This window comes from Eutrigla gurnardus, assembly GCF_963514095.1.
Source record: "Eutrigla gurnardus genome assembly, chromosome: 7".
NCBI lineage: Eukaryota > Metazoa > Chordata > Actinopteri > Perciformes > Triglidae > Eutrigla > Eutrigla gurnardus.
The window spans coordinates 6,903,721-6,975,809 of record NC_139921.1 but is presented as its reverse complement, the minus strand read 5'-3'; the positions used below and the strand labels follow the sequence as shown (position 1 = coordinate 6,975,809).

General features: G+C 42.0%; 2 protein-coding genes across 3 annotated transcripts in view; one reads left to right on the top strand and one right to left on the bottom strand.

Annotated features, from left to right (window-relative positions):
* Window positions 1-4,829, top strand: part of LOC311016591 (uncharacterized protein) — an 8,879-nt gene extending 4,050 nt beyond the window's left edge. Inside the window, exon 4 of the mRNA XM_084014395.1 lies at window positions 4,182-4,829. Within this exon, the coding sequence (XP_083870521.1) occupies window positions 4,182-4,758 (577 nt within the window). The 3' untranslated portion in view covers window positions 4,759-4,829. The remainder of the gene's footprint in view (window positions 1-4,181) is intronic.
* A 17,677-nt stretch (window positions 4,830-22,506) lies between these two features.
* On the bottom strand, window positions 22,507-70,527 carry LOC311016340 (uncharacterized protein). Of its 2 annotated transcripts, XM_084013968.1 has the most exons (23): window positions 70,170-70,527; window positions 48,420-48,561; window positions 42,660-44,035; window positions 40,834-41,858; window positions 34,758-39,955; window positions 33,923-33,961; window positions 33,713-33,831; window positions 33,428-33,605; window positions 32,139-32,278; window positions 31,687-31,813; window positions 31,563-31,598; window positions 29,852-30,003; window positions 29,545-29,671; window positions 29,212-29,357; window positions 27,516-27,642; window positions 27,353-27,382; window positions 27,147-27,259; window positions 26,511-26,643; window positions 26,277-26,416; window positions 25,745-25,868; window positions 25,457-25,615; window positions 23,564-23,726; window positions 22,507-23,255 (listed from the first exon to the last, which is right to left on the bottom strand). In XM_084013968.1, exons 1-23 carry the CDS (start codon window positions 70,472-70,474, stop codon window positions 23,167-23,169), a joined length of 10,188 nt encoding a protein of 3,395 aa, XP_083870094.1. In that variant the 5' UTR covers window positions 70,475-70,527; the 3' UTR covers window positions 22,507-23,166. The 2 variants fall into 2 exon arrangements, with proteins under 2 accessions (XP_083870094.1, XP_083870095.1); XM_084013969.1 differs by lacking the exon at window positions 27,353-27,382 and having other exon boundaries at window positions 27,147-27,277; window positions 27,504-27,642.
* Between the last annotated feature and the right edge of the window lie 1,562 nt (window positions 70,528-72,089).

Sequence of the window (72,089 nt, the reverse complement as noted above, 5' to 3'; positions counted from 1 at the left end):
TGAATTTTTGTGTGTTCACTGTAGCTCTTGTGCATTGCATTGTTTGTTATTCAGTGAGAAAAACTGGTTTTCAAAGTCATTTTGTTATTTTAGCTATTGATCCATCCATCCATTGTCTGCACCGCTTGTCACGGCCCCTGGTGGCTCTGTTTCTGAAAAATGAAGCCAACACTGAAGTGCCTAAAACTGGCAGTTGGAAAAAGAAGTCTGATAACAAGGAACTGAAAATCAAGAAATTGACCCTACTGCTAAAGGCATGCTAAGATGCAGAACTCAAGGCTTCAAAACTTTAGTCCACAAATCAATGGGTTAAGTCATGATGATAATGTCCACTTCTTATACAGTCTATGCCTGCTGCTTATCATCATCAGCTAGTAAGTGAATAATTCACATCACCTTTCAGTGTCCCCTTGATATTGATAATTGATAATCTCCTGTTGCTTCTTCAATCTCAAGTTAACTGACAATATGTCAACCACGGCCCCCACAGGGACATTAGCAAGTCTTTTCACCTCCAGGGGTCAGCATCTCTTTCATCACCATTTGAATGACTTTTTCAAAGCAGGAACAACACTGATGTACTTTATAAACACCATTGCTGTCTTTTAAGTGTAATACCTCATTTCCTCATTAAAGCCTGTGAAAGATTGTCTGAGTGCATTTACTCACATTTCAATGAAAATAGGATTGGAAATATATATTTGTTTCCATTGTAAGTTTAACAAAAGTATAATTACAGGACAGTAAATGCAATGTTTCTGTATGCACTGTTACTGAAAGAAGTACAGTGAAATGGTAAACAATATTATATACAATATCTGTATATGTTGGAATCTGGACACTTCACCTGGTCCCTGGTCCATGTAGGTTTCGCATTTTGAATAGAAGCGTTTCCATGAGTGCAATAATTCTACAATGTGTGCCCAATGTAAAAAAAAGTATTTTTTTTAAAGTAGTCTGGTATAGAATACAATAAGTTTAAGGCATGACAACAAAAGTTATGGTTTTGATGCTTCGTCCAAGCATATGGTGCAAGTACTTCTTATTTAAAAAAAACAAACAAACAAACAAAAACAAAACAAAACATGCCTCTGCATCAGCCAATGCTGCCATATTCTTTTCCCCCACACATGGAATTGTCCCAAACTCATGTGGAACTATTGAATCATGCCTCAAGTAAAGCGAAGACCACTTAACGATGGTTTTCGAGAGGCCAAAGCAAAGAAATGCCATACTACACACAAACATTGATCTGCCTGAGTGAGACTGAAAATAGTTTCACCTTGAAAAGGCCAATTTATCTCTTGTGTAAAGTAGCCATCTTGAAAGTACAGTTGAACACGATCTTTATTGAACTCAGAAGGCTTAGTTCACACTGTAGGGAGCCATATTTAGTATGTAACCTGCAAGATAGGGAAAGAGCAGGATAAGTCACAAGACTAGATGGGAATTGTGCAGGTACAAATAGTCAACATACCTTGCCCAAGTTGTGACCACTGGCTTGGCTGCCAACTGGCTGCCCTATTCCTCCATGGGAGGAAGCCACCTTGTCCGTAAGGAGCCAAGGTGTCTTGGGACCCTTATTGCTCTGGAGGGCTGCAGGGCCGGGGTTGTAGGGAGGAGCGTCTCTCTCATAATGAGTGTCTTGCCAGTGGTCTGTGCCCTGCTCGTAGCTGCTGCTGGCATGACTGAAGGATGACTGCCTGGAGGATACTGGCCGGTCAGGAACATGGAGTCAAAAGGATAAGGAAGCCAGTGACCTCCGAAGATAAAGCCTGGCCGAGGTTGGCTGGTGAAGGCAGGTCCAGCAGAGGCCTCCATAAATGGAGGTGGCGGAGGAGCGAGTGAGCCTTGTTCCTCAGTCTCCCTCTCAGTGTTACCATGCACTAAGCTTTGCTCAAAACGGGACAACTCTCCTGCCTGGTACATTGGTCCAGGTGGTGGGAGGGGGAGACTTGCATAAGCCATTTGACTGGAGACACCATGAGTGCCAGACAATGAATCACTTAAAGCAAGCTTGCCACTTACCCTGAGACAAATCTTGCAGTCTTCATGGTGAAGGCCAACACTGGAGAACCTGGAAAATGTGGTGGGTGATAAGTGTTGGCAGAGATCAGCACTGACCAATCAGAACTTAACGAGTTAACGGTCCCATATTATGCTGTTTTTAATCAATTTCACACAGGTGTCAGAGGTCCAACAACACTGTATTTGATATGCATTGCCCTGAACCCATCTGTGGTCCTGAATTTCAGCTGTCTAAAAGTTGCTCAAATGAGCTCTGCTGAGAACAGGCTGTTTCTGTGCCTTCACCTTTAAATGTTAATGAGCTCCGTCTGTCATCGCCTACTTGGAGAGCCACGGAGAGGATGCCACTTATGCTAGCGGTAGCATGCGCCAATGTTTACGGTGGATTTATCGCTATGTATGGCTATGGCTCGCCAATTTGCGTGTCTAGCTCTGAGCGACAACATTATGAAACACGGCTATCTCACTACTGTCTCACTGCAGAAGCATAAAAGCATTACACGTCCTCTTTAAAAGTGAATCTCAAGGAGAATAAATATTTGAAGGCAATACAGAATGGCTGAGCCCATTATTGCATAATATTACAGTATGTTTTTAGATTCCATTTAAATTTGAATTGAGAGAAATGTAAACAGCAACAAAAAACGATCTCTGGTCAGATAACATGGCTGACATCATAACATTGAACATTCATTAGGGAAACATTTTCCATCAACTCTGACTGTGTGTGAGCACCAAGCATCATTAATGTTAACAGCGTCCACCTCCTCTCATCCCACCGGAGTCCTGTCTTCTGTCCTGACGTCCGTCTGTCAAGGTCAGCCCGATCTGCGATGAATCTATAGGAGCCAGGTCTCTGTCAAGATGTGGGACCAACAGTCACTGACCTTGTGACTTATAGGGCCCTAGTTCCGTAGACCAGGCGCAGTCAGCACTCAGCGCACCTGCGCCACGCCGACGGGGTGTGTCCGCCTAGACTTTGCAAATTTCGTGCACCGCGCAGGCTCGCGCAGGCACACCTCCCGTCACTCCCACCCGCGCAAGTGGGAAAGAGGGAGGAGAAGAAGGCGTGAGTGGGAGACGAGGAGGAGACGAGGCGTGGACTGGGATTAATGCAGCCGATTCAGATCTTCATCAATCAAATGAGCTCCTCTCCTCACCTTTAATGCGTTAGGGGAGGTTCAGTGCAAGTTCCGTCACTTGACAACCCGATGACAGAAGCAGCGCCGCCGCTCCCACCACGCGCATCACGCGCTGTGCGCGCGTATCATAATAATAACAATGCCCATATTATAAAAAACAGGAGAGAGAGAGGGCCATCCGCCTTTGATCTGACGTCAGATGTGACGGGACAATCTATATAGGTATAAATTCACGTGTTGATTCAATTAGTTGCATTAAATAGTGTTTGTTGTGGTTATTGATTGCTTTTAAATGTGCCTGGAACTGTGGAAACCTGCCTGTGAGGTCTCGGTGACGTGTGCGCACTGCGCGCCGTCAGCCAAACTTCCACTCTGCCAGCTGTGATTCGCCTTGAATGAATGGACTTTATTTGCGCCTTGCGCCGAGAGTAGACCAGGTTGGAGCTGGCGGGCTTTCGGCGAAGTCTCGGCGAGGCTTTTTGCCACGAAACTTCCGCTACGCCATGCTGCCTCCCACTGCTGCGCTGCCACACCCATCTTGGCGCAGGCGATCCACCAAACTGCCAAACTGACCGTGCGCACGGCTGCGCGGGTCGAAACTTGCATTACGCCGGCTCCGCCACCCTCCACCGCCCTGCGCTGCGCCACGAAACTAGGGCCCATAGTCTTATTTCATCCGTCGTATTTTTCTGCGATCCAACAGCCATTTTTAAAATTGCATTTCCATGCAAAAGCTTTGATTCACAAACAGCATTCATCTCATTTCCATTTCAAACTCATTATACAGTATTTTAAAAGTGTGTCCTTCTGTGTTTAAAATTCAGAACTATAAATAAGGCTTTGTCATTTCAATAATATAATGATGGCTTGTGTCAGAGCTCAGGTTTCTGCTGAAATATTTGTTTCAATTGGTGATTGGTGAGGATGACGGTACCAGTGATAACTTTGGTCAATGCAATTCAACATTGATGTTATTCAGTATTTTTCTCTGATTCTGTTGTGTTTTTCTAGAGATTCGGACTCGGAGAGTTCAGGATCTGGCCCTGTTGATTTGTCAGTACTTGGATGTGACTCTGTGGCAGGGGACAGTGACTGGGACTCAGACCTGTCCGACTCTGATCCTAGTCGCTCCTCCAGAAGCTCTGCTGCTGGTACCAAATCAGGCATAGCACGGTCTAAGCGGCCGCCTGCTGAACCCGGCTGGGACTTGTTCGGGGAAACCACTGAACCTGAAGTGCTGAATGAGCTCTTCACGGAGCAGGACAAAAACAACAATGGTAAAGCAAGGTGGGTTACCGGGGTCACCACAGGCCTGGAGGATACACCAGCTGTTCCCATGGCGACTCAGCATGTCACTACGCCAGTGAAACGGGCGACATCAGCAGAGTCAACTACAAAGAAGGTGACTTGGCAGTTTAAACCGGCCCAAAGGTCAGTCTGCACAGGAAGCAGAAAGGAGAAAGAGAAGGAAATGACCTCATCATCTTTGGCAAGGTTCACAGAACTGAGAGGGAGCGAGACCCATAGACCCTGTCCGTCATCATCATCCTCGTCATCATCATCACCGTCGTCTTCATCTTCTGATTGAATTTTGAAGGAAATGCTTTGTTGAAATGGAGAAGCATTCATTGCCTGAAGTTTGTTGCCAAAAGGTAGAAAAGAAGAAACTTTCTGCTGGAACAACTTCAGAATTTTTGCCTGTAAATTTGGGATTTTGCATCTAGCTGCTGCCGTTGCCTTCTTCTGATCTTCTAAAGGCCACATAAATGACTAGTTAATTGTTGATTTTTCTTAGACTAGCCTATCATATATAATCCGTTTCAAATAATAATCTCAACGATATATCTTTAAATAAATGTCTGTTTAGTCACTATCGCCAGTTGAGGAAACACAATGGTGATGGAGCCTAAGAGAGATAAAAGGCATTTGCATTTTCAGCATTGTGATCTGGGTGTCTGGGGCGACATTCCTGCAAAAAATCACAAGCGGTGACAGTGTTTGGATCTATGGGAATTGAGAGCCAAAAACACACCTGCAAGTACCGCTTATCACCACAGATGGCGCCAAAGACAATGTGACAGATCTTCGGGACTGTAACTTTAAGTTTGCGCCGCTGTGAGACTCAGGCTAAACGGAAACCTTCAGGTTGAAATGGAATACACTGAATCTATAGGTAAGATATGAATGTCGTTCTTATGGGTTTTATCAAGAGGTTTTATTAGTTACACATTCACATTATTCTCTATCTAATTAAGAAATATGAATAGTTCTATGGGTTTTTTTGGCTATTGAATGTACTGTATAGATTATTAACAACTACAAGGACAATTCACCGTAAAACACAATTCACATGTGAGGCATTCTCATGTGTGAATTGGTTTGCTTGGTCACCTGTATTTAATCATTATTGCAATGTTACAATGTTACAGTTACAATAACACATACAGATGCCATTTTGTTATCCCATTATAACGATTTAACAATGTAAATGTGTCTCAGGCCTTATATTAAATTAAACTTCCTTCCTATATATATATATATATATATATATATATATATGCATAAACGAGCAAAATATGAAGGATTGAATAACATTTAACTTAAATATTTTATTTATCATTTAGATTTGAAATTGTGAATGTAATATTTGAGCAATATGCTTACAGATTTATATATATATATATATATTCTATGTTTCATACGTGGGTAGTGTTGCCTGAGTGGTGTGTATAATAATGGTTGAGTTTAATTGTATTTGTACAGCCAAATACCAATTGTACATTGTTAGAGGTTTTATGTGTAACATTAATTTGTCATCAGGTAACATAGTAGTGTAATTGCCATTAACACTGAGATCATGGTTGAGATGATTGAGAGCCTTTGTCCCGAAGCAAGTGGTATTTTTAGTGCTCGTGACTTCATCTCCCATAATCCCCTTTGCATCCTCTCCTCGCCTCCGTGGCATCTTGGGTTTTACGGAGGAAGATAGACATTTTGTGGATGATTTATTTCCCATTTGCCTCTCACTCCCATCCAACATTTGTCACAGTGAGAGAATTTGACAGATTTAGCTCTGTTTGCGCTGAAAATGAAGCAATCCTGAAGATTTCCCTCCAACTCCATGTCAGTCACACACAAATTAAAATGCAGTGTGGAGGCTGGTAGGGCTGCTCATCATCCCAGCTGTAGTTTTGTTGTTGAGCAGTTATGCTAATGTACAACATTAATATGGTCATTATTTACTGATGTTTAAAATGACACATGTAGAGACCTTTAAAATAGAGTACAGTGCTATCACATTTATTTTCCTAAAACAAATGTGACGAAGGGATTGTGTTAGATTGATCAATTATTGTCTGTTACACAACAATAATTCTTGTTACAATATGATTTGGTTATGAAAGGCTGTGTGGGAAGTTATGACCTGTCAAGCAAATTGATTTCCAAGCAGGTTTAGCCATGTGCTGGAAAATCAAATGGGAAATGGGCCATTGGGAGTTGATCATTTGAATTACGACAAACCAAGTGTTAGTGTGTGTTTAGTGTTGAGAGTGATTGCGATTTATGAGGTAAAATGGACGAGGGTATTTTTTTGTTTTTCCACATCAATGAAAAATGTTGCTTTGTGCAGCCTTAACTGCCATTCCGAACATTGAAACGCTCTGCCAGTCCTTATTCTTTGTGTAAACCAACTGGATTTGGTTGAGCCTTACGTGCACCTGGTTTAGTGATGGATTTACAAGCACATCCGTGGAGGAATTATTTGCTTCTTTAGCATGCATTTCTATTTTTAAAACTGCATCAAGTGATGGTTTGAAATTATCATAGCCTCTGACTACTTGTAATTTCTTATACGATATTCAGAGCATTAATATAGCAGCAAACAACTATTTACAATGTAAAAATAAAGAGGAGTAACGTCTACCTGAGACTAGCTATCTTGATATCGCCGGCTGTGCGTTCCTTTAAGTGCATGTGAACACTCTGCACTGCTTTCAAATGGCATCATGTGGTTTCAGCTGATGCAGTGTTGTCACAAAAACATAGATCCCATCCTCTGGTTCCCCCTCAGGTAAACACTGTCAGCACGTTTGCTTTTATTTGCACTGTCAGCGCTGTTAGCCGTGAGTGCTGGCTCAGCCGTCACCATGTTGAGAGCCGTGTGGAGGCAATATGCTCTGAATTTCGTAATAGAACCTTTAACCATGACAAAACGCGTTGAATGTACATTCAGTGATATTGTTATGACACCCAAAAGCACCACAAATCCCTGTTGAATGTCAGCAGATTCAAAGCACCAAAGGCTGTGTGGACACTTTTTACCTGTTAAGGGGCTGTCTCGGAACACATTTCCTTTCCGGTTATTTCGTGTGTGTCAGTTTGTGGTAATTTGATTAAACACAAATTTATGCAGGTTATATGTACCATATAAACACAATAGGGTTTTGTTAGCATCTGCCAAATCCATTACAATAGTGCAATGTTCAACTCGCAGTGTAAAATTGTAATCAATTACTCATTACTCAATGACAATTACAAATGACTAATTACTCTGCAGAAAAATAAATAAAATCAATTACCTGATATTTCACTTTTGTTACTCTGCCCAGCTCCATAAAAGCGCCTTTAAACAGCTCCAAATTTTGAATTCCCAAACCTTGCATCTTCTGTATTTAGCACATGTAGAAATGTAGGAGACAAGGCCCATAAAACCCATGCAAATAGAAGGCCTACAGTTTTGAGTGAAATACTGGCCATCCAGCAACTAGCTTGAAATATATATTGACTTATGAGTAACTTTGAAATATGGGAATTGTATTTCTTGTGTTTTAGTACAGGCTAACAGCCTCCAGCATGTCCTGGACTGATATAATACTACTATTTTACTCATGTTAAGACAGCAAACAAGGCAACCCCCAACTGTCAAAGCAATGGAGCCTTACTGGAATTAATAATCGTAATGTTTCTGTTATTACAGCATTTAATTTATCCAAATCTTTATTCTTCAACTTGTATTTCTTCTGTACGTTTTTTGTACTATACTAACTTCTTCTGCATACTATCAGAGGACATGTTCAAGCTGTTCTCTACTTGTGTATACAGAGAAAATCTCCATTCAATCCGTACAGTGTTTGTATAGCCAGCAATATAACTATTTCTTAAAATGGTTCAGCTAGAATCTAAGACTAGAACATGTCTATAGGTCCTTTTGTTAACATGTCATAGCATAACACAGGCATTATTGATCAAATAAATGATAGCCCCATTCTAATTTTTGTGTCACAGTCATTCCAGTGAGCCAACAAGCACAATACCTGGTCCTAAATGGAACAGGGCTATTATTTAGTTATTGATTACACCTGTGTTTACAATGACATGTCAAAATGGCTGCAGTGAAAAGGGCCTATTACAACAGTTTTATCTTTCTTCATTGACTACTTATCCATGTCAACTTAAATTATAATTGGAGCTCATAAGTGGAGACTTTAAAAAAAAAAAGTCATCTCGATTTTAAAGTTGAACAGATTCACACGCAAATATGACACGTTTAAAAATGGAATCTAGTCGGGGTTACGGGGTATTTCAGAAAACAGTAGCTCCAAGCTCTTTAGCGAAGCCTTTTATCTAGACTTTATTTTGTAAAAAATAGTAGTCAACTGCAAGAGACAAATCATTTTTTGTTCCTGTTTGTCCCATGAATTACACATTTGTCATTTAAAATGATAACAATAACAATTTTTCAAGTTAAGACATTTGTGGTATGATTTCGTTTTGTGTGAAACTGCTCAGTTAACTCGTCTCACAACTCGGCTGTTAGCTTGGCTAGCTAGCTTAGCTACGTTCCATCACAAATGTAACGGTATTTTACCTGATGTGTTTTATCCAGCGACTCTTTTTATCAGTCAGGAAGAGAAAGAAGGAGCGAGACCTGTAGTTAGTGTGAGTTACGTATTTTTACCACCTTATACTTAAAAAATGCAACTATCTTGACTTGTGAAATTATCTTTTAAATTGATAGAAATCATACGTGTAATTGAAATTTAAATGGGACATATGGGACAATGACATATTTTTTTCCAAAATAATGTCCTATGGCAGTCTATACGCCTACTAAAAGTGAATCCACACCTGCCAATCAGAATCTAGAATTCTCAGGCATGGGATCTCAAAATATGTTCATAAAGCAGGACCTGCCTTATTTCATATCGTACTTTAGTGGATCCCAAAAAATCTGCAGATAATCAAATTACCAAAGACCTTTGACATACAGAGAACCTGGAAGGTTTGGGTCATGTCATAGCTTTGTTTGTAATCCAGCCTTTCATTCTGAGACCTGCGGTGCCATATTAGAACCGGGGTGTTTAAGAATCATGACAAAATTAGCTCTTATTTGGAAGTGGCCAGTTTGGACCCATTCCACCCACATTTCACATATGAGCATATAAAGACTTGGAGCGGGTGTATGTGTTAAGAGAGACACAATTTTCACCGATGCAATCCTCCTTTTTATCCTTTATGAAAGATTGGATTGGAACATGGCTGTAGATTTAGCCACTTGTCGCCTGCAGCTCCACACTTGATCTCCAGGCCGTTTCTTGTTGCTTCTCTGCCAGCTCTGGCATCTCGACACGATCAGACATGGAGAGCTGTTTATTTCAGTGCTTCTTGTTGTAGAAATGGGACAGGATAGGCCAAAATGTCTATGTATTATGTCACACTGACTCTACAGTACATTCTGGTAGAGGTCTCATTCTAAAAAGGCTGTTTACATGACACTGTTTATTAAATGTAACCCATGTAATTTTCTCTTATTATATTAAACAACTGACACTATGCTGTGTAGCACTTGACAAACTCGGGTTCTACTGGAATAATGGCATACAGTATTTTCTAACCATGCTGCTTTATGTCTGCTGGAAGGAATGTTTGTTTTAGTAATTCAACTTTAAAGCTCACACATTGGACCAAATGAGAGGATGAGCCGGAGTCATCATAGTTGTATGTACTTTTTTTTTAATCAATTAAATTTAATAATCTTCGTATTAAACTGTGGCAAGGCATCTAGTTTCACTGTGATATATTAAGGATAAGTTACTTTATACCTTCACTGACATATGCGTAATACTTGGCTGTCCATATAAACGCTGATCACTGTTAAAGCTTAGTGGTGATAAAGAACTAAGACCTGAGAGGACTTTTTAATGGATAAAGATGATTTATGTGAAATCTTATTGTGTGCCGTATTCCCAAGCTTTGTTCAAATGTATTGATGTACAAATAAAGAATAAGCTTGATGGTGGAATGTGACTGGCTTGGTGTCTGTCTTCACCCTGATGTTACTGAAGAATGTACTAAAGCAATAGAACCCTTTACAGTCAACGTCGTCACAGATATCCATGAGCAGAATGGAAAACCAGTCATCCGAATGAATTTAATCAGCATCAAAATGTCTGATTGTTGAATTTCAACCCATTCTCCCAACTTTTCAAATATCAACGACTAGTCAGCGTCCTGCATCGGAAATGAGTGGCTGTATGCAAAGAACCTGCTTTCAACTAACTCCAATGTAAATCCTCTCGTGGCATTAATGGAGGGTAACAACCGATGACATGGTAAAATGTTTGTGAGAGTCTGCTTGTGGTGGATGAGACCTGTTTCTCACTGCCAGGCCTTCAAACAATGCAACTTGGTCAATGCTTGAGAGAGAGATAGTCCACACAGGGAGGGAGGGGAGGAGTTGGACGGTTTGAAACACACAATTTTGTCCAGGAGATCACATTTCATGTCCCATGGAAGACTATCATTAGTGGTGATAGTCACGTGATTCATTATACTCACACATGAACTAGTGGTGTGATAGTCAGTCAAGTTAATGTCAACCTCAACCTTTCTGTGAAGACGGAAGCTTATTTTGAAAATACATTATGTAACAAGTGTATAGTCACAGAAAGGAGAAGAGGCATCGAGCCACCGTCCATTCCATCGCTACCTCCAAAGAGAGCCCCCAGGAAGAGTGCCGCACTTTAAAACACATTGTACATTGTGGTCAAATGGTGGGATTGAATTGCCCTTATTTAAATCATTAGGTCCTAAAAGTTATAAAATGCACTGATAGTCGAATCTAGAGTTATTGATGTTGATAAGCTCGAGAACGAGGCTGGGCCGAGGGCTGGGAGGCGGAGTTACAAGAATTGCTAGTGCGCTTGCCCTACAGACCTCATGGATGCAGAAAGATGCAGAATTTTTATCTGCATTTTAAACTCGGAACTCAAAGTTTTGCCTCCTGTGTCACTGAGCAACGTTCATGGGAATAAACCACAGAGTGTATATCAGAAGTGGACGTAGTCATTGTGGTTTTGATGCCTTGAGTTGAGAATTTTGGCCGTCGTACGTCGTCAATAACGGTATTAACAGCGGGTTACAACGTAAAAAAGTGTAATTATCCAAACTATCATACAGTAAATAATCCAAAACCTGCTTTTCATGTGGAAAATTAAACTCCAATTTCAGGACAATCTGTTTTAACACCTAATAAACCTTCACAGTGACACACAACATATGGTTGCCCAAGCATGGTTACATGAATTCTAGTACTACAACTTCTCCATTATGTATTTTACTATAGGCAACAGTATTTTAACACACACACACACACACACACACACACACACTAGTACACAGAGCTTGCGGGGCCATCTGTGCATTAAATAGTACATGTTGTAGGAGGAGTTGTGTTGTGTCAGTAATGTAGGTCTGTCCATCTATTTAAGGCTGATTAATTAGAGCACTTTGAATAAGGCCAGAGAGAGAGGGAGAGAGAGACCACCTTTATGAATAGTTAATCTATGTGCCAGTTCCACAGCCACCACGGGGAACGTGGTGATTTATTGGGCCTGATGACACTATGAGTCTGTTTGTCTCACAGTCTGTAATATGCGACCAGATTTCCTGTAATTCTTGAACTAATTTGAACAACGTTTTCGGGATCAGTGCAGCCTGAGAAAGATGGGAGACTGAATTATAGAACTGTCTGCTGCGTCACTCAACCATAATACGTCTGCAGGGATTGATGCCGTTGTCAATCTATAGAAGCTGTGATGGGAGTCAATATTTTTCTCCTCTTGTATGCCATAAAGTAGCCCACCTTCATGTGTATACGCCAACATCCGTGTGAGAAATATGAAATATAAGGCTTTTTTAAAAATGCCTAAACTATGAGCTGTTGCTGTTGGATGCCAAGGAGAATGAACTTTTAACTTTTTGTTACTCATCTTTCTCAAAGAAAAATGTATCAGCAGGGGATGTTGACATGTTTCTCAGTTGGCTTCTTGTTTTTCATCCCAAATTCTGGAAATTAAAATCTAATCATCACACCCACTTTGCACAGATTGGCCAGGTGTGTGGAGGTGTGAATGTAGGCAAGGTTTGAGTTCCCCTTTAAACTATCAATTTCATCAGAGTTTCAAAGAGATCATTGGAAGACAGCCAGTTGGAGGCGATGGCAGCCTTCAAGAGTGTTTCCAAAACACCGTTTAGTATTTCAGAAGTGCTTAAATCAATGTTTTTATAATAACAATGTATCAAATGTCAATGTAAAAACAATGTGAAAGGGGTTTCTCTGAGCATGAGAATCATCACCTGAATCTGCAGCTCCCCTCAGCTTCACAGAGCTTTATGGCTCAGCTCATCATTTATCCTCTCATAGTGTCATTTTCAGCCACAGTAGGCAGCTGTTTTTTTTTTATTACTGAAAAAGCACTTCAAAACCCACCGTACATTCCCTGCTCTGCACCAAACCGTAGACAGATATTTCTGGTGGAGACCAAAACAGAGCTAAAAGAGAGAGCATTACATTCTGAAGGACAGAAACACAACTTGTCAATGCAACACAGTCTCACAGTGGTTTGTGAAACAGTCACAAAATGTTACCTATGATTCATAGGCGTATCTAGTCCGTTTCTATGCAAAAAATATTGCATAGATAAATGCAATATAAAAACAGTCATGTTGGGTTTTTTAAACGCACGTTCATGTTTGACAAGCTTAAACATGGTCACAAAAACCATAGACAGTATTTTTGTTTATTTTTAACTTAATATTTTAACAACGAAAATATCCCCCCCCCCCCGAACCCTGTCATGGTGTGGTATGATCCACTTTCTCTCTCTTCCATCTGCCCCGTTCACTGTTACACCACGTTATCTTTTAATTTAAATACAATTGCATTTGTAGTACTTTGTAAAACCAAGTGATGGCTGTTTTTGCTCAGCATTAAAGTACGATTTCCAGTCACAGTGATTTCCCCTAACCCCAAAAGTCTGATGTTCTTCATTCACAAATGTGGGAATGATAGCCCAAAATATCATTAAAATGTACAATTTTTTGTTTAAAAACGAAAGGGAACGTTTTTTGGGGGGATAATTGGGTGCTCAGCACCCCTAAAGCTCTGTTCCAAGAAACGCCCCTGCTATGACTTATCTTTATTGTTGGAGCTGGGGGAGAGTCAATTCATTAAAGAGTCAATTAGATAGAAGGGAATGGGCTATTGTGGCAGGGTGTGCTAAGCTTCTTTCCCTGTGTGTGGTGATCTGAATGGTCAACACTTCACAATCTGGTGATCCAGCTGCTGCTTTGGATCATGCTGGTCCCCAGAAATGAACCCAGCAGCAGCTCCACCACACTCACACTACACACTGTAAGAATGTCTTGGCTGGGCTTACCATAACTATATACAGTTAGGTTAATGCAACAAAACAAATGTTTGGTTTAAACAACACTTAAAATAATGAGTTACTTCATACAACACGTTGGGACGCGTGGTGAAAGTCCTGTGTTGTTGGACCATCCAGCTCCCCACTCGCCTACCATAAATAATCTTTCTCAGTCATACTTTATCATTAACCCTGGCCAGTATTCAGCATACAGTATACATATGGATGCGTTTGGGTACCCACACACAAAAGAGAATCCTAATTGACTGATTTGTAAGCAGTTTACCGACAGGTTTTCCATGTCAACTTGTTGTATTGTTTGTAACTTGTTTCCACTGCCCCCAAGTGGCCAGAAAAAAAAAAATTGTTGCAGATTTAAGAAATCCATTTGGAGTGATTTACTGGCACTATTCCAAAAAATTAGGCAGAGGCATGTGGTGCTGTTTGCACATCTCCCCACACAATGCAGGCCTTACGCTGTTAAACGTCCTTGTTAATGGAAACCTGTAACATGAAGCTAGAAACATGAGGCACTTCGAAAATGTTGAGCTTTTCTTAGCGCTCCATTGACCCGGCGTCAACCCATCATATGGTTTAATTTCACCCTGTTCTGTCTAAAAACATTCCCACCCCTAATGTACAGACATAACTACATCAACAAGCGCTTGAGCAACAGCAACTTGCCAGTGTAGCTGGCCACGGTTGGCTGTTTTGTTACTATTGTCACTCATACTATTATCCAAAGACTGTAGAAAGCAGTGGATGTTGTCATCATGATGTCACCCATTGGTTTGTGGACTCTGGCTTTGAAGTAGTAGAGAGAATGCAAGTTTAAGGCACTTCAGCTTGGCTTCACTTTTTAGAACCGGATGTTGCCATCTGGTTTGAAAGGAGGAAACTATTTCATATTGTCATTAGAATCAGCACATACCGCTACTACATATGGGACCTCGATGCTCATGTATGTGAAATATTTTTGATACTATTGCAATAGCACAATCGCAAACACATTTTGATGGAATATATTATCAACAATGGTGGGAGTCATTGCCAGTAAGGCCAATCACATCACCTTCATCTTTCCTTTGGCGGTAGCAGCAGGCTGCTCTGTGCACAATGATTTGACAGGTTCATGATACAAAGAAAGATGCAGAATGGATCCGCTGTAAAGTTCCCTTTGTCTGCAGACTCACAGTGCAGTGAATCTACTCCCAGCACTACGAATGAGTCACGACAGATGAATATGACACCTTGGAGGAAGATAAAACCTTTAATTACCATGCACCTCCCAGAGGGGAGCAGTCTCCGTCTGGTGTGAGAGGTGTCCTGAATGATGCTCCATGGACACAACTTCATTCTCTTCAAGAAGAGGAGACACTGCTGAGCCTTCCTGACCAATTTCATTGTTTCAACATCAACCTCAGTCTTGTTGATATAGAAAGGAGTGTGTGCTATCTCTGGCATGCCTCGACGAGTAAATCTGTAATCAATGGGTGACATCACAATGATAAGTTCACTTCTTATATACAGTCTATGAGAACAGCAACAAAACAGTGGAACTCCTCCAAATATTAAATGTTAAAAAGAGTCATGTTGTGTTAACAAGTACCACCGCCCCCCCCCTGACTGCCTGCTGCTCTGTTGTCACTCTGTGACTGGCCGCCTGGTGAACGAACTATGCCTGCATGTGCTTCTGGAGGTTTTCAGCTCCAACAAGGCAGATAACCACAGGTCCCCACTCTTCGTCTACAAGATGAGTCTCTTGACAGAGCTCCAGCCAGCTAGTGGAATGATTGGCCGGCTGGCTAGCAGTTGATGACAGTCCGTCTGAAGAGCCAGTTCTTTGAACCAGGTTAATTCACAGTCGCAGGAATCGGGTTTCGGCAGCAAATGAGTCGGCTCTTTGTTAAATGTCCTTTCCTTTCGTCATCTGTCCCAGTAGCTGAAATACGTAACCCATGCTATTACCAAGGCTTTGGCAGGAAGCCCATTTTGTTCTATGGTGTTGAAGATTAATCTCCTGGTCCCCCTCGGTACTCGCTTGTCGACCCACAACTGTGAGTGCTGCGGTGAGACAGTAAAATCAACCAATGCCATGAACTCAGTTCTTGCCAACCGAGTGCTGCAATTAACCACGACCATAAGTCACTGTGAGGTGAGGTAATGCAGTCAATGAAGCAGTGAATATGACTTTGTAATACATAATTCAACTTTATGCATACAGCACATCGAAAAACAACAGGAGTTTTACCGAAGGGACTTGTAAGCTGCAACGAAGGTAATAATTGGACTGTTGGTGGGCAGATGAGAAGAGTAGCCAGGTTTATTAAATATTCCAGGTTTTAGTGCACAGTGCAGTTTGTCAATGGAGTGGATATGATGATCAGTGATATTTTAAGTCTATTGATTTACACATTCACACAGTCAGTGATTATGACTTTGACTTCTACTTATTTGTGTAACATGATCTAATAATCCGCTCATCACGCTTTGATTGTGCTTTTATTTGAGTGGATCTCTTATTTTGAACATAGTCTGCTCCAGAGCAGGTGAGGTGAGCAGCATCAGTTACCATGGTGATCTAGCTGATGAGAAGGGAATGACCATCATAGGATTGAACAGTGAGTTAAACCTGAAGATACCCCGCCAACCCAAAATCCTGATCCTGGTAGGTCTCTGGTCTGAGCAGGTGGGTGGCTTGTTTGAGTCATACATGCATTCATATTCCTGGTGGCTTCTCAAAATATCAAACAGGGGGGAAAGTGTTTCTGTATATACTCGGAACAGGAAGTAAATGTAACAGTTGCCAGAACCAATTAAAAAAAAAGAAAATATCAAATGTGAACAGATGAGATTAAAAGCTGCAGTAAATGAAAATACCACAGCACCACCATGTAGTGTCATAAAAACACGGTTCTTTATCTTCCCACTGACAACATGTTGCCGCAGTGACGATTAACACAATGTCCACATTTCAACTCGCCCGCTGCAGGGAAACCTCAGCTCATTTCTGCTGTTTGAACTGTGGCCTCATGGCTTCATTCTCTCAGTGATGATCATAAATACTGTATTAATACCAACAGAAGAGCTGGGCATGTAGCTGCCCATCAGTGTGTGTCTCTGCTGGCCGTCTATTCTTCACATCGTTGTTGTGTATCTGACTACGTGGGCGTGTGTGTGTGTGTGTGTGCGTGTGTGTGTGTTGTTCTGTGTGGGTGCTAGCTGTTTGTATGCACTGCATGTGTGAAGAGAGGAGGACGAAAGGAGCGGCTGAATCTCAACAGAATCTAACACACACACACACACACAAATACAAGCATTCAAGAATACAAAGTTGCAGGCATCAGGATTCAAGGTTGCATCTCAGTCTGCGCGGTAAAAAGACATACATATTGTAAGCTTAGAATATTCTTATTACTGTCAACAGCACTTCCAAAGAAGAGGAAAGATCCACATAATCAGGACTGGTGGCTGAACATTTCCTGAGATTTCCCATGCAGGGAAAGAGAAAAAAAACAGTTTCTATCAGATAAAAGAAAGTCTAAGGTGTGTTCACACAAAGGGAGTTTGACCACAAGATAATTTGCGTGTATTCGTGTAATTTGTGCTCGACGCCCCAGAGAGGAGAGGGCTCTTACCTCCATGTAGATAATATAATAATAATAATACTGAAGCTCTGCTCACTCCGGTGCAACACATTTCATTCTGTTGGGAACAGAAACAGTTTTTCTCTCTCTCTGCAGCACTGTCCCACGTACCTCACGTACTGACGACTTCTTCTGCTGTAATAGCTGCTATTAATAAACATGTACATATCATTAACACTGTGCCAAATTCCATAAGCAACACAATATATAATATGTGAGCGTACCCCCCCACTGTTAGCCTCCTCAGCACTGTTAGCACCGTTAGCTCTGAGCCACCGTCTCAGTCGCTGCCATGTTGAGAGGCAACGTTAATGCTCCTGAATTCCCGTTGAAGGTCCTGGTATGATGCATGCTGGCTCACTGTCACACAGGGAAACACACCTGGAGGGCACAGTAGGTCAAAGTTGAACCGGGTAGATGTCTGTACATTTACTGTTTTCAAGTAATATCGGCTAACCTGCCTGAATGCCTGAACGCTCATGTTTCTTGCCCTGATTTAAGCCTTATTAAACCTGCGTTCATTGATTTTTTTGTCCACTTGGGGGCAGCGGAGCAAACTGTATTAAACAGCTTTAACACCTTATTACCATGCAACCCGCTAACTTATAGTTGCATATTTGCATATTTGGCAGACACAGAGCAAGGTTAGCATTCGTTTGGAATCGTGTCATCATTGAATATTAATCTAAAATGAATAAAAACTAGTAAGATAGTGTGTTTTCCCAGCTAAATTCTTTCCTGGAGCAGCTGATGTCAAAGCTAGTGAAGAGAGTGAGAGAGAAACAGATATAGGCAGGCACAATGGGATACCAGCAGTAGGATGAAGAAGAAGAAAAGATCAGGAGGTGCCGATTATATAAGACCAGCACAAATATCCCACTAAAGACCTGAGAGGGAGCGAGAGCTATTTTAAACCCGGGCTTGAGCTCAGAGAAAGAAGAGTGTGGGCTGATATGTTGGCCATCACAGAAAACTGTGCTTGTATGTGTGTGTCAAGTGTGTGTTCCCGTCCCTGCAGAAACCTGGCAGGTAGCGGACCGGGACTCTAAAGACATGTTACATAATGCTGACTGGGGTTGTTTTATCACAGTGAATCCCTTCCAAATGGGTTTCCATGGTCATATCATTCCAAACATTCTTGACTGTTTCACAGGATTTTGCAAAAAGATGGACAATGCTGAACAAATCCAGACTGAATGGCAGAGGGGTCGTAGTGACGTGCACAGTATGGTGGGTGGTAAATAAATAATGCATGTCTTGCTGGATGAAGCAGAATATAATAAATCTACTCTGTGGGGTTTTGGACATGGAGCCAACAAAGTGCTGCTGTTTCTTTAAGACTGACAAGTTAAACACACCATTGTTGTAACAAGCTTGAGAATTTCCTTGAAATTAAATATTATTTATTGGTTTGTTCAGCCAGGCGACAACCTTCATTTCTGAAAAGTGACGCCAATACTAAAGTGTCTTAAACTTGCATTCTCTCTACTGGCCATCAGGGGGCAACCCCTCTGATGGAAAAAGAAGTCTGATTGCATGGAAGTCTATGATAAAATGACTTCTCACTTGATTTATTATCTCAGTAAACATTGTAAACATGAGTTTATGGTCTCAACCTTCAAGTCGTTGACCTTGAATCATGAAGCTAACTTTGTTAGCAGCTTCACACCAGAATCCAGATGGATCCAGATCCAGTAAGGGTTCTTCTTGGGGTTCTGCTCTGACGCTTGTGTGTATCAGATCCACCCGTCGCTCTTCCACAGTCCAAATATGGTCACTTCCTTCACTGGTTGCAAAGATTCCAAGATGGCAATGGCTAAAATGTTGAAAACCATGACGACGCCCACTTCTTCTATAAAGTCTATGCGTGTGACCCATTTGTAAGCTTTAAAGCTGCATTGTGTTTTTTGGCCACTCGGTGGCACTAATACCAGCTGTTTACACAATAATATCATCACATCATCACGTTGTTTATGGTGAACGTGTCAGGAAACAGTTGAAGACACACAGCAACATTTGCATTCATTACATGACAAATGCAATTTTCACTTTCCTTTTCCTTCTGTCCTGAGGGAAATATCTGAGACCTCATTTCCACGGCGTCTCGGGCCGACTGGATAGCCATGACGTATTAGACACAGTTTATCCATGGTTGCTAGATAGCCGCCTAGATTCATTGTTGTAACTGAACTAACGTGTGCTCTGTGAGTTATTTTTCCTCTTGTCTGATTGGTTTCCATCTTCAGGTGGTTGTACATCCTACACCCTGTGGAATGGAGGAGGACAACATGTAAATGAAAGGGCATTGAATCGTATCAGGATCTAGATATGAGACGTGTTTCCACAGCTCCTGCAGCTAAACGTCCCACTAACACCAGCCACACTGCTCACCCAAATTTAATCATTCAATTCTCTACGGGTTCGTCACTGCAGGCGACCCCATTCACATTCAACATCGTAATTTAATCAATTTTTTAATAAAAATGCCTCAAAATAAGTATCACATTTCTATGCATTTCAACTCAGATTTTTCTTACTTTCTTTACTTTTTTTTCAATTGTGCATTACTATGTCCCTTCATGCATGTTAACACCAATTTTTGATATAGAAATCATGACTCACATTGCTGCACGAAATCAAAAACCAAGAAAACAAAATAACCAAACATTAAAGAAGCTCAATTTCATTAGAATGGAGTCTTTAGTTTAATGACCTAATTTAACAAAATGAAAGGGGGGATTAATGACACAGGCAAACCATATGAGTGAACCTAAAAATAGCATCGTGACTGCACTCTCAGTCATTGTGTGGTGCTACTGAGTTTACATGTTGAGTCATTTGTTTTAGTGCAGCTTAATGACCAAAGGTCATATGTTCTCATGTGTTTCTATTATACAAACCACATGTAAAGCAACATCCCTGCAGGTTTTTAATTTCATGCTTGTGAGCGAGTGCTTGTTAAAGAAGGATCCAGTTGCTATGGTTTTAATAGGGTCCGCATTTCCACAAACAATACATGTCTGTTCATAACTTGAAGGATTTGATATCGTCTCAGTGATGTAAACCAGAAACCAGGAGGGAAACAAATTCACTCAGACGACAGAAGAAGATCCTTTGGCAAGTATTTGTTCCTATCTCTTTCCTCTAATCGATTCTCTTACAGCAGGTTTGGCATATATTTTTGTTAATATGACATTGTCACATTATGAATATCCCACTTTATTGGTGGGTTTATGGAGCAAATCACACAGATCACAAGCTATTAAATCACATAACTGAACCTGAGACAGTGGATCAACATATTTTGGGTATTTTTTTTTTAATTGCTGCGTCTCTCGGCAAGCTGTCAGTGCATAATAACCTGATGGTCTCTCTGTGACTGGACTCAACTGAAATAGAGCAAAGGATGACGACTTCATCGCTGCATATTTCAATACATTATTTCTGTTTGTGTGTTTCCTACAAAGTGCACCGATTCTTCCACTTGAATGTGAATGTTGAATTACAAATTGCTCCCGTAGACTCAAATATCTTCCCTCACTGCTCATAGTTTTTTTGTATTTCTAATCCATGATGATAAAAAAATGAACTCCCATCATGCATTGTGTGCTTAATGGCAAAAGATCAAATGAAACCCTCCAGGTCTGCTCAGTTTTCACACAGTGAGTTCTGTTTATATCTTGAAACAAGTAGTGCCAGCTGGTGTGACACGGCCTCATGACGCCTTTCCCGTCCCGTTGGCCGAGGTGTTGGCTTCACCTTGAACGAAAGGACGGCGAGCCTCCTCGGGTGATTTCACACACAGGAAAGCACAGTTTATACATTCCTGCAGCTGATATTCAAGTTTTGTCTGCTTGAGTCCAAATACATGGTATCAGTTTAGAACATCACCATGGTCACAGCCGCTCCAGTTGGAGTGGTCAGTCTCTCAGTACAGTGTGATGCCCTCTAGTGGTCGAACTGCCACAACGCTGTTTACAAACAACTCACTATGCCACATTAATTATGAGCATGTTATAAGTAAAAGCTTGTGTAAAATATAGAAACATGGTGTTGACCTGTTCTTGCTGACTTTTTTGTTTTATTTAGTTGCTTGTCTTTATTGCCGGGTATCATTGCATAACCCATTATTTATTTTTTATAAAGATACACATAAAATAAAAGTCATACTTTTTGTTCATAAAACAAGAAAGCAAAATTAAAAGACAATCCAGGTCAAATTTGGGGTTTTACAAATGATTTCTTTTTGTCATTTTTCCTTTTTAATTGAAGAATGAAGATCATGTCAGGTGTATACATTTTATACACCTTTTTATAAATCAAAATTCTGATGCCTATTAATGAAGTGTTTCATTGTATAGTTGGTTGCAGGTGGAGTTTGTGGGAACCATGGAAAAGTCTTCAGGTTTGTCATATTTCTTATGTCTATCCTTTTATTCATGGGTGTTATGGGATTCTTTACTTTCCAATACTAGTGCTCACTATGTATCTGTGCATTCTAAAGTTGTTTTATAACTTTTTAACTGTTGTATTTCATTTTAAGGCGTGCTTTTATTTGTCACACACGTTCAGGTCAGCAGCCTCTGTGATGTCATGAACGTCTCTGTGCTGAAGATCTGAGGTCGGATTTGTGTGTGTGTGTGTTTAAGGTTGTTGAATATAGAAAGTGTACAAACATTTTAAATGTATTTATTTTTGTCATGATGTTGTGATGTTTATTCAATAATTAAAGGTTCATGTTGTTTGTGGAGTTCAGACTCTGGAGAAACATGAGGAAGTTCCTCTTTTTCACCTGGGGTTTACATGATGGGCGATCATGTGCCAAAAATCTGAATATACATATGTGTACTTTTATGCACCAATGGATCGTACCAACTGGTTTGTGCAGCAGGTAGCTTTCTCTGGTGAAAGCAAGGACGATGGAATAAGTAAGTTAGCCATCAGAGAAACGACGGCTAGTTTCACAGAAACAGCTAATTAAAATCTAAAGAAAGATAACGTTTTATTCTCTACAAAAAGACAAAAGAATGAAAATCACATCCTTATTTTCACACGTAACATTTCTCTTATACGTTCACTTATTTACAATCAACAGTGGGCAGCATTCTTATTGCAGGTCTGCTTTGAAATCTATACAGTTAATGGTTATGTACAACCTAATGCAGTAAAACACAGTTTGTAAAAATCTAAAAATCCTATCCTAAACAGATCATTTTCGATCTACAGTAATAACTAAAAGAAAAGTGTGTAGGCACATCGGACTTCATATTGCAACTGTCAATATACAACATACATTCATATTTGCCAACATTGAGATCAGAAAACATTGGAACCATGCGACAGGAAGGTACCACTACGTAAAGAGGGGTGTGCAGCATCGGAACAGGGCTGAGTTCTCACTATATAGACGGGTTTGTGGAGTCTTTGGTATATATAGTGTCACTACTCATTCATTCACTATGAGAATCATTATAAAGTTGATCCAGTCAATGGTCTCCCTCCTCGAAGAGTAAACAGGAGTCAAAATACTACCAACAAGGTGCAAAAACCGTCTACTGGGCTCGTTTCTGGGCCGGGTCCCACAGCGGAGCTGCGTCGCAGGGCTCAGTGTGCTCTGGCGAGTCGCAGCTCATCAGCTCACAGAACGTCCAACGTCCATCTTTGGTTCAATTTCCTCTCATCCAGTGTGTTGAGGATCACCTGGTTCTTGTCGTACTGATGGCCACCTAAGAAGCAAAGACATGAAATAACAAGTCAGCGCTTTGAGACTCCCGACACCAGCTGGGAAACATAGAAATAATGAAACATTTAGTACAAAATATGGTTAAAGCGGCAACTATTCGACCAAAGACGAAGGCCCCTTGTGCAAGCAGCCAGATATTTTCCATCACTGCACCGCTTCAATGCACCAGGAGATGGAGCTGTTGGTTCAGTCTGATTGAATCTCAATCACATGCTGACACAGCCTGTTTAAAATGTATTCCAAAAGACGTAACATGACAAAACGTTTCAGGTGAAGACATGGTGATCTGACCTTTGACCTCCAGGACCAGGTCAGGTTTGAGGTGGCAGTGCACCAGGCCATCGGGGGTGATGTTCCACAGGTGGTTGCCTTTGCCTTGCTCCGGGGTAACACGGAGCCTGCTGCCCTCCATCACCATGCTGCCGGCGGTCTCCAGGCAACAGTCGTCAACCAGCTGCAGACACAGAGGATGAAGTTCTTCAGTCAAAAATCAAACCGTTAACTTCAAAGCACTCTTTTCTGCAACACAGTGGCCTCATGTGGTGTGGGCTACACCTGAAATCTGATAGACACACTATTCATCTATGATTGGCTGTCTGCCAGTCAGAGGCGGGACCTTAGTTTAAATTAAATAAAACGATTTAAATGAAGATGCACAGAATGTAAGCAATTAAAGGAGATATGAATGGAGACAGAAATAAGGAGTTAATGCTCTTCCAGTGTCTCTGTTTTAAATCTCTTTCTGAATTTGCATGAAAACGCACCGTGGCAGACGGATAACGGCGTGGACCAGATGTGCATGATTGTTAAAAATATGTAAAGAAATCCTTTCAAAGTTCTGGAGGTCAAAAAAATAAAACACTCGTCATTGTCCCCATTGCTTCATGTTCCACCAAAGTTTGATACATCCTGCTAACGGCAGGAACACAAACATGACCTCTGTGTCGGAGGTCATCAGTGGAATGAATCTGCAGTCCGTCGGGAATACGTGTTTTCTTTCCTGCTTTGCACTCGTTTCAGGAACACAGTTAGGATGTGACAGAGAGACGGCCACTTTTAGAACTCAAACACAGGCTTCCTACACCTTCTCCAAAGTCAAATTCAAGCACTTTTCAAGCATTTCAAGGTGCATTTCTATGCTTTTCCAGCCCCTTCCAGCTGTGGTAAACTCCATATTTGTATCAATCCAATGGTCAGTATTCAGTCTACTTATCATGTCACTTGTTCATCACATTAAATGAGATGTTATTGTCCTCTAAACAACCAACATGATGTTTGGAGACAGCTTTTTACAGAAGGACCACAAATGAAAGGAAAACTAATTCCACTAACAGATCCACAGAAATACAATCACCAACTATTTTCATCATCTGTTCATCATCAAAAGTCATTTTTCATGCAGAAATGTCAGAAAATGCTGTTTCCAGTCCCTCAAATATGGAGATCTTCTTTCCTCTGTTCTATCATGTCATCACATAGAACACACATTTCAAGACCTTTATTCTAAATCCAAGCACTTTTCAAACCTTGAAAACACCACACGGAAATTCAAGTGTTTTCAAGGATTTCCAGCACCCGTACCAACCCTGCAGAAAACAGCTGTTTCCATAAATCACACTTTTACTGTAGGTGAGTGAGTGCAACCACAGGACAAACAACTTATTTATTATTATGGAACAAATTTGAAAATGGTCTGAGATTATGAAATCCTGTTTTTAACAGGAATCCTACAGATTGCTGTTTGTGATGTCAGACGGCATTTGAGCGAAGCGAAGGTCCTTAAAGATAACTTTCACCTTTTTGTTCATGTTTTTCCAATATGAACATAAATAAATACTAACACACTGTAATTAATGTCTTATTACACTCAGCGTCTCATGTTACTGCAGAGTTTAACTGTGGCATCTGTAATGTACTTTTATTTATGACTTGATCATTTCAGAGATTATTCAAGTTCTCATCAATTGTGAGCTTTTTCTCATCATATTTCATTTGGCTCTGTTATTAATTAATTAATTTTTACATACAATGACCCTGATACGGCATCATTTAAGGCCATTCTAAGTATTTGTATGAAACACTTGTGTGTATTCTGTGTGCTGATAACACATCATGGTCTTTAGCGTTATAAAAAGATGGTGTTTTGTCGCTGTGGGCTTCAGCAGCGTCGGTTTAACGGCGTACCTTGCAGGTAAGCTGCCCGTCCCGATAGAGCCAGACCTGCTCCAGACCTCCAGTCTCCTCCACGGCCTGGACCCTCATCAGCGTGATGTCATCCAGAGAGCCTGTCAGTGACATCACACATCCGCTCGCTCTGTTACGCAGACGGAAAAACATCTGCTTCTGTTGGAGGGAAACAAGGAAAGTCATGAAGACGGGTCCAAAGTAGATGTGTTTTATTTAATCTCACAGTATTTCATATTTGATGTATTCATATTAGACAAACAGAGAAGCTCTAAACTCTATTCATACCTGGAGTAAAGGACGGAGGGATCCTATTGGCCGCCTGCCGCTGAACTTCCACAAATCGGCCACTTGGCCGGGCTGGAGGAGCAGCTGGGGACCTCGGTAGTTACAGCCTCCATACAACACCCACCTGGGGAGAGGACGGCCATGTTGGTTCAGCTTCACGCAGCCGGGACAACGTAGAAGAACAAATGTGCACGTTTCCTTTTCCAGCTGAGCAGTCGTGACCCCATGACCTCACGTCTTTGACAGGTTTACGGCTCTTAATGAGATCCAGCTCCATGAGCTAAGCTAACACCATTTAAGGGAATTTCATGTCTCCCTGTTGAACCTGCAGGTATATGAACGTTTAAATGGTTTCTCCACTGATCCTTTTGCATTTTCCACAACACACCAGTTGTTAAAGGTTGAAGGGCTCATGGAAAAACTTTTCTCATTTAAACGTGTATTTAAATTACAACCCATAACACGTTTTACTGTAAAGTTGAGGGGTTTTAAAACAACTTAAATGTGTGTGTGTGTGTGAGATAACACATACATGCCCCCCTCCACCAGCACAGAGCGGACGTGCGTGTCCAGGCCGGCCTGCAGCAGGTTCACAGCTCCGGAGGTCAGCAGCGCCCTGCGACCTCTACAGCCGACCTTACTGAACAAGCTGATGGAGGGCAGAGACAACTCCTGCACAAGAAAGCACAGAGCTGTTATTAGACTCATCCACAGTGACGTTGCAGTGACTCTTGCATCATCAGCATCACAGACAGACAGCACTCACATGACCGACGGTCTGAATGGAGCGAATGGTGGCGTCTGATGACAGGAAGCCCATGGCCTCGGTGTCGCTGTATTCTCCCTCCTCCAACACGTACATGCTGTCTGTGAACCCAACTCCTTCATAAGCCACCCAGCTAGTACACACACACACACACACACACGCACACACACACACACACACACACACACACACACACACACACACACACACACACACACACACACACACACACACACACACACACACACACACACACACACACACACACACACACAAACATTAGCGTTACCATATTATTCTTCAGTTTTCCAAAACTGTATAATTTTTACTTCACTACTTTCACTTCATATAACATAATATAATATGTCATATGTTTTATTAGGGGTCTATCAATGCGCATGAGTATAGCAATATTACGATCCTCAAAAACACTGTATGTGTGTGTAATTATTTGCACCAGGATAATCCTGACATGAAATTTGCATATCCTCCCAGTCTACTTTTATTAGTGTTTTCTATCTAACTCTCAGGTGAAACGTAATATTATTATAAATTGTCAGTTTGGTGCCATATAAATAGATTCGTCAGTCAGCCATGTCAAATCTCTGAAAGCCAGAAGGTCCTGAGAGCTCCTACCTGCCAGCCAGAACCTTACAGGACTTGGGTACGAAGTCCTGATCCAGAGCTTCTACGCTGTCCTGCAGAGACGCCATCGTTCCCTGGAAGTCCAGCTCAGAGAACAGCTGTATCTGTAACAGAAAACACGACTCAGCGACCCAGATGTTTCTGAGGAAACGTGTGCTCATCTGGTTTACATCAAGTCTTGAATGGAGGGACGATACCTTGAATTTTGTTGTTCCCCCGAGTGCGTCCTATAATGACAGATGGCAGGTATTAACAATCAAAACAAACTTGTTTAGCTGTGATTAAGGCTCATTTCTATCACAAAGCCATGAACAAATCAACCGCTGAGCCACTTCCTGTTTCTAACACGTCGTTTCTTACATGGAAGACCGGCTGGATGGATGAGATCTTGAAGTTCTGGGCCCCCCAGTCCTCCGGGCCTGCATACAGGCCTCTCTCCAGGACGTAGAGCTCTCCACTGAATCCAGGCTTCTCGAAGCCCACCCACCTGCCACAAACACAAACACAAGAAGGATACAGGTGAGGGCGACTCTTTATGATCCGATTGGCTGTCAGTAAATCACTGACTTGGACTGTCGGCTCCCGTTATAAAAAAAGAGGAAGTCCGTCCCAGAGAGGTTGTAAAATGAATGAAATGCAAACAGGAGTTGGATAACGACGCTGATAAAAGGTTAAACAAATTCACTCAGCTGGCTGATTCCAAAAATCTGTTCACTAAAAAAACCATGTTAAACAGATTATTTAATATAAATACTATCTGTGAAACTTTGGTTATTAAACAAGTAGGTACTTGCAGGTACAATAAGAAGGGTCTTCCTTCAATGTACAGTCTATGTATAATAATAATCAAATAAACAATAATGTATAATAATAAACAATCCCGCTGGAAGTGTGTGATTTTTTGGGGGGATTATTTTGGCATCATCCTCTATAAACGCAGAGACCCGGTGCCAGACTGTGAGTGCAGCAGTGACGCCAAACATATTATGTTTGGAAAATATGTATATCAACCTTTCAGTAATATTTTACTTATATGCTTTGATTGAATTTTTAAAGGAGTCATCACCAGGAAATCGCAATTTCTCTTGTTAAAACATGCATATCTGTGTTTGACCTCAGTTGAAACTTGCCTGAAAGGCTGGAGTTTGAAAGTGGCGCCGTTTTTTCGCTTCTGCTCTTTTTCCGAACAGGAATAGCACACAAGGGTGTGCATTCCTAAAGCACGAGATTTTGATTCTGCGCCTTCGGTGACGTCACCGTGGCGGCTACTTGCATAAGCCCACCCCTCTTTCACCACCCAACCCCGCCCCGTCCGCTACCTGAAATCGCCGAAGCGCCGCCATTATGTTTTGGAGTCTGCATGCAGGCAAGCCCCCCCGGCTCTGTCCTTCCTGCGGCGAATCAACGCGCGCCTCATTACATATTATACAATGCACATCCGGACCAGTCAAAACCTCGCGCGTAATCTCGCGTGATAAAATCGCGGTACGAAAAAGGGTCAGAACAAGCTCAATGTTTGATTAAAATTTTTTTTTTTTTTTCTAATAAGTTTTACGAATTGATCCAAAGCGATCCAAGGGGGGCTGGATACGTATAAAACCAGGTTATGACTCCTTTAATGATTACTCGAATATCATTTAAAATATTTGAACTCACACACCTCACTGGAGCTCACATCCAAGAGGAAGCTATGGAAATAGCGGACAGTGTTGGAAACATAGAGTGAAGTGAAAAGCCAAGTGGTTCTAAACGTGAGTCTGGGAAGCTTGAAATATCTAACAGCAACTAAAGATGCATTATTATTCAGATCATCAGTACTAAACTTGCCCTGAAGAGAAGCTTTTTTTCATTTCCAGTCAAACACAAAGGATAGATCAATTACCCAAATGATGATTGGTCATAATTGTATCCTCTGGGGCCAAATGTGTCTGTCTGCACATGTGCAGTTACATAACGCTGAGTCATGTTTGGCAGGTGAGAGGGGCGCGGTCACCATGTTTCCCTGCTTCCTGATGAATTTGAGCTGTGTGAGTTGTTGTTGTGTTGTTGGACTTACACTCCACCCAGGACGTTGGCAGACTGAGTTTTGATCCCGTGACTGAAGTCCTCCATGTTGGGGACGGGACCCAGCAGGTCCACGTTGAGCCCCAGTTCATCAAGGTGCCGCTCGCTGAACAGTTTAACGTGGGGCGACTGGAAATCCTGGGGAGATAGTTAGGTGAACGTATTAGAAAGACAGAAGTGTCTCCTTTTCAGGCTATTGTAAAAGTAATTATAAATGACAGACCCGGGCGAGGGGGGTGATATTCAGAGAAAATCAGATTCCCCCCCCCCCCACTAAAAAAAAAAAAAACAATTTGGGACTTTCAAAAAAACTGTGGATACTTACTGTGCGTACTGGCCGCAGAGACAGCAGGCCATCCTCCGATCCTCCCCAGTCGCTGCAGTGAGGATACTCCCCCTCCTCCAGGATGTACTGCTGGCCTTCACACTCTGCCTCTTGATAGCCCACCCAGCTGCACAGACAAAACAAACATTAATACTGACTCATGCCCTGAAATCTGACAACACATTTGTCATTTCAAGATTGTATTCAGCTTTTAAGAAGACTAAATATTCTAATGGTTGGCTGCCTGACAGTCGAATCATGATTAACAGATCATCTTTGGCTGCAGATCACGATCTCAGATACTTACAGACCACCGAGTATCTTTATGGACCCCAATGCAGACAATGTCCTCTTGTTCTCCTCCGGTTTGCCTCTTTTCTCCTCTTCTTGAAAGTTGTACACATCACAGTCCACCTCGATGCACTCTCCATCAAAGTTGGGCTTCTCAAACACTAAGGCCTGCGTGGAACAAGGAGAGAGAGGAGTTAAAGATGTAAACACAGGTAGATGTGCGAGAAGACCTTTACGTGTTTTTGGCTCATTTCTGTATGAAGGTAGATTATCGATCATTCTAGTCCCAATGCTGTACGTCACATCTGCCAATAGTCTTTATTTCTTTGAGCTGGATCTAAGAAATCTCTAAGACGTTTTGAGGAACGTACGATGGTCTTAACACTGAGAGGAAAGTCAGCTTTTGTTGTCAGCTTCCCCAACTACTTAAAAAAAAGCATGAGAACAAAGCGAGTCAACAAGAAGATGAATTATTTTGTTTCGCGGCGTTCACATACCAAAGATCACGCAGCAGGAAATACAAAGAAGAGAATAACTCGTTCTCACATGTGACTAAAATGTGTGACGTTCCAGTTCTTCAGATGAAGCAGAAACAGACGGGAATGTGGGAAATAATCTGAGCTCTCAGTTTAGTTGCTCTGGTTTCATAGTTCCCAGGACATTTTGGTCAACATGGGCTGTTAACTACAAACCTAATCATGGAAAGGATCAACATATTTTGGATAATTTACTGGATGAACATAAACTGCAGTAATTTGGAATTAGCCTTTGGACTAAAGACATCTTTGTTCTGTCTATGGCTGCAACTTACAATTCATTTAATAATTAATTGTTTGTAGTGTAACGTTAACAGTGATGTCTTCAGCGTGCCTTTTTGTCCAACCGTCCACAGCCTAAAGATTTTCAATTTAAGGTCATAAATGACACAGAAAGTGGCAAACCCTCACATTTGAGACACTGATTATTTTGTGTCTTTGCCTAAAAAAGGAAGTTCTGCCTGCTCGCCTAAAAATCTGAGCATTACGTTGCATCGTTTTTAATATCATGTGAAATGATTGCTCCAGAGTGCTTTTACAATCAGCTCAGTCATCTGTGCTTTTATCACATCAAAGTCTTGACTTCTGTTTCACATGAGTTCAAAAGACGACCCAAATGCAGAACAACAGGAAAGTAGGCTGAGTAATCCAACATGAGGAACTGATGTAGACACCAGCAAACTGAGGCAGACGACCTGAAGCCTCACTAGAAACTCCTGAGACAAGAAACATGAGGGCAGGCTGGAAACTGTTTGGAAGAAACAAAAGGGACAGAGCACGAGACTAACACAACACACATGATACACAGGCAAAAGAAGGGACAACTACAAAGACAGGAAGTCAAAGAAACACAGGACACAAAAGGCAGGGAACTTCAAAATAAAACAGGAAATTAACTGAATAAAACTCAAAACCGTGACAGATTTGTACTACATTTCTAATATTTGGTGGTATGAATCTCAACTTTCTTGAAATCTAAAATAATTTGGATACAGAACAAATTCAGAGCATTAGTTGCAATGTTTCCAAACTTCCAAATTTGAGCCAAGCCACCAATGTAATGACTCACATTAGTTAAACATGTCTTGGCTAAATCTTTGTGATTCTCTAGTCAACACATGAAACATTAACCACACTGTTTGACACTCTTTAAACAGCTACCAAAAAAGTGTAATGAAATGCAGAACACACCTTGGATTCACGAGGATGCTCCACCTTTATTGCTCCCTGGAATGAAGAGACACATGTTTGACCAAGACGATCGACAAGATGACCGTACGGTGCAAGCAGATATCACATATTTCATGTACCGTACCATTCGGAGGGGTCTGAGAGACCCGATGAAGGGCTCACAGAAACCCCAGTTCTCTGGGCAGGGATACTCCCCTGCCTCCAGCACTCCAACGAAACCTCCAAACCCTGGATCGGTGTACACCAACCAGCTAAGGATACACATGGACATCGTGGGAGAGAGGGGGAGGAAGGAATATCAGAGTAATGACCATTAAATTACTGTTTTTTTCACAGTACTCTGTCTTTTACACAGTAACACTAGTATACAGTACTTCAACTCTACACTAGTTGAATGTGCTAACCATCAATAATCAACACTAGTTACAAATCTGACAGTCACAAGCTGTGGCTCGTTCCCGAACCGAGAACAGATGCTGACTCTTCTCCCATACCTTACATAACCCCGTTTACATGCATTCCTCGTTGCTTTAAATGAGTGACAGCACACAGCAGTGGGTCGTCAGCTGAACTTACACTCCAGAATGAACCTTAATGGAGCCGGTGGTCTGAGGAATCCTGTAGGAGCTGATCTCCACAGCGTCGTCGCAGTAAGACGACATCCTCCCCATCCCATTTACCTCTGCAAACAGGTCGATTTGGGGCGTGCTGTAGTCCTAGAAAACACAAAATAAAAATAATAAACCAGGTTTGGACTTGAATATTAATCTTGACACGTAAGTCTGGGTAACTGAAGTGTCGTATGCCTGGGTCAGAAAACATGATTTCAGCCTGATTCAAGCCCGACAGCCGTGTTGGTTCAGATCGGGAACGATAATAAACGATCAGCTGATATTCGGAAGTTTCTAGTCTGGAACACCTAACGATGTCTTAACCAAAGACTGAATATAAGAAGTTGACATAGATAATGTGACGTCACTCATTAGATTGTGGACTACGGTTTTGAAGCCTCGAGTTTGACTCTAAATGGACCAACATTTACTAAATGAACATGTTTCCAATGTTTACTGAGATAATAAATCAAGAGAGAAGTAGGACCATTTTCTCATAGACTTCTAAACAATCAGACTTCTTTTTGCAGCCAGAGGAGTCGCCCCCTGATGGCCAGCAGAGAGAATGACAGTTTAAGACACTTCAGCATGAGCTTCACTTTTCAGAACCGGAGTCGAGAGAAAGTCTAGCATGTTTTATGACATATTTTGTCACGGCTGTGCAGCAGGAGCGATCAGTTGTGCAAGTGCCCACAAATGGAAACAATGGTGAAGCGAAAGAGGAAGGATGTCGTGATATTCAAATTGTGTCGTCTGATCCAGGCATTAATATGCTGTAATTTGTTGTAGTTTTAAAAGCAAAAAAGTAAAAGCTATTTCATACTGAATAAAATAAGCCAACATTTTCTAATGTTAAATCTGATTACAGGGTCGCCCATAAAGTTGGAATAATTTGCAAATGTCTGCTTTATTAGAGCGCCAAACAAATGTTATAAATTAATTAAATTCACCTGGGTAATTGGGACACATAATGAAATCATTGCACCTGGTCAAAAGTGATTCCTGATGCATTTAAAGAGGAATAAACAGAGGATTGTGTCTGAAAACAAAATATTCCAACTTTAAGGGCAAAAGTGACTAAGAACTCCACCAACATTTGCTTTTGGTCCTAGTCAGTTTTCAACACTTTCACCTTTTCGTCAATAATAAAAAAGTATTGAGGTTTGAGCCCTATCTACCAATTCCACAGTGATGACATGATGTGAGAATTAACAGGAAATAACCATATGGATGCGGGACGACAGATTTACTTACTCTCACTGCAAATCGAATAGAACCTATGACCATAGGTGCTGCTGGTACAGGCTGACCCATCTGGTCCAGTGTCATTGGAGTTTCCTCCTCTGCCCACACATTCACTATGTCATCTGTAGGACCTTCCTCAAGGGCGATGACGCGGCCCTGGAAGCCAGGCTTTTCATAGAGGAGCCAGCTACAGAAAAAGAGAATTACATCATCATAAATCAGACAAGGATACCTGGATAGTCATTTAGATTATAGTGTGTGAGCAGTGAATTACATTCATGCTGTGAACCTTACCATCCTCTGATGACTCTGACTGAGATGACAGGAGACAGCTTCATCGTGGTGGCATCCTCTACATCACCGTAGAGTTCAAACTGATGCCCTCCAAACTCGGCGTGCTCGTGTACGACCATCTGGACGAGGAAATAGACGTTTCATTCAAATATGTAGCAGCAAACTATGTGCTATCAACACAAAATGCAAGTACATAACATATACTCATACCTTTCCAGGCCTTTTGTGGAACCCTCTTACTACAGGTATCTGAAAGAGAAGGTACGGTTTTGATTATGAACTTTAAAGAGTGCTTTAGGAAATGCCTTCAGTCCTCCAAACAGTCGAGCTTACTTCAGTTGTTAAGTCATTTTGAGAAGAAACTTTTATCAGCTCCTGTCATGTTACCCAGCTGTTTATTTGAATATATCTAACTAATTCCACCATTCATACCATACCATACCTATCTAACCATTCATCCATAACCGTTATCGAACTGAAAACAAAACTGGGCAAAAATCACACCGACCTGGAAACACTGCTTTGTGTTACAACTCATAGTGTTCAGGTGTAACAGCTATCTCAGTATGTGGATATATGCATCATTGATTGAGCTTCAATCTCTCCACGTATCCCCTAGCAACTGCAGAAGTACCCCAAGGTACAAGTATCATGTAGAAAGGGAAGAGGAAGAACATACTGTACACTTTGCAGGTACAGTATGCACACTGTTTTGATCCAAACACAAACAATAATTTTTGCATCTGGTTAATTTACAAATTAATGCAAATATGGTATTGGCCTGTGACGGTTGAGCTTTAGCTGATCTGGGCAAAGATTTCCTGAGGGAAATTCCAGATGGAGAACACACTCCTCTATCCTGTCCTCACATGCAAATGATTCATGACTTTGTTGCAACAACACCAGCACAGAGCATAATAAGAGGATATGAAACCGAGACATGAACTAGGACGGATCAACACTTTGTGTAAAAGCATAGCAGCCTAAACCCCATTACAGGTTTTCTCCAGATTGGTCAGACTTCTTTAAATAATTAGTAAAGTACCTTAGTCTTAGAAGTGGTAAGTCCATTCGGAGAAGTCTGCTGGCTGCTTGGAGGAAGTTCTGCCGGGCTCTTCAGGCCCACATTCACATCAGGTACTCCCGAGGCCTGGTCCATCATAGTACCCTCAGGATTCAGCTGGGATTTAGTCATCTGTGTCGAGCTCTGGGAGGCCTCTGATTCTGATTTGTTCTTCTTGAGGTATTTCTCTAAATGATCGGGCAGCTTTATCTCCGAGAACGAGGGCAGAGGCGGAGGAGGAGGAGAGGAGGGGTTGAGTGCTGACTCACCAATACCACCACCCATGAGTGGGCCTTGATCTGTACCTTTCACACCCTTCTTATCTGCTCCAAGTGCAGGCAGAGACGAATCGGCAACTCCCTGCTCTCTAAGCGAGAGCGGGCCCTGTTGTTGTTTAGAAAGTGTGCTATTTAAGGTGGAGGTGGCTTCCTCTTTGCTCTCCCTGGAGGACCGAGGGGAGCTCAGCAAGCTGGAGAGGATGGACATCCTTCCAAGCCGTGACGTCAGCTGCCCAGGCTCGTCTCCATTGTTTTGTCCCTCTTCTTTTCCTGCTTCACTATTTGTCCCCCCATCAACTCCATCTTTTCCTTCTGCCTTGCTAAGTGATTTCATTTGGTCTGTAGATGTGTGGGTGTCATTGTCTGGTGCACGTTTTTCCAGGCTCCGCCCTCTCCTTTTAGCTGCTTTCTGTTTTATCACCATAGCTGGGGAAGGATCCCTGAAAATGTTATTATTTTTTAAGCCAAACGTGAATTCCTCTGGATCAAACGTTCTCTCAAAGTGGTCCTCCTTGATGGCGGGCATGGCAAAAGGTGGAGATGGGGACTTTTTACGAATATGCCTCTTTGAAGGTAGCGAGAATGGAATGCTGCCCTCCTTAATGCTCCTGATAAAATCCTCAAAGTCATCAGGCTCCAGAGACTCATCCTCGCTGGCTGAGGCATTCAGTCTTCTTTTATGTTCCTTCTTCTGTTTCCGATGCTCCACGTTCAACCAGCTGGATGGAGATTCCTTCGTTGGCGGCAGACTTTGAGATGTTGCTGGTGGTTCTGCTGTCGGATCACTGAGGTTCATGGTCTTCTCTGGTCTTACAGTCTGCAGTTTGTCTGTTCTGGTTCTTTCTTTGGTAACGACATCATCTCCCTGAGCATCCGAGCTATTAACTACTTCATATAGAATATCAGTGGGTTTATTTTGTTCTCCACCACCTCTTTCGACCACAACATCTTTTACATCAATGTGTTGTGACTCTTGCTCGGCATCTATCTTTGATGTCTCCTCCTGCTTTTTCACTTTATTTTCAACCTCAACAACCTCTTTCATTTCTTTCCTTTCCTTCTGTTTTTTATTTTCCTTTCTGACTGGTTTCAGAGGGGTGAGAACAACTGAGTCAGCATTTGATGCTTTGAAATCTTTCGGTTGATCCTCTTGTTTTTCTATCGTCATATCTTCATAACTGACAGTGGAGGGATTCTGGTCCTTTTGCGTGATGACTTCAGAGTTAGCATTCTCAATTACAGTATCATTCACTGGACTCTTTATTGGTGAATCCATCATTTCACTCTTCTCTTTAGCTCCATTAGCGCTCTGAGATTTGGTTCTTACAACCTTGACTTCCCTTTCTGATATCGACTCTGGAGCTTCTGTTCTTTCCGGTTCCTGTTTAAGGCCAGTATTTGGACGTGTGGATTCTGTTGATTTGCTTGTATGTTGCTTGTCTTCATGTTGACCTCTTTCGACCACAACATCTTTTACATCAATGTGTTGTGACTCTTGCTCAGCATCTATCTTTGATGCCTCCTCCTGCTTTTTCACTTTATTTTCAACCTCAACAACCTCTTTCATTTCTTTCCTTTCCTTCTGTTTTTTATTTTCCTTTCTGACTGGTTTCAGAGGGGTGAGAACAACTGAGTCAGCATTTGATGCTTTGAAATCTGTCGATTGATCCTCTTGTTTTTCTATCGTCATATCTTCATATCTGACAGTGGAGGGATTCTGGTCCTTTTGCATGCTATCTTCAGCATTCTCAATTACAGTATCATTCACTGGACTCTTTTTTGGTGAATCTGTCGTTTCACTCTTCTCTTTAGCTCCATCAGCACTCTGAGGTTTGGTTCTTATAACCTTTTGTTCTTGAATTTGGCTTCCTGGTATCGTGTCTGGAACTTCTGTTCTTTCCGATTCCTGTTTTGGCTCATTTTTAGGACGTTTGGATTCATCTGGTTTGGTTCTGTTCTCATGTTGATTTTTAACGCTCACAGATTTCGGATCCTGTTGGTTTGTAACTTCACTGTTAGAATTCATTAATGCAGGCTCATTCACCAAATCCTTTATTGGTGAATCCTTTGTTTCACTTTTCTTTGAAGCTCCATCAGCACTCTGACTTTTGGTGCTTACAACCTTAAGTTCTTGAGTTTTGGGTGCTGGTATCTTCTTTGGAGCATCCGTTCTCATTGCTGTCTCATTCACCAAACTCTTCACTAATAAATCTCTCGTTTCACTCTTCTCTTTAGCTCCATCAGCACTCTGAGGTTTGGTTCTTATAACCTTTTGTTCTTGAATTTGGCTTCCTGGTATCGTGTCTGGAGCTTCTGTTCTTTCCGGTTCCTGTTTTGGCTCATTTTTAGGACGTGTGGATTCTGTTGATTTGCTTTCATCTGGTTTGGTTCTGTTCTCATGTTGATTTTTAACGCTCACAGATTTCAGATCCTGTTGGTTTGTAACTTCACTGTTAGAATTCATTAATGCAGGCTCATTCGCCAAATCCTTTATTGGTGAATCCTTTGTTTCACTCTTCTTTGAAGCTCCATCAGCACTCTGACTTTTGGTGCTTACAACCTTAAGTTCTTGAGTTTTGGTTGCTGGTATCTTCTTTGGAGCGTCCGTTCTCATTGCTGTCTCATTCACCAAACTCTTCACTAATAAATCTCTCGTTCCACTCTTCTCTTTAGCTCCATTAGCGCTCTGAGATTTGCTTCTTACAACCTTCACTTCTTGAATTTCCCTTTCTGATATCGACTCTGGAGCTTCTGTTCTTTCCGGTTCCTGTTTAAGGCCAGTATTTGAACGTGTGGATTCTGTTGATTTGCTTGTATGTGGTTTGTCTTCATGTTGACCTCTAACAATTACGGACATCTGGTCTTGTTGGATGCTAACTTTACTGTTAGCTTCCATAACTGCAGTCTCATTCAAACTCATCACTGATGCATCCTTTGTTTCAATCTCTTTTTTAGCACATTCAGCAATCTGGGTTTCACTGCTCACTGCTTTAAGCTCTTGTATTTTATCCATCTGTGAATCATGGCGGTCTGTTATTCTATCTTTTTCTATCTCAGGTTGCTGTTCTGGGTTAGCATTTGGACATTCACATTCTGTTTTTTTAATATCCACATCTTGGTCTCTTGCAGTTAAGGTTTTCTGTTCCTTTTGGCTCCTAACGTCGGAGTCAGAAGTCTCACTTGGAAGCTCATTTGGTAAATTCTTCTTTGCTTGACTCTCTTCTTTAGTAGAAGTCGTTTTCTTTACAACATCATCATGTTTGTCCCCCTGATTCGACTCCTTTTCTCCGTCCTTCTGATCTTTGACGACAAGTACGCTGGGTTCCGTTTCCTTATCTATTAAGATGAGCTCACCTTCCTGCTTTGTATCAACCACACTGACTGTATTTTCATGGAGTGGACTTCTTGCTTGCTCTGCCTCGGTCTTCGTGGCATCCATAATCACCGAGCTTGGGTCCTCCTCTGAGTCAGCCCGTAAACATTTCTCCTCTGATGATAGATCTGTCGGCTTCTGTGTTTTCGTAATGCGTTTCTCCGCTTCATCCTCGATAATTATGCCCTCAAGTTCCTTTTTGCAATGGTTCTGTGAGTCAGAGCTTCCCACCGCTATGTCGTTCAGCTTTTCATTTGGTTTTGGGTCTTTTCTCCTTCTTTCAAATTCTCCTTCCAGTGAAAGAGGCTCTTTGTCCAGCTGAATTTCAACATTCTTGGGCATTTCCCAAACAGTCACGGCCTCTGTTTGATTGTCCAAAGCCTCTGCTGCTTTCCTGCCAGCCTCCTCGCTACTTGTTTCCTTTACCTCAAAGTCTTTCACCAAATTTCTGCTTAATGTGGGCAATCTTTCACTTTTAAGAATAGTTGTGGTTTGATGCTTCTTTTCCTGCTCTGTACTGGCCAGGCTAGCATCAACGGAAACAGTAAGGGGAGTGGCTAAAAGCACATGTGTTGGCTCTGCATCTCGGTCTTTTGGAGTCAATTCAGCAGGAATGTTATTTCTGCTGTCATATTCCAATGAAGTCTCTTTAAGGGAAACACTCTCAGTGATAACACCTTCCTGATCCGAGGGAGTCATTATGTCACAGCGAGTGCTGTCAACCACACCAGGTTGGGACGCCTTATCAGCTCCCTCCGCATAGCCTTTCTCCTGGATTAAATCAGGTTTTCTGTTACTGATTAGCTGTGTCGTCTCTAAAATGTCTTTCTCTTTTACTTCTTCTAGGCTAATGGTTGGTGAAAACAGTGTTTCCTGTTCCCGTGTGGTTTTGTCACTTTGAATGTGCGACTCAGCACTACTCACATCAGGGACTGGCGACTGAGGTGGACTTGCCTTTGCAGCCTCGCTGTGAGGCAATTCCTCAGCCCCCGGGACTAAAACTGATGAAACTTTAACTTGAGTGTTTTCTGCAATAATGACATTGTTGTTTTCCATTGGTTGGACTTTTGAAATCTCCTCAGTTGCAGGACTTGTGAAGCTCTCCTCCCATTTCTTTGTCTCTGTTCCGTTCAGCTTGTTTTCATTCAACTGATTGTCTGTGAGTTCGATGTGTTCTTGTTCCTCTGTAGACAGAGAATTGAATTTAAATACGTCCCCACTGGTGGTGTCCCTCACTTCTGTCTCTGTGTTTGAATTTTCAGTTGGTGAATGTTTGCTGGATTTTTCTTTTTTGGGGCTCCTCTGAAGCCTCGTAGGAAGCTTGCTGACAGGTGACGAGGGATCTGCTGGATCCTTGACTGGACTTTTGCGCTGCTTAATGTCATCACTCTGTTTGGAGAGCCGCGATGATGTACTTTTCTCCTGCTTGGTGGGAGGTGGAGACACACACACGGTGGGTGTGTCGCCCTCTTCATGGCTAACGCTTCTTTTAGAGAGGTTTTTGGTTGGTCTGATTGACAGCATGCTTCCTATTGGAAACACACACACACACACACACACACACAAACAGTATAAATACAACAACAACAAAAATCTTGCATGACAAAAAAACTGTTGATATTACGGGAAATATGGTTATTTCTTGCCAAGATGTGTGGTAAATATGAAGCTGAAGTGAGGAAATGTCAGTTGGTAAGTTAGCTTAGCATACAACCTGAAAAACAGGGCGTGGAAATCCTGGCTCTGTCTAAAGGTAACACAATCTACCTCACAGAACCTCTAAAGCCCACTAATGAACACATTGGCTGGTTTATTACAGCTGTCTGATTTAGTGCAAAAGCATGCCAAAATAACTACATAATGACAACAAGTTGTAAAAAGTCAGAACCCATGGTTTGTTAGGTCTATACACAAGGCGAGAAGCAAATTACTTTTAAAATGCTTGTTTTCTGAATGGAGTTTGGACTGATCAAAACGAAGGCTATGCTAACACTGCTCCATCAACACTTAAAATAACATTATCTAGACATGAATACGGTTTCTGGTTTATCTGGTTCAGTCTCTGGACTCATGTGAGTTTCTATCGTAGAGCTCTGGGGGACCACAGACCGCTACCGTTTGTTTGGTCTCCATCTTTAAGGCGTGAAAACTCCTTTTATCCAAAGCCCAGCAAAGCAGCGAGGTGAAGGTGAAGAGTGTCGTAAAGCCCATGGTGGGATAAGCCAAAATACCCCAAAATGTTGAACAATTCATTTAAAACATGAATATTTAAACCTCAACTAGAACTGTGTCTAGAAAATGAATATTTCATTGGCTGTCAACAAAGGAGCCCCAGGGTTCTGGCATAATGAGTGTAAACAGAACTGGACTGACTTCCTGTCCAGCACACAACACGTGGTGGTCTTACCTTTCTTGGGACTTTCAGGGAGCGGTGGTGGTGTCTCAGGACCGAGTCTCACACCGGGACGTACTTCTTGCTGCTCTGGACTCTGCTTCTGGACTGTGCTGGATCGGTCTGAATCGTTCTTCTTTCTTGTCGGAGATGTTATAGGCAAACGACTCTTTGTTGCCAAGGAGGCATTATTCTCTTGTTTTTTAACATCCAGGCCCTCCCTGTCAGTCGGCTGTCCTGTTCCTATACCAACCTCCTCAGGCTCTTTCTCCGAGCCATTCACCAGGTTTACAGACTCACTGTCCTCATCGGGTTTTTCTTTAATCAGCTTCGTCTTGGGTGTCGCTTTTGTGGGAGAAATGTCACCTGACGGAGACTTCCTGCCAGCTTTCGATGTAGCGACCAGAGATTTCGACGCTTCCTTGCTTCTGGGTTGTTTCTGCAGTTTGGAGGTGACCCCTGACCCGGAGGCATCATTCACTGGTGTTTTATCTGGTGTCACTGGTGATTTCACTTCAGCCTCCGATGCCGACCTTTTGGGGATTTTAGACTTTGAACCTGTTAGACTCGAGGAACCGCTGGTGCTTTGGTCTTTTAACGTTGGAGACATAGAAGCCGTTTTATCGCTGCTAGGTTCCCTCTGAGGTGGCATATCACTGGAAGGCCCCACTCTGGTGCTCTCTGTGGAGCCATTAGCCTTTGTTGTGATATTTCTGGTCTTGCTGCCAGCCGCTGAGGATTGGGTCTTTGCTCCACTCGCTGTGATATTCCTACTTTCTGCTGCTGCTTTAACCCCTCGTTTCGAGGGTGTAGCCTGGTCGGTCCCTTGACCTTTCACCCCAGAACCCAACGCTTGTGACTTTGCTCTGTGCATGTCTGAGGTTGCAGAGGTATCGTTAAAGTCAGAGGCCTCGGAGTCTGTTATTTCCTTAAATAGGGGTTCAGAAGTATTTGCGTCAAAATGTGTCGTCTCTTCTGTTGTTGGCTGGAGTTCGGCTTCCTTGAGTTCCACATTGTTGTTGTTTTGGAGGCTTGGCAGGCTGAAGGGAGAGAGGAACAGAAACATTTCTTAGAATAACCATCATAACCCCATTCTGTCTTTAAATAAGGAAGTCGTACATTTCATTTTATTCTCTTTGCTTTGTAAGTTAGATGATACTTGTACGTCTGTGCAAAAAATATGTGAAGTATTTTTTAAAATGTCAAAACATTCTTTTGTTTTTTATGTATTTTCCGGTGACTTGAAAGAGAGTTTAAATCCCCCGCAGTATGTTTTCAGCCATGTCCTTCTGCTGCCTGGAGGGAACATAAACTCTGCTAATGTCAAGTTTAAAGGAGTGCCATTCATTATTTACTCTTTTGTGAGCACCACCTGTATGTATGCCATGCCTGTTTTCCTATAGGCATGTGTCTAATGGCAACCAAGTCAAACAAACGCGTGCAGCCAGTAGTTGCCAGTTGCACGTCAAGTTTTGTAATGACTAACTTATTCAGGTAGCGCATATACACCATGGGTAAACACAGCAATGGTGACCTTCATTTCAAGTTAAAAGAAAAATACTCCTGACTTTACCTTAATTTATTCTTGAGTAAATGCCTTTTAGGATGTTGGAAGGTAATCTATAGCACATTATAGACATAGATCAGCGTTTGTTGTATGACCAGGTGTACTGTGCATGAATATTTCAGTGCGGTCTGTATTGTTCTCCTCTGGTACAATGAGCTTGGGAAGTTAGAGCTCAGGTTGCACAGAAAGCGGAGTTCTCCTGCTTTCTGTTTCCCACAGACTCAAAGGGACTATTAAACTCAACCACAGAAAATGTCAATAGACGGATACTCACAGTTTCACGTCTGTCGTCTCTGGATCTCTGCTGAGCTCCTCTTTTGCTGGTTTGTTCCCGTCCGAACTTGGCTCCGGGCTAACGTTCACCTTGGGGGAGGAGACCTTGTGTTTGGAGGGCAGGTTCACAGTCTTGCGTGTGAAGCGAATCTCCCTTGATTTGCGTTTCTCCTTCACTGAACTTTGCTTGGAGCCCGAGCCAGGTTCAGTGCCAGGCTCCCCTGGCGGCGGTAACGTTTCCTGGAACTCCCCTGTGGTCGGTGCCAAGGAGCCAGACGACTCTGGCGAGCTGCCACTGGCCGGCGACGTCTTTGAGGGAGGGGAAGCCCTTCTGTCTGCAGCGCTCTGAGGGAGCGGGTCGTCCTCAGGAATGACTGTCACGGCTATGGCAAGAACGGGAGGAGAGTCTGCTCTGAAGCCTTCCTCCTCCTCTTGTTTCACCACATCCCCCTCCCTCTCCCCTTCCTCCTCTGCTCCCAGGTATGTTTCCACCCAAATGGCTTTGTGGAGCTGGACAGGAGAAATGGGCTCGTTCTCAGGTGAAGGGCTCCCTGTCGTGTCCCAAGAGAACACCTGACCCCTCCTCTTGTCCGGAGAGTCTTCCTGGCTCGTGATGAGGTGTGAGGTGGACGACTGGGAGCCTAACGTTATTCCTCTCAGGGCGGTGCTGTGCCCCTTCTCTCCAACCTTCACAGACGTTGTCTTAGTCGCTAAGCTGATAGAGGTTAAGTTTGGTGACTTTGGGGCCTCGGCGGCCTTGGCGAGGGGGGTTTTAAATGTCGGCAGCGTGGTCTGATTAACTGAGTTATCCTCTGTGTTCTCGCAGATGTTTTCATCCAGACTGACTTGCAGCCTCTTGCTTACTTCTTCCACCACTGACTCTGCAAAACCCAGCTCTGAGCTCGACTCCACACTTGGGTGAGTGGTGGTTGCCAGGTCCAGTGCGGTGGGAGTCACATTCCCAGAATTCCTTTCACCGCTGCCTTTGCTGACCCTGCACACGTGGACCTCCCTCACGCTACTTCGGCCGCTGCTGTTGCTGTCGGCGAACGGGAGCTCGCCGCCCTCCGGCAGCAGAGACGCCATGCTTGTGGCCCTGGGGGTGGAGCTCTCACTGAGGGTGTCGCCGTCCTCCGCTCCGGTTCTGGACTCTCCATGATGACGCCCTGATAGCTGACTGTCTTTTCGAGAGGGGGTTGGCGTCTTGAGCCCATCCTCCTCCTCCTGTGGGAACGGGGGTGGACTCGGAGAGGAGGGGGACGCCGGGGTGCTTGGAGTGGAGCTGTCGGATTGATGCCTGCTGCTGCTGCTCTTCTTTTTCTTGGAGTTGAAGAAATTGCTGAGGCGATCAAACACTCCCCTCTTCTCCTCCGAGCCCTGAAAGCGGACAGACAAGAAGCAGACAGAAAGATACTGTAAATATTGAGGTGGAGGAAGCAGCTGGCACACCCTTTTCTCTCTGGCTTCGCTTGCAGAAGAATATAAAATAATAATGTAAACCATCGTTTAACAATATGTTTAGGTTTTGCCTAAAGACATTCTGGGGATAGAATATAACAACCGATGTTTAGTGTAACAATTATATATATTTGCTCTTTTTTCTTCTATGCCTGTTTTTTATGATCAAGGTTTCTCTTATTTTTCAAATATAACAAACAAAAAATATACAATTCACACATGAAATAGTCAAGTCTAGTTCCTGATCATACAAACAAACAAACTTCCCAGTTCCCCCCACCGCAGGTACTGGACCCGAGCAGATCTCAATGCATCCAACATATTCAGATATGAGTTTGCAGATTCATACATTTATAATTAATATATCTAGGTTAACAAAAGAAAAAGACAACATAAATAAATAAATAATAATAATAATTAAAGAAAAAAAAGATATGTAAACACATTTGGGTTACATAGAAATGTCAGTAGCTGCCGTGCCTTCTACAAAGGAAATAAATGGCTGCCAAATGAGATACAATTTTCTCTTCTATGTCTGATTTGAAACTAATAATAATATTTTGCTTATAGAAGTCATGGAACTCTGGAAATAAATTCTAGGGAAACTTCAGCCTCACAGAAACACACAGTCTCAAGAAATGACTGTGTGTTGGACTTTGGACTTCTTGATGATACCTCTTCATTCTCAGGGAAGCTTCTTTGAACTAAATCAAAAATATAATAATATTTTCAGGTTGATGTTTTGATTTTACAAGATGACAGTTAAAAGTACAAGAAAATGTTTATTTAAAGATTCTATTTTATAATTCTTATTTAAAAAGCCTATTAAAATCTAAAACAGCTGAAAACTAAGACAGCGGTAAAACAGGGTGGAGTTGCACGACTAATGAATAACCAGACAGACTTTAACGTCTTTGATGTTCAGTTCAAGGGTCACTCACAGCGACTGTACAAAACGGGTATCGGTCCAAAAAGAGATTAATAATCAATGAAAACTCTGCTATCATATAATACTAAAGTGTGAGAGGGCAGCGGTGCCTTCTGAATTCTGTTCGTGTCGTCATAAACCACATTTTAGTGCTGTCACAACACCTTTGACCAGCCGAGGCACCTTGATACGAATGAAAGAGAAAACATCACGCCGACGTGAAACGCAGCTTGTGAAGCCTGGCCGAGTGCAGACGCTGTATAACGAGCATGTTGGGACATGAAATGCAGTGTAAAAAGCAGCAGTTACATACCATTTTGACTTCCTGTTGAATCCCTTTGTGTCTAATTAACGCTTAGATTCCAAAAAACCAACATACTGATGATTGTGAAGTCAGCGAGCGTCCTACTTCTTTAGCAGATTTCATAGGAAATAAGAGTCCTGTCTTATAAGCACACAAGCAGAACCGGCTGTGATGTGTGTCTACAGTTAAATGTCCCAGCTCTGAACGTGTGTCTGACTGGAGGGCATGGCCATTTGCATCACAGCTAACAGTGTGGAGAGAAAAAAAAACACAGATATTGTGAAAGATGGTCCACATGTCAGACAAAGTGAAAAGAATTCACAATCCGGTGATATTGAAAGGGTGTGGACAGGCCTGCTGGAGAGAGCCCCACCCTTCCTCATTCTAAGGCTGAAAGGACGTCTTTTATCTACGGAGCCTTTATTGAAGCAGAATTCAGTTTGTATGGAGACTCATTCCAGCTGGTTTAGATAGAAACTGTACAGTGCAGCGGGTCAAAGGTGTCGTGTGATTGAATAAATACACGACCAGCAATCCGATATCTATTCCTCTGAACGGAGAGTTGAATGTGAGGACTTTCGGTAAGTTTTTCTCTGATAAAAAAACTTGTTTGGGCACTCGGTGCTGTCAAACATTCACATTATCCTGCTGAGCAAACTGCGGGTGGAGAGCGCCTGTGGCCGTGTGGTTTTCCACTTCAGCTCTGAACACATGCAGAAGGAAACACAGACAAACTGAATGGCTCGGAGAGCTCAGAGCAGGATACCGTACCTCCAGTTCGTTTCGACTCATTCACAAATCCACCGTGTTGAAGCAGAGTCAATAAAAAAAAAAACAGATGAATAAAAAGTATCCAAGTGTCCAAGTCTTGAGTGGCTGCCTGTCGTCCCTCGAGGGCAAAGCTTCTCGTACGAGCTCTCCACTCAGCAATACTCTTGTATTTACTCACAGCAATGACAAATGTCAGGTAGGTGGAGATATAGCACCACATCTGTGTGCATTATGGTCCGCTTCCTTATCTGTCACACAACTTCACTCTCTGATCTGGGCCGCAGATAATAATGATGAAAGGCACACACAGAAACAATGATTTGATCTTAATTACAGCAGTGAACTGGATCTGCCAGACTCCCTGCCCCAAGCCTGTCTTATTTAGACAGGGAAACGTACACAAGCATCACCTCCTAATGACTCCCACTGACACAAATATTCCTGAGAGCAGGTTTGACAGGCTTGAGTCCATGGAAACAGCCCATGACTATGAGATCCCATAGGATCATGTGCATCTTGTCTTAAAGGGGAAGTGCACCTTTACAGTCCCTATCCTATTTCAATCATGGAGTTATACAACTGTTTTTTTAGATCACACCCCGGTCATAGTATGCACCTACTTAACAATATGTGCCAGAAAACTATTTTTTTCGCTTCCTGGAAAACAAAATAGCATGCTTACATCAGGTGGTACCAACCAGTTTCAAGCAATAATATCATTAAATCCATCCATCAATCAAAAACAGAGCCAGAGAACGATCAAATCAAATCAGTCCCAACGTGATGTCCTGTTGCTTTCCTGTTTCACTCGGAAATACGTCACCATAAAGAAGACAGACACTCTGGACATGCAGCTAAACTTTAAAGCTTCTACAAGGAACTTTCATTTTGTGTTGATTTTGGCGGACCCTGTGGACAAAGGCAGTACTGCTTCTGAGCACCAGGGTCCGTTAAGAAAACCTTTAGTTTCAGTCTCTGCACAGTCCTGGTTCTGATTCTACCCCTTCCCTCCAGTAACACGACCTCGGCCTCCAGCAGCGACAGCATCGCCTCCCAGCAGAGCTTCAAGGTGAAGATCTGCTCCTGGAGGGAGGAGGAGACTCTACCGATGGAGCTCTCCACCTCCCAGCAGAGCTTCAAGGTGAAGATCTGCTCCTGGAGGGAGGAGGAGACTCTACCGATGGAGCTCTCCACCTCCCAGCAGAGCTTCAAGGTGAAGCTCTTCTCCTGGAGGGAGGAGGAGACTCTACCGATGGAGCTCTCCACCTCCCAGCAGAGCTTCAAGGTGAAGCTCTTCTCCTGGAGGGAGGAGGAGACTCTACCGATGGAGCTCTCCACCTCCCAGCAGAGCTCCGACTGCAGGTCGAAGTCGTCAGCTAAGCCGGATGTGGTTTTGTCTGGTGGTCTGGTTGCTGAAGGATCACCTGATGACCAGTTTAACTTTCCTCACAGTAAGTTACAAATGCAGAAAAATGGCCCCTCTGAGTCTTACACTGTTATTTATTATATCATTGTATGATTATCGCTGGATGTTATTATTACTGGATTATTACAGCTGATGCATTCATGTGACAGGAAGCATTTTACTGTTGTATTTGGTGACGGTGGAGATGATTTAAACGCTGTAAAACAGAGCATCACATTTTATAATCTCTTCATATGTTTTAAATACAGAAGCTTTATCGATAAATAGCAAATGGCTGTTGAATTCATGTAGCGGAGTTAAAGGTACAATATGTCACTATGTCCCTCAGAGATGTAGTGCATAATGTAGCACAAAATCAAGCACAAGTACCTCAAAATTCTACTCAAGTAGTTGGGATACCACTGGAATAAACGTTAGCTTTAGAAAAGTAACACATGTCAAAAGCAGAACAACAGTAACTAAAAGCTAAAACATACTTAAATTAAAAAAAAAGATTATTAAGATTATTATCGGAGATTTGTTTTTACAACAAATAAATGTTACTTTTATTACTATTAAGTTATTGAAGGAATTATTGCAACATAATGTGGGTAAAAACCTTCAAATAGATGCTTTTATCAAGAAATGATTTTAAAAGTTTTCCAGGTTCTATAGAAAACTATTATACTGCAGACACACACACACACACACACACACACACACACACACACACAGCCACACACACACACACACTCACAGCCACACACACACACACAGACACAGACACACACACACAGACACAGACACACACACACTCACAGACACACACACACACACTAATCCAGAACATCTGTAGTCTGATACGCTGATAATAAAACGTGTTGATAGAACCGACCTTGAAGAATTTGGAGGGTGAGGCCGGGCTGAGTGGTTGAGTCATGTCAAAGCTGATCATGGAGGTGGACTCAGAGAGAGGGTCCCAGTCCGACTCAGTCCGGAAACTGCACTCTGTGGAGACACTTATCTGGTCGTAGCTCCTGGTAGAGAAAGGCAGGAAACAGAGAGGGAGAGAGAGAGAGAGAGAGAGGGGGTGGGATGTTATGTCATTGGTCTTTGTTTCTGCTCTCAATGTACACGTTATGTTTTTGGGTGGTTATGGGGGAGGGGTATTACTTTTTTGGACTCCAAGTAAGCAGCCTGTGTATTAGTCATTTCTTTTAATAAGTGGATATGAAAAGGGGAATAAGGCGACCCTCCTTCCACGTATTTAGCACACCATCTTAAACACAAGGTGCTCTGTCGGTTCAAAAGTTACAGATAAGCACTTGTAACGGTTTCAATGCTGCCTTTGTGTCGAGTGGGAAAACACACAGAGGAGGCCGACAATATGACACTTGACGTACAATATTCACTCCCCGGAGGGAAAACCATCCTGCCAACCAATTAGAGTGCCATCGAGGATTGTAGAGCACGTGTGAGGATTTTTTCTTCAGCTCAAGTTTATCAGTTGCCTCAAAGTATTTACGGACCAATCACAGCCAGCCAATGTATAATGACACGCAGCACTGCAGCTTATCTCCAGAACAGAGCTGCTAAATCTGCAAGATAGTAGCATCATATGACACAACCGTGGCTTCAGCAGCACGGCAGGTGTGATGTCATTACATGTCCCGAAGTACAATACACCCAAACGTCAGCATTCACTCATTAAATGGGACATTAACCCTCTTAGACCAGTTGTGTCGTTTTGGGGGGAGATATCAGGTCAACAGTAGAAGTGGTTTACAGCGTTCTAGAAAGAAACCAGAAATATAAAATAATGAATTTATTGAATCAATTATGATGGACGTATATGAGGACCATGCCCATTCTCCATTCTGTCTCATAAGTTGTTGCAGCAGATTTTGGGTTGATACAATTTATGACAGATTTAATTGTAACTTTTATTTTTGCCACTAAAAATGATCAAAAAACCCTCCAAACGAGCACATGAAGACACCAAGACCCTGAGGAACACCACAGAAGAAGTCCGACTATGATTTAAAACGTTTTGACATTTTGAGATTTCTGCAAGAATTGCATTTTTTGGCGATACAATGGCGGGCATGTCTGCTCTGGAAACGGCTCAGAAATCCCGTTATCGTCACTATACAAAGGAAAAGCATCCGTCCTCTGAATGTGCTCGGCCTCTCGTTTGTGGGTTTACAGTTTCATGAGGCTGTGATTATCCTGGAGGTCACAACAGGTCATCTTATTCAGAGGTCAAGTTTCTCAGAATGGACAATGAAACGGCTACTGTGTGGACCTACATCATCACACATGGGCTCATTGGATTCACAAGAGTCTCAGCTTTTCCACTCAGACCACTTGTTTGAATTTCCAAGACTGTTCAGGGACATCAGGATGCAGAAAGATTCAAACCGCATGACTGCATTAAAATAGGTTCTGTTGGTACCCAAGAGTCTCCCCTTTACTGACATGCCCACTGAGGCTCACTTAATACTTGTGTGTCCCCATAGCAACCATTTTCATTCAAATATCTTGAGGTGAGAGGTCAACGGGCCGCTTTGAAAACAGCTGTTTTCAGTTTAGGGCTTTATTCAACTCCTTCCTGACAAGTTAGGGAGGCGTGGTTGATAATCAATCAACCAATCGATCCTTGCCTTCGATCCTTCACTCAGCTACACAATATTCTCACAGCAACACGACAGCTTAGTGTTGCCACCTGTGTGGCAGTAGTTCCCTTCAGTCTCCAGCCACAATCACCAGGACATGAACCTGTGCCGTGCTGTGCTTTGGCCACAAGGGGGCAGAGCTGCATTGGTTTTCCAGGAACAGCTTGGCTGGCAAAAACAGGTAGAGTCACCTGTGAAGTTGTGTTAGATAATGAAAGCAGTGTGCTTAGTGAATTGTTCTACTTTCAGACTGAGAGATCCGACGCTGTGTTTACATTCTTAATGCAGGCTGAGCTTCGGGATGAAGCAGCCACGCCTCACCTGATATGAACCGCCGTAGCTTTATGTTAAGCTCGCCAAAACAGGCTCATCATCTGATTGTGTACTTTACTGGAGCTATTAAAACCAGCCGGGACACCTTGTCGGTGTGTGTGTGTGTGTGTGTGTGTGTGTGTGTGTGTGTGTGTGTGGACGTGTGTTGCTGGAGACACCGACGAGCTACCACAGAAGAGAACTTTGGCCGGCGTTTCTATTTCTGACAGATTTTTTCTCCACGATAGCATCACAAGCGTGCAAGTTGAAGTCACATGTGCAGGTGAAACTTCAGGTGTGCAGTCAAGATCAAAAGGAAGTCAGAGTTGGAAGATGGGTGTGATCCCATCGCAGGATGGAGGTTTAATTAATCTCTTATTTACTACGGGATCACAGGAGCCGCAACAGGGGCCAAACCCAACTTCGGCCTTCGTTTTGATCTCAACTCTTCACCTGGAAAGTGTCGAGACTGCAGCAGACAGAGAGACAGACAGACAGACAGACAGACAGACAGACAGACAGACAGACAGACAGACAGACAGACATAAACACCTGGTAAAGTTAAGCCAGGCAGGTTTATATAGATTTATATATACAGATTTATACAGCACATTTCAGCAACAAAGCAATTCAAAGCACTTTACATAAAACATCAAAAGCCACAAAACATATAAGGACAGTTAAACATAATTAACAACAGTCATTCATTAATGAGCAGAGGGAATATCAAATAAAAACAAGCTAAAATAGAATAAGAGATGTATAAAATACAAGAATACAAGTGTAGTTTGAGAAACGATCTCATAAAAAGCAGCAGCATTTCAAAGAAGTGAGAGTTGCAGCTGACCTGTTTGTTCCACGTTTATGGAGCATAAAAACTGAACACTGCTTCGTCTTCATGTTTAGTTTTGACTCAGGAAGCAGACCTGAACTAGACCACCTAAGAGGTCTGGATGGTTCAGAGCAGAAGATCAAGTATTGAGAGGCCTGCACCTGGACCACCGTGGGACCTTATGTGCAGCAGTAACACATAAATCCTACATAATCAATACTTCAATTAAAATCAAATTACATTAATGACATCACTTTATTACAAGTGTGTTGAAATATCAGTATTAGAATTGATGTTTGGATACTTCATGCTGTCGATCTAGATTTCCCATCTGTCCTGAAATCACTCTCAACATCCCCCCAAGGAGCGTGCAGGAACTTGTTCAGCGTTCAATCAAATATGTCCACTGGGAATGAACGTTACAGCAGAGTGTGATCATGCTGATACATGTAGGGGAAGACAGTTAGCAGGCATCCAGCTCTTACCCTGGATTCATAACAGTCACAGTCCCGCCGTGTGAACGCATTTATATTACAGCAGGAGGATGCATATAGCATCAGGCCATTCATCAGTGTCATTCACATGAGACCACGATGTCTTACTGGAAGTTGCTTGGTTGCTTTGTGATCATAATGCTCTCTAGCAGCACCTTGAAGGAGAAAACATGAGCAGCCCAATCACAGCTATTGTAACATGTATTTATTGCAACTGCACTTTAAAGTCCAGTCATACTGTGCACGTGTGCTTCCATATGCAGATAATATCATGATATCCATCCAACAATCCAACTGCAACTTTAAGAGCGTGTGAGTGTGTCTAATTTTTAGCAGCCCAATCAAATGCAAAGGACTTGATTGAAATCCCTCTTGTAACTGAACACCACTCAAACATTCAGTTTGACTGGAGAATACTCACAGCCCAGAACAGCCCAGAACAGTACAGCTGTGACTTTAACAAATATTAATCCAGCAGAACGAATAAAAAGGATCCCGTATTGAGGCTTATGAGGACACTGTCATGTGTGTACTAGTTTTAGTTTCACAAAGGTTCGACGTGTGGAAGATAAACTACTTTGTTCGTCCACGATCCTGCTGCCTTGTAAGCACCTAAACTTCAAATAAAATACAATAAAAAGTCAAATAAAAGTGAAAACCTCCACATGGGCGTCACAGCCTTGCATGATGGGGGAAAGTGACCATGCACTCCGTAACCTTTGACCCCAACACAACCTTTAGGCCGACTACTTTAAAAGATGGCTGAAGGCCTGGTGTTGTCTTCGGGGTAATCGTGTCCTGTGCAACCTTACTGAAAGGAGCCTTTGAGAATAACCCCTGACCCTGTTCCAGAAGCACTTGGGTCTACACCCCCCCACAGCGCCCCGTCAGCATGCAACAAACCAGCTCCAACTTGTCTGAAGCTTCTCTTTGCTGACAGAAGCTCCACTGTTGATGAATGCTTGTTATGACTTACACCATGGTAACTGACCCTCATTGATTTTTGGGTGTACAAGTTGATTTTAGAGAAAATATTTGGTCTCATATATTGTTAAATTATTGTCCCTACCTTATTAAATAAAGCAAATAGAAAATAGGAAATCAATGCTCACATGGATTGTATTCCTTGAGTTGAGGAGGAGGACCATGCGATTGGTCTTGTATGTCCGTGAGTGAGTGAGTGTGCACATCCGTATCTGTCCACAGCTAATTTCTCATTCTGCTGCACCGAACTGCAAACTATTTTGGGTGTCTCGTCCTGGCTGCATGCTCAAAGACCTCTCAGGGTCTCAGTGACTTGTAAAACACCTTTTATCACCTGTTTCATACCGCTGCTGATCCTCACTCTCTACTCTCACCAGCTGCAGCTGAGTGCATCTCTGCTATTTGTGCCTGTCGGGGGGGAAACAGTGTGCTTGGCTAACAGCTAACAGCTAACAGAACTACTTAGTATGCTTAGTGAGTTTCATTTGGTTTTATCAAGGTAGTATGAGGTGTATCACACAATGATTTTCAGCTGAGTGCTTGCATACATCCCCGCTTGCTTTTGAGTTTGAATGTAATGTGTGTTACAATGATTTACAGCCCCACCGGTTGTTAGACCGGTGCATTAGTCACATTTTAATATGTGCAATGTTGACAAATTAGGTCAAACACATCAAGCTACAACCGTTTTGCTGCTTGATAAAAAGTCAAACTCCCATGATTCTTGTTTTCCTCATTAAGCCAGTATTTCTGTCAACCGGTGCAGACTGATCAGAGTGGGAGGGGCCTGCGGCGATGTTGGCAAGCCACCCAACCCGTCTTGAAACACAGAGCCTGTCGTTGCATTTTCTTTACTAGAGCTCGATATTGTTTATAGATAGACTCCTAACTTTGCTCCCAAAGTGCATCAAATTGACACAACTGACACTGAAATGTGTACAATTTAGGGTCAAATTCCCGTATATCTTTTTTTTCATATAGAGAAGTCCTTCCCACCTGGTTTCTCATTTCAAAAGCATAAACACCTTGACTCTGCTCAGGCACAAACCTCCACCAAACCTTAATCCACTGCAGCTTTCCAGCCAACTGGGAGAATAACACCATGCTGACACTGATGCCAAGAAAACGTTATCAACGCCGAGACTTCTTTTGTGGCTCAGGTAGAAACAGGCAAAATACACAAACAGACTTCAGGGCGCTCAGCAAACCTGCAGACCTGTGGAGCTATGACTCAAACAAGGGGTGGAAAGGATTCAACTCCTGACTCACCCTTTGTTGGGCATGTGAGGGCTATAATGACTCACCAGAGGTTGTTGATGGAATATACCTTGTTGTAAAGCAAGTAAACTAAGAGACTTCTGTACACAACAGGAGCAAACTGTGCTACAGAGATTGGACATGGCTGGCCTGCTGCCCCATGTCAGGACTCTCCCAAGGTCACGTTGCCCGATAGCAATCATGGAGCTGAAGTACAATGCAGCAAAAAGAAGAGGCTCATGCAACAGGTCGTTTCATGCTCAGACAACACAGCAGTGTTGAAAAAAGCGTATGCTTAGCAACGGACATTACAACTGTAAAGCAAATCAAGACACTGAAGTGCTAATGACAAGATAAAAATAGGCTCTAACGTGGCTTCACTGTGGATCCATACAGCCACTCTTTGTAGGAGTGACTGATTGGGGAGTGCCTGGAACAACTGCTGCAAGGCCAAGTGTTTGCAGCCCGCTGGTTGCTGCAGACCCCTCCAGCATCTGGCAGCCAGTACTTCCACTTGGAGCAATAACTGCTACGTTGGTGCACAACGGAAACAAGCCAACATGTTTGTGAATGCATCGAGACTTTTTCCTCAGCTGCAAACATAATGCATGTTTTTCAAAAACTACAAATGACAGTGTATTCTACGTGCAGTGCAGAGCCGAATGCATGTGCACGGCACAGTGCAGTGGACGTAACATGCATGCAGACTGTCATTGTTACAGGAAGAGAGCTGTGATGTCACCACAAGTACAAGTGGATGACAGTGACATGAGAGATGGAAACCCATCTTCCATTGTCTCTCTATCTCTCTCCCTCTCTCGTTTCCTCAATGCTCTATTTCATAATTCTCCTCATTGCTATGAACTCATTTCTGTCAGCCTAATTATGATGATGTTGACACATGACAATGCTCACAGGAAGTAAAAAAAAAAAGATTTACTATCTATCTTCATTTAGATACTATATTTACCAGATGTATAGAGAATATCTCATACTTTGACTTTGATATTCTCATTATTTTGATTTAGTAAGTCGACATATTTGCTTTTTCATAAAAGGAAAAATGTTGACTTCCCATACATATTTCACCAACTTCCCTCTCACTCGCTCCACAGCGCTCTCAAAGTTAGCAAGCAATCTCTACCAGATGTACTGGCAACAGGAAGGAAGAGGGAAAGGTAAAGCCTTGTGTGTTGTAGTAGTAGTTCGACTCCACACTCTGAAGTTGAGAGTATTTTAACTTGTATGTGCATCTAAAAGCCACTAGAAAAAAAAACTGGATTTCATTGCTTTAAAGCACTTTGGGATCCGGAAGATACAAACCCGATCCAAGTAAAACTATTCAGTGTAAAATAAAAAATATAACGTTCAAAGGATACTTAATTACCATTAATTGACAATTTACAGGTAATATAGATATCGACACATGGATCTGCATTCTTACAGCACAGCTTTCCACTCCATTCAGTCTACATCCACCCGTTCACACACACTCATACACTGATGGCAGAAGTGACGCCGACACATCAGGATCTGATCTAACTCACAGCCTGCGGGGGTAATTTGGGGTTCAGTGTTTTGCCTGTTTCAAGCAGAAATAAAAATGCAAAGTGAGTGGAGGAGCAGAAATGTGATGCACAGACGTTGAGGAAGATGAGACTGCATGTCAAAGCTTCCACAGCTGTCGTCGGCGTGCTGCAAAAACAACGAGGAACTCCAATGCTTTCGCAGCTCCTACAAACGTTCTTTACTGTGGAAAAGCTGGCGTCAGCCCACGCCTGTTGCCTAATCCCTACTGGACGTTGCTAAAAAAACACTCCTTGCAGAGTGCTGGAGGTGTGTTTGTGTGAGAACTGTGTGACTCTGCAGGAAAGTGCGTTCAGTATATTGTATATTTACTTATGCGTTTCAAACCCACCAATTAATACATGCGCATGGGTTCAATAGCAAGGTCATGTTTACTCTATAAGCCTCCCTGGCTGCTAGCGGCTCCCTCACCTGGACTGTAATGGCTGTTTGAGAGCCGACTGCAGCACAATTGGGCAACAATGGGCCGATTGTGCTGCAGTTGACACCCAGAGACCGCCGCATGTCAACATGCATCCAGCATGCAAATATTCACAGACAGAAAGAGAAATTAACATTCACACAATATGGAAAAACAACTTCTTCTTTCAGCATTCCTTGAACCTTCCAGAATAATAGCAGAATAACAGCTATTGAAATTGTGCATGAGTTTAATGACTAAACAAACAGAGCACAGGCTGTGTATTTAAACATCAACCCACATGGCACACACAAGCACACACAGTCACACCTGAGGACCTGAACGCCAACATGGGCTTTAGGGGAAAATAACATCCCAAATACAAGCTTCAACATTTTCAGGGCAAAAATCAAGCTGATGTATTGTAAAATGATCAACCCACACGTGTAACAACAACAACAACGGTTGCTTTGTCTTTACAGTTAGTAACACACACTAAAGAAGCTGGTGAGAAGCTGGCTCCGTGTCAGCATGACGTGGTGTTGGCTGTTGTTTTAGAGCGACTGCTGTGGAAGCTGTTATTTCAAAATCCTCTCATTATTATTATTCAAATCTCACTTTGTCATTGGACCTGTTTGCCATGACTGCTGAGCCAATTTATCAGGTGACATTCATGTGTTCCATTAAGGTCACCTGGTCAAATACCAGAATGTATTTGCACATACACAGAGAAACAATTGAGTAAATATATAATGAATATGATTCATATAGTTTAGTTTTTAATTATTATATAAAATTAATTATATATTTGGTTTATTAAAAAGAGAACCATGTATAGTATAAATCATAAATGTGTGATGCACAATTTGCTTCTGTAGTCACCATGAGACGATGAAAATGTATGATTATCCATATATTCATCAAAATATGCTTAAAAAATAGCAGCAAAACTTACTGCAGTCACTTTTGTCAAGGAACTATTTTTCATTGCATCACATAATATGATATGATATGAACATGATAGTTATGATTTAGAAATTCACCACGATATATGGGACCATATCTATATGGTTCAAGGTCAGTGAGAACAGAGCTGGTTGGTTTTGAAAGAGCTGACAGAGCTGCAGCTCCTCACATGGTCATGCCGGCTGTTCTCCTGATTTGTGGCTTTTACAGAAAAAGCTGGTTGCCCAAACACGTCTATTAGGGTTGTGAATGATAAACCGATGCGACCGGATATTCGGTTCAACAAGTGAGAGATACGGCTGCATCGGTAGCAGCCTCCTCAATCGATACGAATTATCAATGAATTCCTAGATGAATCGGTTATAGAGTCATGGATCGGGTATCGCGAGACTTTGAAGCGGTTGGCGGCATTACACCAGCGTCTCTAAAACAACGCGAGAGCTGAAGCTACCTGCGAAACGCCGTAGCTGCCTAGCTGGTATGAGTTATAAACAAGGGACAACACGGAATATGGAGGAGGTGGAGGTGGAGAGGCGGGCGCAGCACAGGGAGGCGGCTGCGACGCTGCCGTGTGACCGCAGGCACTCCACGACCGCACGTGAGAGACGGATGGCTTTGAATGTCAATCGCTTGTGTCTCAACTTGCGCCACAAGAGGCGGCCGCAGCACGGGTAGCGTCCACGACACTGTCCTGTGACCGCCAGCCAACGATTCAGCCAGACTTTTTTTGGTCCATGTCTAAAAATAAATACATTGACATGTGATTTTTATGTTCTGGTTTTTTTGGGGGGGTTTTTGCCAGTGCCATACAGCCACAATGCTTTGGGATATGTGGTATTTTACATATTTGAAAAAAAACTATTGTACTGTCACTTTCATAGAATTGGCTTCTTTATTTTATAAAATATCTACAACAAATATTAACCGTACGATTCAAATGCAATCGTATCGTTCTTACACTGTGTAGAATCGATTCAAATCGAATCGGTCTAGAATAAAAGGATATTGTTTTTGAATCGAATCGTAACCTGTGTATCTAGATGCATATCGAATCGTTTATCACAGAGAGATGTGCAACCCTAATGTCTATACTGGTCGTGAGGATCTAACTGAGCGAGTGACTTAGTGGAGGAGGGGCCAAGCCATTTAAAATGTTAGAAATCAGGCACAAATGCAAAAGTAATCAAACACCTCAATGCTCATTGAATTGTATTTCTCCAGTATCCTACAGTAAAGACATTTCAATAGATATTTGTCCCGGCCCTTTAAGAGTTTGTTTGCTGAAGGACTCAAGTGGTCTGATGGCTGATTCACCAGCTTGTCCCCAACAACTCATGCAATACACCCTATTAAGTTTGTAAACAATGGTGACCTACATTAGTGTGTACACAGTTTGGCAACGGAAGTTCGGCAGAGGGCAGCAACCTCCGATTTTGAAAAGTGAAGCCAACGCTAATGTGCCTTAAACTTGCATTCTCTCTGCTGACCATCAGGGGGCGAAAATAAGTCTGATTACATGGAAGTCTATGAGAAAATGACCCTACTTCTCTCTTGATTTATTACCTCGGTTAACATGTATTTGGTGGTGGGGGGGGGGAGCAGTCGCTAGATGCTTCCAACTATTTGTGCAAGTCTAGTGAGCCTTTGTTTCGAGGAGCCTTTGGGTATGTTACTTTGGTTTGACAATTATGGGAATTCCGGTTTTGATAGCTGGAATTTTGCACACTTGTGATGAGCTTTGCCACTTATTTTGATCAAAGTTTTGCTGTACTTTGGGTCAGAGGGTTGAACCTCATATCCTGCTGACCATAATACTATTCAATATTCCTCACTTTCATATGCCTCTTTCCTATTTTGGCAGCGTTTGATAAGCCTTTTAGGTTTATGCCAGTTATGTGGGGGTGGAGAGGCCGATTGGGTTCTTATTACAATGTTGAAATATTCGGTCATTAAGAAAGAGGCATTCATTTGGGATTACAGCATTTTGATGTGTATGTGGCCTCCATGTGGGAGTGTGTCTCCAGTTCCTGCAGGCTGCAGCCTGAACGGCAGAGGTGTGTCAGGAGTGGGATGAGCCCCACTTGAAACAAATCCTCCTCAATCCTGGTCTGCTCGCTCTCCTCCCACTAAGCAGGAGTTTGGTTTGGTTGGGTTTTGGGCTTTCCTGTATTCTACATTACATTTCCACACATTCCTGCAATCACCTCACGACTACTACTGATCTACACGTCCCATTACATTTGAGTTTTGATAAATATCAGTTCAATACGTTTGTTTACTTCAATCCACAGTGTCCACATCACGATTTATATCTGGAAGAAATTGCTGGGGAGCCCTTCATTCACAGTGATTGCACAAGCAGTTTGTTTTTAAAGTTCAGAGATTTTCAACTAGAAGTGCTCAGAGCTGCTAAAAACAAGATGCTGACGCTCAGAACAAAAAGGCTATACAGACCGTCAGTCTCTGAGTATGAGGGTAACTGTTCAATATGTCCATTTTTTTTGCTTTTGGCACAATGTGGTTTAAAACGAGATGGTCAAAACACCTGATATTCCCAAAATGGTTGACTGTCACAAAACACAAAGGGCCAAATATTACATCAATTAAATGTCAAAAAGGACAACAACACAAAACCAAATTAAAAATTAAACATTCAGCTTCAGATATCCATCAGAGCAAATTGTTGTAGCTGAGTGAGCACAACATGTAATTCATTTTTTTTGCTGGGGGCCTTGTTCAGCCCTAAAGAGAACAAATTCAAAATAATCTCTTTACCTTAACAAACACTCTATATAAGACTGTAGTTATACTGGTTTCAGGTCGATGCCTTTGAAGCCTTCAATTTGGCATATTTGGCGGTCACCATCTTGGATTTTTTGCAACCAGTGAAGGAAGTGACCATAATTTGGACTCCAGCAACCTTACTGGATCTGGATCCATCTGGCTTCTGGTGTGAAGCTTCTAACAAAGTTAGCTTCACAATTCAAGGTCAACTTTACAGCTAAGTGGTAAAGTCATCTTAGTAGCTAATTGCAATGGTAGCTTGGTAGTGTGGTAGAGATGCTGTGTTAGCCCCGCCCCCTAAAGCATCCCCTACTTTATGGTCTGTTTGACTTTAAATGGACCATAATGTACTAAATGAACATCATGCTGGATTGAAGTCTTGAAAAGATCGAGACCATAAACTCATGTTTACAATGTTTACTGAGATAATACATCAAGAGAGAAATAGGGTAATTTTCTCATAGACTTCCATGCAATTGGACTTCTTTTTGCAAACAAAGGAGACGCCACCTGATGGCCAGAAGAGAGATTGCAAGTTTAAGGCACTTCGGCTTTGGCTTTACTTCAGTCAGATGTACATAGCTGCACTGCTAATGTGTTTGAGTAAAGAAAGCTTCCTTAAAGCAGAGGCTTCGACAGTCAGCACAAACACAGGTCATACTACTTAATCATTGTTCTCAAAGACAGTTAAAATGCCTTCAACGCCTCCTTCTCATATAGTTGACCGATCTGTCACCAGAAGGAGGAGCCAGTGACATTCCTCAGAAACATTTAGCTCATAAAGACACAACAACAAAACAACCTCAAACTGCAAATTGAACTATTTTATTGACACCCATTTAAATGTTTAATAGAATAGGAAAAAAACAAAACAAAATAGAGACAGTGAAACTGCCAGAATCTTAAAAAACTACAAAAGTATACAAATGTTTCATACCGCCCAGCACTACGTTGAATATTATCATATTATTAACTTTCTTCTACTTCCATAATAGTTGAAAAGATCCAAACAAAGGTTGCAAAGCTTACAGAGAACTGTCAATGGCAGTCATTCTGTAACTATTCGTGAAAGATAATTACCAACTACAGTGTTGCTGGTGTGTATTTCTACTGAGCAAAGTGCTTGTGCTGTCACAGCTTGTTTGGTCTACATGTAACATATCGACCAATCAGTGGAAAATTCATTGTGATTGTTCAGTATAATCTTTTATCAATTGAAATTCTTTCGTTGGACGATTAAGGCAAGAACACTTCCTTCAAAAATAATTTGCATCTCTTCCATTTTAGATAACTTGAACCCGATTGTTGCACCAAGTAGTCAAGTTAGGAAACAATTTAAATCTAATGTACTGAGCTTTAACATGAATCTAACTGTCATTTACTATTAGTTTAAGATACTTTCAGGAACTTTAATTTTGTGTTGATTCTGTGAGGATAATAATGTTTCCGACAGTATGACAACCTAGTCCTGGTTCTGGTTCTCCTGTGCCTGCCTTTTCTCCAGTGTGACCAGCAGTATAGTCTGGGCCTCCAGCAGCATGATGTTGAAAACAGTTAAACGACTTCTCCCTGATGGTCTCGGTCATACAGACGCCCACAATCCTAGTATTAAATTGGGACTGTTTCCTAACCAGTTAAAGGTTCCTCACGGTAACTTTATTCATTAACTTTAGTTACACCAGCAGTTTCATTAGCTTATACAAGTTTCCCTGTTCCCTGGATAAATCAGCAGAGAAGCTCTCAGCAGCTGAAATGATCTGCAAAACACTCGTCATGTATTGTCTTGAATCTCAGTTTCGTCTCAAACGACCAGCGCTCTCGCTCTCTGCCTGCTCCTATAGGACATGTTTCATGTTTGTTTGCATGTGAATGAGGAGGTGTGAACAGGTGTGGCTCAGGTCAGGTCAGCCAGTCAGGTCAGCATCGCACACAAACACTTTCCCTTTCAAAGACAGTATGAGCCTCCAAAGCAGACAACATCTGTCTGGAGGATTCAGCTGTCATGACTCAGCAAACCTGCTCAACAGCCCAGCACTGAAGCCTTGTCAGTGTTATCTTAAATGCTACTGTGATAAGAAAGTACAGAAAGTGCATTTTAGTTGGAGCCCTCATCACCACAAAGTTGATCAAATTATTTAGAATTTGATACAGATACCTTCCTTTACATACTTTGTGTGAGTGAAAACCTCAGAGTCTAATTATGGACCAACTATGTTTCTATAAATGACTGCAGCTCATTTCTCTATTATATGAAAAATAGTTTATCATGTAAAGTTTCAGTATTCTTGATATTACAATTGATAATGTAAACAGTCTGTCACTGTGAATGAAAGGGGTATTAGTTAATCGTTAACCAACAAAAAACAATGAGCCAATGAAACACTCATTCTACTGCTGCTTGCACTGTTTTATTATGTTTTGCTTGCTCTTATGAATGTGATTGATGCTCTAATTGTTTGTATTGGTTTGATTTTGTACGGTGGCCTTGAGTCTTTAGAAAGGTGCCCAGAAATAAAATGAATTATTATTATTATTATTATTATTATTATTATTATTATTATTATTATATGATTATTATTATTAGTAGTAGTAGTAATTAGTAGTATTAATATTATTACCACCTTCTACCCCACCAAATTGTTCTGAAATGTCACGCTTTAAAGTCTCGAGCAGCTGGTGTGTGTGTGTGTGTGTGTGTGTGTGTGTGTGTCTGTGGAGAATATCTATCGCACTCTGTGAAACACAAAGAAGAGGATGATTGCAATCGGCTTATAAAGAAAACAGTATCCATAATTTGGATCGCATGTTAAAAAGTTTAACAGGAATTTTCAAGAAGCACAAAAGCAGTTCACCTAAGTTCACACTGTGCCAATGGTGTATTTGGGAGCTGCAGTGCTTTGAGCTAAATGTTAATGTCAGCATGCTAACATGCCACTATGACTATGCTAACATTGCTGTTAAGCAGGTTTAATGTTTACCATATTCAACATCTTAGTCCGTTAGAACACTAGCATTTACTAATTAGCTCTACACCATAGAATGTCTAAAAGAAGTGGAGAGAGTTTCATAGTTCTGAAAAGTGAAGCCAAAGCTGAAGTGCCTTACACTTGCATTCTCTCTACTGGCCATCAGGGGGCAACGCCACTGGTTGTAAAAGGAAGTCTGGCTGCATGGAAGTCTTATTATCTCAGTAAACATCGTAAACATGGTAGCATGGAGACCTGTCAATCAGGAGAGAAGTGTAATGCATTTCCCTGCACAGCTTCACCCTCTCATCCAAATATGGTCACTTCAGACTCCAAAAAAAGCTTTTCATATTGGAAATATTCTGTAACAAATGTCCGTATATGCAGCATCCTTTCGGGGCGCCCTGTGACCCAAACAGAATGTTCATTTACATTTCTGTGATTTTTTTTTTTTTACTTTTGATTTTTTACAATATGCCAGTATTTGAGTGAAAACTACGTCACTTGGGTTTGTAGTCTTTCTAATGTATTTTCTCAAAATGCAACGATCTTGATGTTCAAAATTATCTTTTAAATTGACAAACATCATATCTGTAATCCATGCCACAATTCATATGGGATCAAAGAATGATTTGTCCCATTGACTTCCTTACATATGTTTTCCAAAATTAGGTCCCATGGGGGTCCACAGGAAGGGGCGGGACTTAGCCGCTCTACTGCTATGGGACCGCAGGAATCAAATGTTTCAAACTCCACACCCAAACCTCGGGGACAGTCTAGAAATGATCGGGGCAGGAATCTGCAGCCTCTGCTGAAGGGTGTGATCGGCTTATCTAGTCCACTAGATTAGACTGTTTTGGGTGACTGTGTGAGCTTTTACCTACTGTTCACATATGGATAGATTCTCTCCAGATTCTGGAGGACAAAGGATTATCCCTTAGCACTCAAACGTGCAATCTACAAAGACAAACTGAACTTTTTGTACTCCCTCAGCATTATCGGTGAGTTTGAACAGGCTGTACTTCCCCCTGTTCCCTCAGTACATGAAATATTTCAAGTGCTCTACTGGTCAGATTCCAGCAAGTCACAGGGCTGGAAATACAAAGGCTCTGTGACGTATGTCATTTTAACGAGACATAAAAAACATGCCTCAAACTAAAGTGAGCTCATTCTCTCGAAAACGCGTTGTGATATAGCGTGTTGTTGTATCTGTTCCAGTGCAGATCAGAAAGTAGGGCCTATGGCTGAATGGTCCAGGTGTGTGTTTACTCAGTCCTCTACAAACTGACTCAGCAGGCCATGAGACTCAGAAATAGAGAGCCGATAAAGAGGTTTACGGTCTTGAAGACATATTCTAAAACTGTAAAAGCCTGTCAGCTTCTTTAAAAGCGTAGGTAGAATGTTTATGAGCTCAAAGTAGGGGTGCAACGGATCACAAAAGGTTGGGATTGTACCACGGCTTAGAGCCGATAAGCAGAAACAGGCAAATGGAACTATTGTTCTTCATTGCCACGACTTGGAAAAACAGTTATTGTAAACTATCAGAAATTCTAATTTATCAGTTTACTTTGCTTTAGTCATCTATAGTGATTATTTGTATAAAAACACAATTTGAAAGATTATTCAGATTTTTTTTCATTGATAAAATATCTTGGCATTAGTCGTTGATGATGTATTAGAAGTTGGTTAGCGCTCGTGTTTTTAAGTTAAACTGGTCACAATTTCATCTCTAATACCTACTTTCTCGCCCCAAAAATATATTTTACATGATTACATTGAATACATCATGATAACATTACAATTAACTCAATAGTCCTTTTTACTGCTGCCAACGTTAACTAGCTCTCCTCCACAGTAAGACGTGGAAGCATTAATGCAGATCTGCTGATCGCATATTTTACTGAATATCTGAATATAATAGTACGTACATGATCACGGATTATGGAAAAACACACACAGTGGTAACAAGTGTGAACTTGGGTTGTTAGTGTAATAACCGATCTGAAAACAGAAACAACTAATAACATGCAGGGAGGCAACTTGTTTATGGATTATGACACTTTTTCCTAATCAGTGCCGAGATAATTATTATTATTTACCTGCGACTGGTAAAATTTTAAGTTTATTTTTTATTGTGTAGACAATTACAACGGTGTATTAGCATCGTAACCTAAGCTAGCGGTAAGTTACGATGCTAACAACCGGCATTTATGCTAGCCAACGTCCCAGGAATGTCACATTTATCTTTCGAGTTGATACATCACAACGTGCCAAACAAAGCCAAATTGTCATCTTATGTGTGTTTATTGATCCGGTGTATTGGCTAAGCTAGCGGTAGCTTTCACTCGTTGTCATAGCAACGGTAATCATCCGAGTCAAGCTACGTGTTTACTTCCTCTATGACCTACCGCTAGCTTAGCCAAGCCACCCGATCAACAAACACCCATAAGATGACGATTTGGCCCATATAGAATTAACCAACAATAACCATCAACAGCCATCACCCTAAGGACCTTAGCAAAGTGTTGTCACACGTTGGGATGGATTAATTAAAAGATAAAAGCGACATTCATGGGAAGTTAGCTAGCATAAATGCCGGTTGTTAGCATCTTAATAAACTAGCAAATTTGCCACTTTAAAACTAGCAAATGGGCCACTTTAAACTAGCAAATTTGATTTGATTTTAATCTTAGAATATTGCCCACCTCTCGGCTCCGTTTTTTTTTTTTTTTTTTTCTCCGACAGTGGCCCTAATACGCCGTCGTAGAACAATACTTAATTAGAACACAGATATTTTAAATTAAGGAAATACCGTCTTGTTTGGATGATTTACTATTGTTTACCATAAATCTAATGTAGGGAGAGGCAGAGAGAGGGAGAAAGAGAATGACAGCTGGCTGAGCAAGATCGACTTTTAACAAGAGAGAGAGAGGCGTATGAATTTATGGTCTTTCAAGGCAATTTTTTGACAATGAAGTCAGGCAGGTGTTTTACCTGCTGTCTCACCTGGGGTGTTTTCTGGGTTCCTCCTCAGTTATTATTATTATTATTATTATTATTATTATTATTATTATTATTATTATTGTTATTATTGTTATTATCATCATCATCATTTTTGTTGTAATCATCATCATCAATATTATTATTTTCATTATTGTCATTATCTACAATGATCCTTAAAGCAGTGAGAAGGGAACATGTTGTACAACTGAAGCATGTTACCTTTTAGAAGCTTTTAAAGAAGCAGTCAAATTAACTACTAAATGAAAAAAAGCACTTTGTTGTTGTTCTCATTCTAGTGAAGTGAATGAAACATGTTCTTTCATTATCTCTATAGAATTGGCTTTTACTTTGTTCACTTTAGACTTGTCCTTTTTCACTGAACTCATATAAATCACTGGTTGTGCTCATTGGAACAGTGTGACAGTTAACCTGATAAGCAGGAACCTGTTGATCCTCAAGGCCCTCTTTGATCTGTTAGTTAGGTTTGCTAGAATAGATACACGCCTGAAGGACAACACCCATACATGTTTCATATTACATTTCTATAAGTTCACGTCAGAGATAACTGACCAGTGAGACTCGGTTGAGTGAAAGTCCAACCTCTGTACGGGGCAGTCCCAGCCCAAGAAGATAAAATGTGACCAGCACCCAGAAACGGGTTGTCTTTTAAGTGACTATCTATCAAAGAGTGAGTTAAAACAATGGTGGTTGATCACATGACCCACTAATGAAAGTGCTTGTTGCTGCTTTGCCCAGAAATAGGATCTCCATGTCTGTGGCCACATTCCCGCGCAAAATTCAAAATGTGTGATGCTTTTCACGTCAGTCAGCAGCGGTTGGTCTCCCAGGTGGAGCTACTCACAGAAGTATGATGCGTTTACTTGAAATCAGAAATCGGTAACTTCCAGCTGCTGAGTCAGGCTCCCTCTAGTCTAAAGTGTTTGACCAGGTACATTTCATTACTGCTGACTCACAATGGAGGATCAACAGGCAGGGAAAGAAGACCATTCAACTTCCAGTCCAAGAAAAAGAACCAACAAACTAATGGAAGTGAAGAAAGAAAGTCATCAAGAAGCAAAGTGACCATCAACGAGGGAAAACCACAGACCTCCTTTCAGTGTGGAGCATTTGAAGGCATCACGCAGATGAGAGACAGTCGACACTGTTGGTGAGGGAGATGAGTCCCAGAGGCTCGGCTACAGTTCCATCTACCGCCAGAGAGGTCGCTAGAAGCAACGCATCTCAAATCTTATGGACTGCCACTTTAAGTAGACATTGCTATTTCAATTTGCTGACAGAAATGACTGAAATAATGGTGAACAGAATCTTCATGAGATTGATGATATTTCAATAAACGTTCAATAAAACGTAAAAGTTCAATTTGGTCCACTTTGTAGGGGCATTAAATTATTTCTTCCTCCAAAAAACGGCTCGTCAGAAAAAGTTTTGAGAACCGGTTGAGAACCTTGTTTATTATCTGTTTAATATCTGTTTTTAATTATTTTTATGTGATGTTGTCTGGCAAAAAATGGGTGATTTAAATAAAACTTTCTATTGTGGAATGTAATTTTAGACTATGACAGTACACTTTCTAGAGAAATCAGAGCCAGTGGCCGACTCCACTACACAGACACTCAGGTGGAATTCATTGTTGGTTTTGATCTCTCAGGGAAACTGCTGAGAGTAATAATAATCATCATCATCATCATCATCATCATCGTCATCCCCTTACACCAGCTGGAAATGAAAGAATGTTTGCCAGCCATGACTGAGTGCCAGATGTTAATATGTCTGCTTCCACTCAAGTGAAAATCAGGGATTTACATTTTTGTCACATATTTTTGTCATTTCTGCACATCTGCAGTGGTGTTTAACGTTTCTCCCAATCGGTTGGATGTGTGAGTGGGCAACAGTTTGACTTTGAGTTTGTTTTCCTCTTGCCACCACAGAAAGCAGTCAAATAGGACAGTTTTGGTTTCTAAGGACTTCCTGAGTTCCTGATGTGATGGAAATGTGTTGACCTGCAGATGTTTGGGAGGCAAAGAGCAGTTAAAACCACTGCCTGAGTATTATGAGTGTATCAGTAAACAGAGAACATTGATTTGACTCACTCGCAACACCAATACTCAATATTATAAATAATCAGATAACCAGATCATTAGAGTGAGATAATTAGATTTTTCTGATGTGTCACGTACGCATGTGTCTGTATATTTACTCAGATCCAGACCAGAGTCCTGCTCCAGGATCAGGATTTGGGGTTCACTTCAGGTTTAACTGTGTTCACTCGTACAGTGGTTCACTTAGGTCACCATGGTAACTGATGCTGCCTCCCTGACCTGCTCTGTAGCAGGTTATGTTCAAGTGTGTATTGTATTAAATGTACGTGTTATTATGTATTCATATGGCGTCTATGACGATATTTAAATCTTATTCTATCTTCCCCGGCGATGTAAATCAGTATAAATTCTCTTGCCACATATTCATATCTTCTCTTCAATTATGAGCGTCATCTTGTAACCGCACTCCAAAGAGATGAAGGAAACCTTCTTAACCCTTTGAGTTATGTTTTTATATATATTATATGTTATGTGGTGTAATTAGAGGCCCTGGTGGATGATGATATTAGAAGTCTGTTCATATACACATTCACACAACTTCTTCGTATTTCTCTGATATTATAGTTCATAAAATAAGTTTCTCTACTGACAGTAGACTTCTCCATGTTTGTGATTGGTCATATGCTGTAAACTCTGCCCCTTTTATGTGAACATGCTCACAGCCAGACAGAGAGACCCTGGTGGAGTTAATAACCACGGCCGTTGGACCGTTTAGCAGGATCACATCTGTGAAGCCAGATAACCTGAAGTCTCTGGGTCTCGTCTCAGACACATCAGGTTGATTGAGCCGCATATAACTGGACTGAACAGGGACATGTGTAATACCTGCACAGCAGGTTTTTCATTTCAACAACAGATGTTATGCAGTGCTCGCCCTCCTCATATCACAAGAGCATCTAGTGTGTGTTAATCTGAGCCAACGTGACAGCAACGGCTGAGTCAGAGGCGGATCTCAACTCACAAACACTGGTTTGCATGCAGGACCAAATGAACAAACTGGAAGAAAACAAAAAAGAACTGGAAATATCTGGGCTAAATAAAGCGCTGGAGATGTCTGTCATTATTGTGACCACTTGAGGTTGACCCGAGTATTTTTTGAATCCTTGATTCATCCAGGGAAGAGTGACTCAGCGAGGGTTCCCACCAAGTGTTGCGCTGCAGGCCAGTGAGCAAGGTTTAGAAAGGTAGAGGTCAATTGCCTTGCCCCAGGACACTACGGCAGAATGTTGTCAGTCTGCGTTTCACCTTCACGTCCAACAACAAGATGTGTTAAATAAAATGACCTGCACAAGGTGAAGTCACATAAGAGCAGCTGGAGTGTGACAGGTCGACCCGACCCCCTCCTCCGTTTTCTAACTTGACTCAACGAGCTGAGCCGTAGCTCGGAGCCATGAGGTTAGGTTTCAGGAGCGCCGGGGGGAACAGTCGCTATGTGACATGTTTCTACACACACACTTCACCGCTTCAATCAGTCCTGTCAGCCGGTGAAATACGGTGCACTGGTTTAGAGAGCAGGGAAGGACTGCCAGAGGCCAGTATGGGAGTTCCCAGCAGGGGCCTATTAGCTTTAGCTTTCACTTGCTCTTATATATTATTATATAGGGTTGTGACGATATATATTAAAAAGAAAAACACTCACAATAAATTCATTGCAGTTTAGCTCACGATCATAAACAAGTAAAAAAATAAAGCCTGATTTAAAAGACTAAAACAAAAAAGAATTACACAATGTTGCTTTTTAAAGAAAAATGTATTGATGTATATTTTTCTGATGATCTTCAATTTAAAAAAGATCAATTTGTGATGCAGTAAAAAGTCCTATTGACTAAATGTGAGGTAAACTGATTCCAGTGTGTTTAAGCATGTTTTGATGATTGATTGTATAATATTGTGAATCCAATTACTTTGTCCAGAATAATCATGACATGTTTTGAGAGCTGCTATATAAATCAATGTATTATTCATCATATGTTTTATAATTTATGTATGCACGAAGATATTTTTAAGAGCATATCGGGATAATGAATAACAATTACTTTGGCCAGATATCTTATACACACACACACAGATTATATTTGACAACAAAGATGTTCTGGTTGTTATTTGAACTAAATCGGGGATTGTGGTATCTGTGGTGGCTAAATGAGCTCTGTGTAGCCTGGTTTAAGTCCATACGTTTATAATAATCATATTTACAGATCAACATGTATTTTAAACATACACAGACAGGGGAAACACTGATGAATGAACTTGTTTTTCTCTTACAGGTGGCTGTTGAAGCTGTCCAGCTCATCGGGGAAGAACACCTCTCCTCCTCCTCCTCCAACAACTTCTTTGCGCTTGGATTTCTTCCGTTTCAGCTTGAACGACAACAGCCGCTTCCCCTTCTTTTCTTTGGGGGAAACGAGTGAACCATCCCCCGGGCAGACGGGACCGGGGCTCGCCTCCCCGGTCCCCGGCATGTCTCTGGGGCTGGTCGCTGCTCCATCTCGGGGGGCGCCTTTGCTTTCTTTGTCAGGTGATTTTAATTTAAACAGATTCTTTACTTTCAGGGTGCTGGACTTACTCATGGTGCCTGGAAACGGCGCGCGCGTGTTCAGGGAGCGCGAGCAGGGAAATAAAACCTCGAGAAGAGTTGCCCAACTAATAGCTGCAGGAGAAGGAGGAGGAGGAGGGGAGGAGGCGGAGGAGGAGGAGGGGAGGAGGAGGTGGGGAGGAGGCGGAGGAGGAGGAGGGGGGAGGAGGAGGGGAGGAGGGTTCACCGGTAACCTGCAGAGCGAGTCGGCGCAGGGCTTGCCCACACCGGCTGCGCGCGCGCACCAACAGGTAGGAGATAAGGAACAGGAACACTTCCGACCAGAGACCTTCAGAATAAAATGTATCCAGTCCAACTCTAGTAGATCAACCTTCCTTTATATACACCTCTGGGAAAAACTAAGAGACCACTTCAAAATGATCACTTGATCTGTTTTTATATGTATAGGTATGTGTTCAAGTAAAATTCACATTTTTGCTTTATTCTAGAAAACACCTGACAACAATTATTCCAAAATGCTTATACAATCAAAATGATATTTACTACTTTTACTTTCAGTAAATGACAACTGGTCAAAATAACAAAATAAATCCAGTGTTTTCAGACCTCAAGTAATGCAAAAAATAAATAAATATAAAAATGCTCATAATTATATTTAAACAACACTTATGTGAAGAGTTCAGAAATCAATATGTGTTTGAATAACCCTGATTTTTTCCACCAGTCTCTCACATTGTTCTCGGGTGACTTTATGACTCCTGACTTAAAAATGATTCAGCCTGGCTTTGTTTGATGGCTTCTGACCTCCATCTTCCTCTTGGTCACATCCCAGAGGTTTTCATGGGGTTCGGGTCTGGAGATTGGGCTGGCTTTGACAGGGTCTTGATCTGGTGGTCCTCCATCCACACCTTGATGGACCTGGCTGTGTGGCATGGAGACTTGTCCTGGAGGTTGGTGAACATTTTCAGAGCAGAGGGAAGCAGCTTTTCTTCCAGGATGACCTTGTACATGGTTTGATTCCTTCACAAAGACTCCAGCCTTCCTGAGGACACCCAGATCATCATGACCCTCCACCAAGTTTCCCAGTGGGTGTGAGTCACTGTGGCTTGTAGGCCTCTCCAGGTCTCCATCTAACCATCAGACCAGCAGGTGTTGGGCAAAGCTGAAATGTGGACTCCTCAGAGAAGATGACCTTCCTCCAGTCCTCTATGGTCCAATTATGGGCTTTTGCCGTCCTCAGCCTGGCTCGTCTTTGCTTCTCATTTATGAAAGGCTTTTTTCTGGCTTTCCACGACTTCAGTTCTGCCTCTCGGAGCCTTTTCCAACCTTCCCGTTGTGTACTTCACCCCAGCTGCTGTTTTCCATCCTTTTTGTAGGTCACTTGATGTCCTTTGTGTTTTATACGTTTCCTTGTTAAATATGATTTGGTTACTGTATATATAAATCATTCCCCCACTTCTTCAGTGTCGTAGCTGTTCTGGTCTGAGCTCTTCTGGGCAGATCTTTCAGATGTTGTTCCTGGACCCACTGTCCCAGTTTGGCGGTTACAGCCCCGAGTGACCCTTTACTCTCCACCTCTTTTCTAGCTCCTCTGTCATCTCTTGGTATTTTAAAGCTTCTCGTGTTCCTTCTTCCTGCCGCTGCTGTCT

Coding starts and splice junctions, on each gene's coding strand:
- LOC311016340 (XM_084013969.1), bottom strand. CDS start 70,474: ATGAGTAAGTCCAGCACCCTGAAAGTAAAGAATCTGTTTAAATTAAAA. Junction 33,962..34,757: donor TTACCACTTCTAAGACTAAG/GTACTTTACTAA, acceptor CTTCTCTTTCAG/ATACCTGTAGTAAGAGGGTT. Junction 31,599..31,686: donor CTCTCAGACCCCTCCGAATG/GTACGGTACATG, acceptor TCTTCATTCCAG/GGAGCAATAAAGGTGGAGCA.